The 72,089-nt window shown below is 43.7% G+C and overlaps 1 protein-coding gene across 1 annotated transcript; it reads left to right on the top strand.

The window, feature by feature from the left end:
• Nucleotides 1–12,781: 12,781 nt before the first annotated feature.
• Nucleotides 12,782–26,660, top strand: LOC106586732 (transcription factor Sox-1a). Its single transcript, XM_014174310.2, has 2 exons — nt 12,782–14,064; nt 26,375–26,660. Exons 1-2 carry the CDS (start codon nt 13,228–13,230, stop codon nt 26,432–26,434), a joined length of 897 nt encoding a protein of 298 aa, XP_014029785.1. The 5' UTR covers nt 12,782–13,227; the 3' UTR covers nt 26,435–26,660.
• Nucleotides 26,661–72,089: the final 45,429 nt, after the last annotated feature.

Genomic DNA, 72,089 nt, shown 5'->3' with positions numbered 1-72,089 from the left:
GTTCTCAGTCTGTTCCCAGTCTGTTCTCAGTGTGTTCTCAGTCTGTTCTCAGTGTGTTCCCAGTCTTCTTCTCAGTGTGTTCCCAGTCTGTTCTCAGTGTGTTCTCAGTCTGTTCTCAGTCTATTCTCAGTCTGTTCTCAGTCTGTTCCCAGTCTTCTTCTCAGTGTGTTCCCAGTCTGTTCTCAGTGTGTTCTCAGTCTGTTCTCAGTCTATTCTCAGTCTGTTCTCAGTGTGTTCTCAGTGTGTTCTCAGTGTGTTCTCAGTCTTGTTCTCAGTGTGTTCTCAGTCTGTTCTCAGTCTTGTTCTCAGTGTGTTCTCAGTCGTGTTCCCAGTCTGTTCCCAGTCTGTTCTCAGTCTGTTCTCAGTCTGTTCTCAGTGTGTTCTCAGTGTGTTATCAGTCTGTTCTCAGTGTGTTCTCAGTCTGTTCTCAGTCTGTTCTCAGTCTGTTCTCAGTCTTGTTCTCAGTCTGTTCTCAGTCTTGTTCTCAGTGTGTTCCCAGTCTGTTCTCAGTATGTTCTCAGTCTGTTCTCAGTCTTGTTCCCAGTCTGTTCCCAGTCTGTTCTCAGTGTGTTCTCAGTCTTGTTCCCAGTCTGTTCCCAGTCTGTTCTCAGTGTGTTCTCAGTCTTGTTCTCAGTGTGTTCTCAGTCTTGTTCTCAGTCTGTTCTCAGTCTTGTTCTCAGTCTGTTCTCAGTCTTGTTCCCAGTCTGTTCTCAGTCTTGTTCCCAGTCTGTTCCCAGTCTGTTCTCAGTGTGTTCTCAGTCTTGTTCTCAGTCTTGTTCTCATTCTGTTCTCAGTGTGTTCTCAGTCTGTTCTCAGTCTGTTCTCAGTCTGTTCTCAGTGTGTTCTCAGTCTGTTCTCAGTCTGTTCTCAGTCTGTTCTCAGTCTGTTCCCAGTCTGTTCTCAGTCTTGTTCTCAGCCTGTGGGCATCATGTGTGTAGTGATCCAATATCCATAGCCATGCCATTTAACAGTTATCACTGGCCCATGCTCAGCCTTACTCACCAAGAGCCCAGCGCCGAGCCTTCTTGCTAGCAAAGTCACTGATAAGGTCTTTGAAGTCCAGCTTTCTAGCTAACTGACTTTCAATGGACAACATGGCAAAGCCTGTCCTGGGACATAGTGGACCTCAAATAGTGTTTTAAAATCGGTTTTAGCTTACTGAAAGCTCTCTCGCCACCAGCGACAGTCACAGGCAGTGTGCAAAATATGTCTCCAAAAATGCTTTGTTCCTTGCTAAATTGAGGTGCAACATCCATTTGCGTAGCAATCAGTGTTGCCTCAGATAGGGGAGACTCCCATCCATCACTAAGAGCCTGCATCTCTTCCTTAAAGATTTTTCCTGACTGGAGAATCACATTCCTGTCCTCAATGCATTGCAGTACCTGCAATTATTTCAACTGACATGTCATTCAACACAATGCTGCTGAACCTCCAATACAGAGGCTCTCTGGATGTTTACTTTCAGCCAAAAACAAGAAAAGAAAAAGGAACTGTTTTATTAGTACATTGTAAATAAAATATTATATTAATGATATTAATTAATATTAATTATATTAATGATAGGTTTCCCCCATACGGTGCCCCTGCCTCCATGGGCTCACTCACTCACTCACTCACTCACTCACTCACTCACTCACTCACTCACTCACTCACTCACTCACTCACTCACTCACTCACTCACTCACTCACTCACTCACTCACTCACTCACTCACTGTCTTTCATTATGACAAAATGTTACATCCTGTGCAGACTCACTGTTTTGCTGATTTGGCCACCTTTCCTCCACATAAACCCTCAAGAAAAGTAAAGAAGATAGGAGGATCATACAAGATGTGTGTGGATCATTCGATCACAACTCGTCATAGCCACTGCATGATGATTTAAGATTTAATAGGACAACTCTTACAATGTTGTCTGCTGAGATGGGGGTTGAGTGTCTGCCTGGTGTGTTTTAGGTGTGAGCCCCCCACCCTTGAAGTGCGGGTCTCTAGTAAAGTGTTTTTCTGTGGGGGTTTTCTGTCAGTCAGAGATCAGACCTGGATGAATGGAGCTCCTCTTTTACCTAATTTTCTCTCTCTCCAGTCCTTTAGGCCTGACCCACCCTACTATTTTCTACTCCCTCCTTTTCTCTCCTAACCCTTTTTCTTTCTATCCAATCACCTTTCTTCAGTCCGCTTCTTCACTTCTTCCCTTTTTCTCCCTCTCTCTGTCGTTTTCTCCTGCCATGTGCCTTTTCTACGTCTCTGTTTGTTCTCTCTCTCTGTCGTTTTCTCCTGCCATGTGCCTTTTCTACGTCTCTGTTTGTTCTCTCTCTCTGTCGTTTTCTCCTGCCATGTGCCTTTTCTACGTCTCTGTTTGTTCTCTCTCTCTCTGTCGTTTTCTCCTGCCATGTGCCTTTTCTACGTCTCTGTTTGTTCTCTCTCTCTGTCGTTTTCTCCTGCCATGTGCCTTTTCTACGTCTCTGTTTGTTCTCTCTCTCTGTCGTTTTCTCCTGCCATGTGCCTTTTCTACTTCTCTGTTTGTTCTCTCTCTCTGTCGTTTTCTCCTGCCATGTGCCTTTTCTACGTCTCTGTTTGTTCTCTCTCTCTGTCGTTTTCTCCTGCCATGTGCCTTTTCTACGTCTCTGTTTGTTCTCTCTCTCTGTCGTTTTCTCCTGCCATGTGCCTTTTCTACGTCTCTGTTTGTTCTCTCTCTCTCTGTCGTTTTCTCCTGCCATGTGCCTTTTCTACGTCTCTGTTTGTTCTCTCTCTCTGTCGTTTTCTCCTGCCATGTGCCTTTTCTACGTCTCTGTTTGTTCTCTCTCTCTGTCGTTTTCTCCTGCCATGTGCCTTTTCTACGTCTCTGTTTGTTCTCTCTCTCTGTCGTTTTCTCCTGCCATGTGCCTTTTCTACGTCTCTGTTTGTTCCTCTCTCTCTGTCGTTTTCTCCTGCCATGTGCCTTTTCTACGTCTCTGTTTGTTCTCTCTCTCTGTCGTTTTCTCCTGCCATGTGCCTTTTCTACGTCTCTGTTTGTTCTCTCTCTCTGTCGTTTTCTCCTGCCATGTGCCTTTTCTACGTCTCTGTTTGTTCTCTCTCTCTGTCGTTTTCTCCTGCCATGTGCCTTTTCTACGTCTCTGTTTGTTCTCTCTCTCTCTGTCGTTTTCTCCTGCCATGTGCCTTTTCTACGTCTCTGTTTGTTCTCTCTCTCTGTCGTTTTCTCCTGCCATGTGCCTTTTCTACGTCTCTGTTTGTTCTCTCTCTCTCTGTCGTTTTCTCCTGCCATGTGCCTTTTCTACGTCTCTGTTTGTTCTCTCTCTCTGTCGTTTTCTCCTGCCATGTGCCTTTTCTACGTCTCTGTTTGTTCTCTCTCTCTGTCGTTTTCTCCTGCCATGTGCCTTTTCTACGTCTCTGTTTGTTCTTCTCTCTCTCTGTCGTTTTCTCCTGCCATGTGCCTTTTCTACGTCTCTGTTTGTTCTCTCTCTCTGTCGTTTTCTCCTGCCATGTGCCTTTTCTACGTCTCTGTTTGTTCTCTCTCTCTCTGTCGTTTTCTCCTGCCATGTGCCTTTTCTACGTCTCTGTTTGTTCTCTCTCTCTGTCGTTTTCTCCTGCCATGTGCCTTTTCTACGTCTCTGTTTGTTCTCTCTCTCTGTCGTTTTCTCCTGCCATGTGCCTTTTCTACGTCTCTTGGTCTCTCTCTCTCGTTTTCTCCTGCCATGTGCCTTTTCTACGTCTCTGTTTGTTCTCTCTCTCTGTCGTTTTCTCCTGCCATGTGCCTTTTCTACGTCTCTGTTTGTTCTCTCTCTCTCTGTCGTTTTCTCCTGCCATGTGCCTTTTCTACGTCTCTGTTTTTTTTCTCCTGCCATGTGCCTTTTCTACGTCTCTGTTTGTTCTCTCTCTCTCTGTCGTTTTCTCCTGCCATGTGCCTTTTCTACGTCTCTGTTTGTTCTCTCTCTCTGTCGTTTTCTCCTGCCATGTGCCTTTTCTACGTCTCTGTTTGTTCTCTCTCTCTGTCGTTTTCTCCTGCCATGTGCCTTTTCTACGTCTCTGTTTGTTCTCTCTCTCTCTGTCGTTTTCTCCTGCCATGTGCCTTTTCTACGTCTCTGTTTGTTCTCTCTCTCTGTCGTTTTCTCCTGCCATGTGCCTTTTCTACGTCTCTGTTTGTTCTCTCTCTCTCTGTCGTTTTCTCCTGCCATGTGCCTTTTCTACTTCTCTGTTTGTTCTCTCTCTCTCTGTCGTTTTCTCCTGCCATGTGCCTTTTCTACGTCTCTGTTTGTTCTCTCTCTCTGTCGTTTTCTCCTGCCATGTGCCTTTTCTACGTCTCTGTTTGTTCTCTCTCTCTGTCGTTTTCTCCTGCCATGTGCCTTTTCTACGTCTCTGTTTGTTCTCTCTCTCTGTCGTTTTCTCCTGCCATGTGCCTTTTCTACGTCTCTGTTTGTTCTCTCTCTCTGTCGTTTTCTCCTGCCATGTGCCTTTTCTACGTCTCTGTTTGTTCTCTCTCTCTGTCGTTTTCTCCTGCCATGTGCCTTTTCTACGTCTCTGTTTGTTCTCTCTCTCTGTCGTTTTCTCCTGCCATGTGCCTTTTCTACGTCTCTGTTTGTTCTCTCTCTCTGTCGTTTTCTCCTGCCATGTGCCTTTTCTACGTCTCTGTTTGTTCTCTCTCTCTGTCGTTTTCTCCTGCCATGTGCCTTTTCTACGTCTCTGTTTGTTCTCTCTCTCTGTCGTTTTCTCCTGCCATGTGCCTTTTCTACGTCTCTGTTTGTTCTCTCTCTCTGTCGTTTTCTCCTGCCATGTGCCTTTTCTACGTCTCTGTTTGTTTCTCTCTCTCTGTCGTTTTCTCCTGCCATGTGCCTTTTCTACGTCTCTGTTTGTTCTCTCTCTCTGTCGTTTTCTCCTGCCATGTGCCTTTTCTACGTCTCTGTTTGTTCTCTCTCTCTGTCGTTTTCTCCTGCCATGTGCCTTTTCTACGTCTCTGTTTGTTCTCTCTCTCTGTCGTTTTCTCCTGCCATGTGCCTTTTCTACGTCTCTGTTTGTTCTCTCTCTCTGTCGTTTTCTCCTGCCATGTGCCTTTTCTACTTCTCTGTTTGTTCTCTCTCTCTCACCCCATTCTTCTCTCTGTCTTTGTCTTTGTCTCTTAGACAGACAATCAACAGGTGTGTCCCTCATAAACTCCACACACTGTACAGTAACATCAGAGCATTATACCATGGTACAGCTCCTGTTCAGAACGGACTTTATATCTTACTGTACAATGCCTCTGATCTCCTTTTGCTTTCTTCTGTTGTGTTTATTTTGGTTGTTTCACATGGATAAGCTGTGTTGTGTTGGATATGTGAGTATGTACAGTGCCTTCAGAAACTATTCACACCCCTTGACTTTTTCCACATTTTGTTGTGTTACAGCCTGAATTTCAAATGGATTAAATTGAGATGTTCGTGTCACTGATCTACACACAATACTCCATAATGTCAAAGTAAAAATACATTTTTACTAATTGATAAAAAATGCGTTGACATAATAAGATCCATGGACTCTCTCTGTGTGCAATAATAGTTTTGACATGAATTTTGAATGACGACCTCATCTCTGTAGTCAAGAGGTATGAATGCTTTGTGAAGGCACTGCATGTCATTGTAAATGTGCTCTGGCTGTGAATAAGGGGCTATGCTCTTCTGACCTAGAAGTTCTCTGTGGTTTGAGCTGAATATAGGTGCATGAGGGGAGAATGTTTCAGTCTTCAGCATTGCTGTACTTACTGCTTTCCATGGAAGGACATCAATTCATGGAGTTTGCTAGTAAACACTTCAAAACTTCCCATAGCAATCTGAGCGAAGCGAAGAAGTCCAAGGTGTTCTCTGCTCACACAAACAAAGAGCGACGAAGGACACGCCGCCTCTCAACTGCCTCTGAAAAGGGTTTTGTGCAAAGGATGAGACAGTGGAATGTCTGGAGTATTCAGAATTTTGCAAAGGTGTACAACAGTCCTCCTAGTGCCAACTAACTCCACACCTACTGGCCCTGGTGCACTGAGACCGAGGCCTACATTCAATCCCATCGCCGCCCTTTTTAGCTATGCCTCATTTAAAGGCAAAGTTACCAGCGGGCGCAGAGATCGCATTCAAAGTAAACGCTGCAGATGTCGGCTCGATCGGAAATTACCTTTAAATGTCAATCGAATATAGGCCTTAATGGTGAGGAGCAGGATGAGAGATAAAGAGCATTCAAACTCTAACAGAGACACTAGATCTCACAGAGAAAGAGATATTATGACTTATCTTCATCTCTTGGGTCTTGCATGGGTAAATTAACTAAGCATTTGCACCAGTTGTGAAGTATTTCTTCACAACATTACAGATAATGGAAAACGTTTCCCTGAGATTGAGGTTAAAAATGGATTACTGTTTAATTACAGTTTACTACTATTTATAACTATCTGCAGAGCAACATCGTTACAGTAACTCACTACACAAACCAAATGGTTGACTGTTAATTCCTCATGCCAGGTGTTTGACTAGCTCTACCACTCCACCAGACTGGAGACGGTGGGAGTTGGCTCCATATGAGCTCCATGTGGCCGTCACACAGACAGATTTGCCTTTCAGATTGACCTGTTAAACCAGCCAGGTCACTCAAGATCCACTTTGAAATCTGACGTCCGTCCAGGTGCCCAGGACGTCGGGTGATAGCTTTAAAAAAAATGTCCACTAGAGCCAGCGGTGAGCGCTATTACCATCTCCCGTGTTCAGTCCCCGTGATAGGCACTCGTTTTATCTTGTTTTGTTTTAAACCTATACCAATCTTTAACCATTAACTTAACCATTCAGAAACAATGCCTACACTTAACCAGCTGTGAGGTGTCAGCGACAGCGCAACCCAGGGTGCAACTGCAGCAGGAGGAGCAACCCAGGTTGTCCAAAACACCTTGAAATTTGACATTTGGAGCCCCTTCAAAATTTGACTTTTGGAGTAAACTGGACAGACGTCAGCATCAAATTGGTCAAACTGTGAGATCTTGTTGGTTAAATGGCAGAGCCAGGGCCCACACCTGCTTGCCTGCCTGCCATGAAATGTGTGTGTGTGTGTGTGTGTGTGTGTGTGTGTGTGTGTGTGTGTGTGTGTGTGTGTGTGTGTGTGTGTGTGTGTGTGGTGTGTGTGCACGTGCGTGCACATCAATCTCCATCATGATGCTGAGAGTGTAGCAGCCTGCCTGTCAGACCCATGTGGTGGCAAGCTGTGAAGGTCTGCTAATAGACTTTTACATAATAAACCCTAGAAGTGCCCTCTGCACACCTGATGGGGGAACTTGAATTATTTCATACGATAAAGGGCTAACAAAAGGCTTCTAAATACATGGAAGGTTTTGTAGGAATGCAAAATGAACATTTAAAACATACATTTGTTTGATTTTATCATGGATATTGCTATGCATACAAGCAGAAGGCTGGTAGTAGAATCAGAGTTATATAAGGTTAATCATAGCAGATACTGTAAATACAGTCTCCAACCCTTATTTCAGATAAAATCATTCAAGACAGTACACTTGAATTTAATTAAAAGTATTATAGAGCTTTATGAATATCGTAAGTAAACCAACTCTCCTTCTCCCACTCCTTAGGCCTTTGCTCTGCAACTGATCTCCTCCATTCTCTCTTTTCCCTCTCCTCTCCTCTGCTCTCTCCTCCTCTCTCTCTACCTATCCTCTCATTCAGTGCGTTGGGACCAGTAATGTGAGTCGGCATCCGTGAGGTAAGCCGCAGGCTGGGTGCGGCGAAGTCCCCACCCCCCTCTTCCCTGAATGCGACGCAGCTGCTTTTCAGAACCCAACCGCTTGAGTCCATTCATCCTGAGAGCGAACAAAACAGTGGCTATTTATTAGAATACTTGTTTTGTATTGTTCTGCACCAAACAAAAGAGGCTTCATTATGTAAGAAGCAACCCCCTTTCGCCGAGAGAATCAATAACTTGAAATGGTATTTTAGAGTACATAATAAATGTCATTTCTTCTTGTCTCTCGCCTCAGTGTGTGTTGAGGGGTGGGCACCGGGCACGGATGGCACCGACAGCGGTAGAGTTTAGTGGGGATGGCGGTCTTACAATAAGCTTTAGTGGGTTTAGGACGGCGTTAAGAGGAGGGGGAAGGAATCTTCTCATACTTCACTGGCTACGATATGAGGGACGCTCAGGAAGACTTGCGTCAATTTGCATAACCTCGGCTGTTTTGCACACAAGGAGGTTGGTTAGTCTATCTTTCCCTTGCCGCGTCTTCATTTTCCGGTTGTAGAAATACCTTTTAGATATGTTTTATGTACAACTTAAATATTTTGTGTTTGAAAACTGTTAGTGTGCAACAATATGTTTTATGATGAGTTAAGATAGTTAAATATAATAAATTGCAACTTTGGGTTCGTCAGTCCATGTACTCCGTTGACCCTTAACCCAACGCAGATAAACTATAATAATTTTATTTGTGTATTGTTGAATTGAATTTGAGGCAAATGCGAGTCTCAGTGCTTCGGAGAGGCTTCGGAATCAGAGTGCGTAATGAACACCAGACCCAATAACGCATGCGCTACACGCTCTCGCCTCTTTACAATTACTCCTAGATGGATTTTGCCTATTCTTCATTAGAGATATGTTAATTGAACGTAGAGGGTGGGCAGAAATGTATCAACAGATAAAGCAGCTTTCCGGATCTCTGTCGCTGAAACAGGTGTTTTCACATGATAGCCGGGTCGGTTAATAATAAAAACACAAATAGACTACAGATGACAATGTCATGCCCGATAAACAACCAACTATAACACATTTGCTACAACACCTGGTTGTATACGCGTTATCGGACGCTTCACACTTTAATGTCAGTCCTGTGGAAGTCAAATATAATTAATTATTTTCATTCAACATAAAAATGTATCAAAAAAGCAACGTCTATAAATCGAGTTGGTGTCCAGGCTGGTTCAAAATGCTGTGCAAAATGCTTCCAACCCTTTATCCACACACACAAACACTGTCATATTGTAACCATGCTAAATTCAACCATCTCCCTAGTTGAAGAGTCTTTACGCGCATGACCTGCAGTGCTCCCCGTAACAGGCGCAGAAATGAACGGTGTAATACGTAGCCTGACCTGAAAAGGGATCCTTCCCAATTTTGTTTTGATTGATTGATATCAAATTATAGAAAAGAATTGGGCACCGATAATACACGAACCAAAATAACATCCAATCTATCGGAACGTATGATTACCATTTCCAAACTGCATGCTGTGGATTAAGCACATTTACCCTGTAGAAATCAATATATAAAGTAGTGGCAGAATACCAGCCAAATAACTAGAATAACGCGGAAGGGGATGAAAGTAACCACCTGCTTTGGGGACGGCGGGCAACGTCTCTGTTCTCCTACCTCCTCCGGGCATTAATGTCAAGCACATGATATTGTACGAGTGATGGGTAGACCTAATTTTGCTTAATTTCTTTGGGCAACGGTGGTAGTTTAGTCTTAATTCAATAGCTGATGGCAGCATGGTCCACCAGTACCACTCGTTAATCAGAATACAATTCGAATCAAAGAAAGAAAGAAAATAACGACTATTGTTGTAGGCTGGATGAGGGGGGCTGGATCACCGCTGTGACCCTTGACCCCGCGCGTGCACCTGCAGCGGCGCGTGCGGAGCGTTTCACAAAGAGGTAGGGAGAATTGTAACGCGCGAGGCGAGTGATCGAGAATGACAGAGAAAGTAAATATGACCCAAGAGGGTCGCCGCGTTTCCAAAGGCTAATCCCTCACTGACAATGTTCAACGCCGGTTTCACTTTGCTTTCAGGCTGTTTGAATTGTGTCTGATTTCTATAACAGGCATTTTGAGATGAAGTTAACGAGGATAAAAAAAAAAACATTTAGCCTATCATTGTAATATTGAATACATGTCAGAATAATAGGTAATAATAATTATAATAGCCTACCAATAATAATAATGATAATAATAATACAAATCATTCAGATTGTCATTGCCTTGATGAAATACGTGTTCAGCGCATATGTCATTTCGGTCATTTCTAATTTCTTTCATCTGACCTTTTGGCTAAATGAAATGAATCAGAAAAATAGCCAAAAATAACCTTAAGTATGCCTACATGTTCAAGAAAGATTTACGTCGATGTTCAAATATGCTCTTCAAAAACAGGGGAAGTTTACACACCTTATAGAAGAAGAAGAAAAAGAAAGAAAAAAATATATATATATATACACTCCAGCACATTTTCTCCTGTGGGCTATTTTACTGGATCGCTAAACCAAAGATCAGACAACAGACCATGGTTTATTACAGCAAAACTCTATTTTCATATTATTAGAATATGTTAAATTGAAATAACCATTCAATGTAATTAGCCTATAGGTCTGTGTAATTCAATGGCATGTTAGTGTTATCACAAATTTAAGATTAGGCTATAATGTCCAAAACCTGTCTCTGTGGATTATGTGCTTTCTTATTCATCGAAACTATATCTAGACCTAAATTACTTTACCGGTAATAACAGGCCTATGATAGTGTGTTATTATAGGCTATAATGTATCCCTATTATTATTATGCTTCTTATTTGTTATTATTAGGCTACAATTGTCCTTGTCCGTATTACTATAGTAGTCCTAGTTGTTGTAGCCAGGTAGCAACAGTTGTGAAGTGAAAAGGGAGGCTCATATTTATTTTGATTTGATCTAGGAAGAGTGGTATCAGTGCGCTCTAGGTTGGCGCGCTGTGTCAGTAGCCCATTCTCGGCGTGTCACATCCCCAAAAACATCTCATCTTCGAACGTAAACCATGAGACCTGGGTCGCCAGGTCACCATTGTGAGATTCCTTAACCATATTACGGAACGCAGAGGGATAGATAGGTCTACATCTGAATAATCCCGGTCACGTGTTGGAGGCTATATCAACCTAATTAAAATCAACGAACAATGATTAAATCGTTAGCCTCGCCGCGGGGAATGGGTATGTTGTTTTGCCTTTCAATTAGCCGCTGATTGGGCCTTTCACGGGCGGTCAGCTATGGAATGTGAATTATATGTGCACGGATTGAGCCTTGTTAACTATGTATATATAGGCTTAGTCCTAAAACTATTAACCCAATCGTGTAATTCAAAATACAGCATTGCCATTAGTTTGCGTGGTGTTTACACATCTGTAAATAAAACGAATTATGGTTTAGTTTCTATCACCAAGCCTATAACTGGTCACATAATTATTTACATGTATGTTTACCAAATGTCTTAGGGAAGTCATGGCAACACATCTGTGAACATCACCGCGCACAGCAGGCTCCCATGCTGTTCTCCTTCTACAACCTGCCCCAAGGACTCAATGTTGTGTTGTTGCTTTAGTCTCCTTAACAGCTGATTAGAAATAGTGAAATCTCTTCATGCAGCCCACAACTCCATTGGCTTGTTTATAGAAGTATGACATCTGATGAAGCCATCCTTTAACGCACAGTTAGGTTTGGTTAATGACGCAATACACTGTGTGTGTGTGTGTGTGTGTGTGTGTGTGTGTGTGTTGATGTGTTTGCGCGCGTGCGTGCGTGTGGCCACCTATTTGTCTATTGGCTTTCTAAATATGGCATACATGATGCAGGCTATAGTCACAATTTTACTTAAAATGCATAAAACAAAAGTAGCCTCTGACAATTTTTCTTGCTTTTAAAATGTAGGGGTGGTAGGGGGGTAACCCCCCCATAATACACATAAAGACCACAAGATGTCAGCAAATAATTTTCCCAACATTTTCCCTGGCTGTCACTGTTCTTACTGGGGAAAAATCCTCTGTGTCATCACAACTTCTGGAGATAATCAAATGTTTTGATATTTTGAAAAAGTTCCAATGAAGTTAGATCTCATTTTTAAAAATTAAATATGCAGGTTATAATTTTTTTGTAAAGCAGTAATATGTTGGATGAGTGTGTTTGGGGCCACTCGCCCGCCCGCCCCCATCAAGGGAGTAACTTCCCCCTGGGGGATAGTTACCCCTTCATGGTTATGAATGTGTTTCTACCTGTCATTTAGACAATGACTAGCCTAGTTAATGCTAGTTTATGCTAACTTGCTTGCTAGCAACTTCACTAGCAGTAAATGCTAGCCAGCTAGCTTGTTAGCATAAGCTGCTAGTACTAGCTAGCAACCTTACTACCAGATCGTCTGAGCGACTGATAACTACAGTTAATACAACTTTATAGCCTATTAGCTATTTTACACAGCATTTAATGTGTAAAGAGAGAGCTTTCAATTGGCATCTCTCCCCTGTTATTAAATGTTATATTCCAATGTTATTTAATGTTATTATTTATATTCCATTCAATATTATATTCCAATTAATTTGATATGAATTAGAAAACAACAATTGAAAACCTTTTGCTCCTGAATGAAATTTTAAAGACTGCTGGCATTTAAAATCTTGCATTTTTCAAATAATATTTAGTGCAATTGTATATAATAGATTATATGGAAAAGGAACAACAATGAAAGAACAAATACAATTCATGTGCAGGTGAGTTAAAAAGAGGACTTTACAACAAATCTCCTCATAGTGCGAATATTAATGGTGCTTTACTTATCTCCCTTTATAGTTTCTTCTCCTAAGCATGACCTTTTCCACATACCAATTTTTTTCTTCAAATGTAGCTTTTTTTGTGGAAGAAATTAGGCATTGTTCCTAAGGGGGCTAGTTACCCCCTCTTACCCTATAGGCCTAGACAGTATACTAGCTATGCGGTTGAATAACTTTTAGGCTAGAAGTCTAGTATTGACAATGGAAAACGGACTCAGATTTCATGCCCCCGCAATGTTATCCACCATGTTCCCCCAGTGTGTTCCTCTTTCACCAGACCAGAGTCACCTGACTGAGCGCCATGCAAATCGCTCTGCTTCTAGAACGCCATTGGCCGCTCGTAGCTCATTTAACCGCTGTCAAGACGCATCGTATGGCTGCCGCTTTAACTAACTTCTCAACTCTGACAAGGAAAGTGGCTCAAAGGCGCATTCTGTCAGTGGATGTGAACAAACAACCGGAGAGGAGATAAAGCACACACAGAACATTTCTGAGACTCCCTCTTTCTTGGATTATGAATTAAATTGACATTTCACTCATTTTGAGGTATAGGATTGTTGATCCCTCGTGTGTACCTGCTCTGCCTGACTCGCGCGCTGACTGAACCAGACTTTTTTTCTCTGTTGGTAGAAAGTTTGAAAACAAGGTGAATGTATAGCATGATGATGGAGACGGACCTCCATTCCCCTGGACCCCAAACGAACACAAATTCGGGGCAGACGGGACCGAACAGTGGGTTCAAAGCGAATCAGGACCGGGTGAAGCGTCCGATGAACGCGTTCATGGTGTGGTCCCGTGGGCAGCGGAGAAAGATGGCCCAGGAGAACCCCAAAATGCACAACTCCGAGATCAGCAAGCGGCTGGGCGCGGAGTGGAAGGTGATGACGGAAGCGGAGAAGAGACCCTTCATCGACGAAGCGAAGCGGTTACGAGCCATGCACATGAAGGAGCACCCGGATTACAAGTACAGACCAAGACGGAAGACCAAAACCCTGCTGAAAAAGGACAAATACTCTCTGGCTGGTGGCCTGCTCTCTGGGGCTGGCAGTGGTGGAATGGGTCTGGGTGTCGGGTTGGGTTCATCCGGGGTCGGCCAGAGGTTAGAGAGCCCCGGGTGCCACGGGGGCTCCGCCAGCTCAGGCTACACGCACATGAACGGCTGGGCGAACGGTGCGTACTCGGGGCAAGTGGCTGCAGCCGCTGCGGCCGCGGCGATGATGCAGGAGGCGCAGCTAGTTTACAGCCAGCACCCGGGCAGCGGGCACCACCACCACTCCCACCACCACCACCACCCGCACAACCCCCAGCCCATGCACCGCTACGACATGTCGGCGCTCCAGTACAGCCCCATCTCGAACTCTCAGGGCTACATGAGCGCCTCTCCGTCCGGCTACGGCGGGATCACCTACACGCAGCACCAGAGCTCTGGCGTCTCCTCCTCGGCTGCCATGAGCACGTTAGGGTCGCTGGTGAAGTCAGAGCCGAGCGTAAGCCCTCCCGTTAGCACTCACTCCAGGGGCCCTTGCCCCGGAGACTTGAGAGAGATGATAAGCATGTATTTACCGACCGGAGAGCCCGGGGACCCGTCGGTGCAAAGTAGACTCCACGCATTGCCGCAGCATTACCAGAGTGCGACGGCTGCGGTGAATGGAACGGTTCCGTTAACACATATATAGATTAAGCTATTCATAAGACTATGGAAACTGCAGACAGAATACAAAATAACATAACCAAATATTTACATATTTTTTTTAAATGATCACTGAACTAGGCATATCTGCATTTTGTACCGAATGTTTATGGTGATGTTCTTGTAAATTAAAGGTAAATTAGCCTATCCATTTCGCCTTTTGGAGTATATACAGTCTCTTACGCACAGGATATGAGTTCAAATATTGGTTGTTGTGTTATAATTTTGACCTTTTTATTAAACCCACTTGTGGTTTAGGGCGATGCCAAATGAATTAATAAATTTGGGTAACTATAATCGTATTATTTTGGGTTCACTGTAAGTTATAGAATAATAAGATAACATGGTTTTCATAATCATAAAAAAATGTTTTCAACATTGATATTTTCCCCATTTGATAATTACCCAAGCGTTTGTAAACATCTCCGTTTATGCTATGTCTATTTATGATCATAATGATCTCTTTTTACTGTAATAATTATTGTAAATTACGCATCAGTCTTTTAAAATATTACAATTATTCACTGTATAATTTACAAGGTGCAATTGCGCTGAAATACAATTTAAATAAATTTCACACATATGTTGCTCTGGTTCTACAAAAAAAGTCTTAGCTTGATTATTGTTCACTACAATTTGAGTTGTGTTTAATTTGAAACCCACGAACATGATCAAAAAGTCTGACGCAAAGCTACGGATAGGCTACAGTAAATGTTTTTTTTTTATAAGGAGAAAGTGTCTCTGGCAAACCCGTAACATTAAGCACGTTATTAAAATGCGTATCAACTAATAATATTACCTATGCATATCTGCTTATTTGGCCATTTTATTAAAAGAGGACGGTCCCATGCTACACCCGACCTATTCTCAGGGTTTACATGTATGGGTTTACAATACTTCCTGTAAGGTCACTTGCAAGTTGTTACAATAAAACAGGGTCCACAGATTTCACAGAGAGACACGGTATTCCTATAGTCCTTCGGAATATACATTTAGGATATGTGCGTCTCATATGACATATGTTTTAATATACGGTAATGTGTGTCGGTGTTGTTCTTGATTGTATTCTATTCTTTTGAAGTGGTTGTTTTTGATTATTTTCATGGTATTTAACTCTCATAGTAATTTGAGTGCTGTTAGGCTACATGCAGTATAGTTTATTGTACTTGTATTACTGACAAGACTATTCTGCAGGTATTGGTTAGACAATAGGCTTGTTGTAGTATAAGTTTAATTAATGTATGTTGTTAAAATGTGCAATGTGTTATTCAAATAGCATATTATTATATATTTCTACATGACATAAAATACATTGTTATAGCCAGTAGCCCTGTAAAAACAGTTCATATGTTTGGGCACTTTAGAGGCTTTTTGAAAAACATCTTATTGTCCAGGGTTGAAACAGGCCTATTCATGGACGTAACGCTTTTATTCCAAATAGCGATCACCAAACGCCACTGGTAAATTTAGAAGGAAAAGTATAGTTATTCAGGCTCCCTCAAATACTCTAGACTATTTCATCACCCCCCCCCAAAAAAAATATTTTTTAAACCAAATTAATGTGTAGGATGTTTGGTAGCTTATTTTTTCCAATAAGTTAGCCTAATATGATTTTAATTAATAGTATAATGTCCTAAATTATTGGACTTAACATTAAACCTATCCTCTTGTTGCCACAGTGTGTTGGATTGATTTTAAATTTAATTCTTTACCCTTTTGAACATTCGGAGATGAGTTAGTGTGCATGAGATGTTATATCTCTTTCCTCTGTGGCATGATGAATGGAGACCATAATAGAGATAAGTGAGTGAGAGTTTTCTCTTTTTGTGCTTCACTGAGAATCAGAGCGGATCATCTGCAGACATTACGACACAATCAATCAAATGTATTTATAAATCCCTTTTTAGATCCGCAGATGTCACAAAGTGCTATACAGAAACCCAGCCTAAAACCCCAAACAGCAAGCAATGCAGATGTAGAAGCACGGTGGTTAGGAACAACTCCCTAGAAAGGTAGGAACCTAGGAAGAAACCTAGAGAGGAACCAGGCTCCAAGGGACGGCCAGTCCTCTTCTGACTGTGCTGGGATGGATATTAGAAACTTAGAGAAGAACCAGGCTCTGAAGGGTGGCCAGTCCTCTTCTGGCTGTGCCGGGTGGAGATTAGAAACCTAGAGAGGAACCAGGCTCTGAGGGGTGATCAGTCTTCTTCTGGCTGTGCCGGGTGGAGATTAGAAACCTAGAGAGGAACCAGGCTCTGAGGGGTGGCCAGTCCTCTTCTGGCTGTGCTGGGGGGGGGGCACACATTAGGGGTCACGCTGTTTAATAGTTGTTTCACTTACTTTAAAAATGAGAATAGAATACATGGTGTTTCATACAATCATTAAGATCACTTAAAAACGCATGTTGAAATGACAGTGGATTCCTCTTTGGGAGCAGCTTTATGTGTTCATGATACGTACAGTTGAATTTGGAAGTTTACAAACACTTAGGTTGGAGTCATTAAAACACGTTTTTTTCAACCACTCCACACATTTCTTGCTAACAAACTATAGTTTTGGCAAGTCGGTTAGGACATCTACTTTGTGTATGACACAAGTAATTTTTCCAACAATTGTTTACAGACAGATTATATCACTTATAATTCACTGTATCACAAATCCAGTGGGTCAGAAGTTTACATACACTAAGTTGACTGTGCCTTTAAACAGCTTGGAAAAATCCAGAAAATGATGTCAAGGCTTTAGAAGCTTCTGATAGGCTAACTGACATCATTTGAGTCAATTGGAGGTGTACCTGTGGATGTATTTCAAGGCCTACCTTCAAACTCAATGCCTCTTTGCTTGACATCATGGGAAAATCAAAAGAAATCAGCCAAGACCTCAGAAAAAAACTGTAGACCTCCACAAGTCTGGTTCATCCTTGGGAGCAATTTCCAAATGCCTGAAGGTACCACGTTCATCTGTACAAACAATAGTACGCAAGTATAAACACCATGGGACCACGCAGCCGCCATACCACTCAGGAAGGAGACGCGTTCTGTCTCCTAGAGATGAACGTACTTTGGTGCGAAAAGTGCAAAGCAATCCCAGAACAACAGCAAAGGACCTTGAGAAGATGCTGGAGGAAACAGGTACAAAAGTATCTATATCCACAGTAAAACGAGTCTTACATCGACATAACCTGAAAGGCCGCTCAGCAAGGAAGAAGCCACTGCTCCAAAACCGCCATAAAAAAGCCAGACTACGGTTTGCAAATGCACATGGGGACAAAGATCGTAGTTTTTGGAGAAATGTCCTCTGGTCTGATGAAACAAAAATAGAACTGCTTGGCCATAATGACCATCGTTATGTTTGGAGGAAAAAGGGGGAGGCTTGCAAGCTGAAGAACAGCATCCCAATTGTAAAGCACGGGGGTGGCAGCATCATGTTGTGGGGTGCTTTCCTGCAGGAGGGACTGGTGCACTTCACAAAATAGATGGCATCATGAGGCAGCAAAATTATGTGGATATATTGAAGCAACAGCTCAAGACATCAGTCAGGAAGTTACAGCTTGGTCGCAAATGGGTCTTCCAAATGGACAATGACCCCAAGCATACTTCCAAAGTTGTGGCAAAATGGCTAAAGGCCAACAAAGTCAAGGTATTGGAGTGGCCATCACAAAGCCCTGACCTCAAGCCTATAGAAAATTTGTGGGCAGAACTGAAAAAGCGTGTGCGAGCAAGGAGGCCTACAAACCTGACTCAGTTACACCAGCTCTGTCAGGAGGAATGGATCAAAATTCACCCAACTTATTGTGGGAAGCTTGTGGAAGGCTACCTGAAACGTTTGACCCAAGTTAAACAATTTGAAGGCAATGCTACCAAATACTAATTGAGTGTATGTAAACTTCTGACCCACTGGGAATGTGATGAAAGAAATAAAAGCTGAAACAAATAATTCTCTCTACTATTATTCTGACATTTCACATTCTAAAAATAAAGTGATGATCCTAACTGACCTAAGACAGGGAATTTTTACTAGGATTAAATGTGAGGAATTGTGAAAAACTGAGTTTAAATGTATTTCTTTAAGATGTATGTAAACTTCCCACTTCACCTGTAGATGTTGTTCTTATCTGCTGATCAAATACATCACCTTGCTGACCCTTTCTGTGCCTCAAAGGCTGCGTTTACACAGGCAGCCCAATTCTGATTTTTTTTGACCAATCAGATCAGCTCTGAAAAAGATCTGATGTGAAAAGGTTGGACTTGATTGGTCAAAATAACAATTAGTGGGGGGAAAAAAATATAATAATTGGGCTGTCTGTGTCAATGCACCAAAAAGCCTGGAATAAACATCTCTGGTGCATTGAGACATTTTATGAGTATGATATTTTTTGTTGTGCCTAAATAGGATTGTATAAACAGTCACTGTTAAATCCTGTTTCAGGTTATTGTTGTTTTGGTTGATCAAGATCAGGCCCCAAACAGCATTATAATTGTTATTGTGTCTGTCCCATAGAAGGCTTGCTGAAGGGCCAGTATACACTTAGAAAATAAGGTGCTATCTAGAAACTGAAAGGGTTCTGTTTGCTGTCCCCACAGGAGAACCCTTAGAATAACCTTTTTTGGTTCCACGTAGATCTCTTTTGGTTCCAGGTAGAGCCTTTTTGGGTTCCATGTACAACCCTTTCCACAGATGGTTCTACTTGGGACCCATAAGGGTTCTACCTGGAACCAAAGAGGGTTCTACCTGGAATCAAAAAGGGTTCTACCTGGAGTCAAAAAGGGTTCTACCTGGAGTCAAAAAGGGTTCTACCTGGAACCAAAAAGGGTTCTACCTGGAATCAAAAAGGGTTCTACCTGGAGTCAAAAAGGGTTCTACCTGGAATCAAAAAGGGTTCTACCTGGAATCAAAAAGGGTTCTACCTGGAGTCAAAAAGGGTTCTACCTGGAACCAAAAAGGGTTCTACCTGGAGTCAAAAAGGGTTCTACCTGGAGTCAAAAAGGGTTCTACCTGGAACCAAAAAGGGTTCTACCTGGAGTCAAAAAGGGTTCTACCTGGAACCAAAAAGGGTTCTACCTGGAGTCAAAAAGGGTTCTACCTGGAGTCAAAAAGGGTTCTACCTGGAACCAAAAAGGGTTCTACCTGGAGTCAAAAAGGGTTCTACCTGGAGTCAAAAAGGGTTCTACCTGGAACCAAAAAGGGTTCTACCTGGAGTCAAAAAGGGTTCTACCTGGAGTCAAAAAGGGTTCTACCTGGAACCAAAAAGGGTTCTACCTGGAGTCAAAAAGGGTTCTACCTGGAGTCAAAAAGGGTTCTACCTGGAGTCAAAAGGGTTCTACCTGGAACCAAAAAGGTTTATCCTATGGAGACAGTCAAATAACACTTTTAGGACCTTTTTTCTAAGTGTATAGACATTTTGGGTGGAATTTAGCTTATGGAAACTTAAATATTGAGTGGGTTTCATTGTTTCACAACTTACAGTATGATGTGGACATTCTTTTTAATTTAGCACCAGCTGATGAAAGAAAATGCCCCAATCAGGGATAACAAATGATTTCATCATTTAGAAAACGAGTGATACATCGTATACTGTAGGCCTATGCACATTTATATGCCTATATGCAGGTGTATTGCAGTCATTTACAATTGGTTCATTATGGGTGTAGCTTACTTTAGAGCCTACACCCCAGGAGGCAGGTGGAGGCCAATGAATAAAACAAAAAATGTATTCATTGGCCTGCACCTGTCTCCTGCGGGACATCCTATGCGCTCCTCCGCTGCGCAGGAGGGGAGCTCTGCGTACACCATATATGTTATTTTAAACGCAGAAAAGTACGTTTGGACCCTAACCAGTGTATACTGGCCCTACATTATCACTGTATGGTTAGGGTCCAAACGTACTTTTCTGCGTTTAAAATAACATATATATGGTGTACGCAGAGCTCCCCTCCTGAGCAGCGGAGGAGCGCATAGGATGTCCCGCTTGGTGTCTATTTGTATTTTATCTGCGGATGTAAAGCGACACAGATTAACGCTGAAAACCCAGAGAGGCGGGGCCCGTCACGCCACATCGCCAGGCTAAAAGAGGAGCGTTCTGGTAAATTTAACCTGAATCATTTCCTACTCAACCACAGAGGGGACGTGGGAGGGAGGTGCGGATGGGGAGGTTTTGGAAGGGAATAGGGGAATAGGGAGGGGGGCTGACCAATAAATACTCTTATCTTGTAGTCACCGATATATTCCGCGCTAAGAAGCCATCAGCGCTGGCGCACACTCGGCGCCCGTAAAGCCCCGATCCCGTGCACTCGCTGTCCTAAATGGGGATAATTAGCGTCACTTTATCACGACTCTGCATATTTTCTCCGCTCCCCCATCCCCACCCCCTCCCCCCAAAATCAGCCGAGCTGCCTGCTCTCGGTTCCCGCTCTGTCGCAGAAGATTACGGAGACAGATTGCACAGAACGAATGTGCCGGGTGAGATTAGCGCGGAATAGAGAAAGCAACTGGGAAAGTAACTGGGCCAATGAATTCCTCGCGAGCGCCTTATCGTGCAATTACACGTTGACATGTTTAACAATCTTGCTGCCTCTTAATCCTGCGCTCTTCCAGGAGCGCGGCGTTGCTGCTCTTGCTCACTGCATGGCGCTGCTGGAGCACAGGCCGTAATGCACCGAAACGCATGCTATGGAACAGGCTGTTGACACACACAGAAAGTTTAGATTTTTCATGTTAAAACTTTTACTCTTGTTGTTTCCTGCTATCATGCAATGCTGTTTTTCTCTGCAAAGTCAGAATTGGCTATATTGTAAAAATTCATTAAAACAAAAATGATATTTTTCCTCTTAGTTTAAGGTTAAGGTAGGCATTGTGATTAGCAGTATGGTTAAGGTTATGGTTAAAGTTAGAGTTAAGGTTAGGGTTATGGTTAGGTTTAAAATCTGATTTTATTACTTCGTGGCTGTGCCAGCTACAGTGACCACCACTCTGCAAAGCTGCCTCCAGAACATCACTCTACAGAGCTGCCTCCAGAACATCACTCTACAAAGCTGCCTCCAGAACACCACTCTACAAAGCTGCCTCCAGAACACCACTCTACAGAGCTGCCTCCAGAACATCACTCTACAAAGCTGCCTCCAGAACACCACTCTACAGAGCTGCCTCCAGAACATCACTCTACAAAGCTGCCTCCAGAACATCACTCTACAAAGCTGCCTCCAGAACACCACTCTACAGAGCTGCCTCCAGAACACCACTCTACAGAGCTGCCTCCAGAACACCACTCTACAGAGCTGCCTCCAGAACACCACTCCATAGAACTGCCTCGAGAACACCACTCTACAGAGCTGCCTCCAGAACACCACTCCGTAGAACTGCCTCGAGAACACCACTCTACAGAGCTGCCTCCAGAACACCACTCTACAGAGCTGCCTCCAGAACACCACTCTACAAAGCTGCCTCCAGAACATCACTCCGTAGAACTGCCTCGAGAACACCACTCTACAGAGCTGCCTCGAGAACACCACTCTACAGAGATGCCTCCAGAACATCACTCTACAGAGCTGCCTCCAGAACACCACTCTACAAAGCTGCCTCCTGAACATCACTCTACAAAGCTGCCTCCAGAACACCACTCTACAGAGCTGCCTCCAGAACACCACTCCGTAGAACTGCCTCGAGAACACCACTCTACAGAGCTGCCTCCAGAACACCACTCTACAAACCTGCCTCCAGAACACCACTCTACAAAGCTGCCTCCAGAACACCACTCTACAAACCTGCCTCCAGAACACCACTCTACAGAGCTGCCTCCAGAACATCACTCTACAAAGCTGCCTCCAGAACACCACTCTACAGAGCTGCCTCCAGTTTTTTTCTCACAGCACAGCTCTTTTTAATAGGAGGGGTGATGTTCTGTAGTCTATGCTTCTGAACTCTTTGTCAGAAGAATTTCAATTAGACAGTAACTATAAGCAAGCATGCAGCTAGGGAAATTATTGTCTTGATGATTAAACTTTGCAGTTTAATCATCCACATTTTGAATTCTTCTTTATATTATGGTTTTATTTGAGGAGTTTTAGCCAATGGGGACCCTGTGAAAATGATAATGTAGTGAGTATAAGGCTATATCGTCTACATTTACAAAGCAATCGCCCTAGGCTACACCCCATAATGTAATTGATTCAGGCCTAAACCGGTTTTCACCGTACATCCCGGAGAGTGATGGTGAGAAACATTTTGCCTTGACTGGGTCATTTGTTTAGAGTTCGTTATGGACTCTTTTCCTCTCTCTCTCCTCCTTCACCCCCCACCCCACTCCCCTCCCTTCACTTCCCTCCTCTCCCTCCATCCCTCCTGCCTGGTGGTAGAGGGGCCTGTGTGGGAGTGATTGTGAGCGCCACTGTTGGAATTTGGCAGCGACGGAGGGTTGGAGAGTCGCCCCACGCTGAGCCCCATTCAGCGACCGGCGCACTGTGAGGTTGGGAAGTTTCACTCAGCCGTACAACTCAATGCCCCCACAAAGGCGATTACAAGCCCCAGCGCATTCCTGAAGGGACCCGGCAGCGACGCAGGTGCGAGGGGACCGGGGAACCCGTCAAAAACGGGACAGTGCCGGGACCACACAAAACCTAACGCACCGCGGGAAGCGGGGAATGTGTTTTTTAGAAGGGGTCTGAGTGTAGAAAGAATAGATGACGTTTGAGGAGGACAGAGTTTTGGCGTGTTTTAGAACAGGCCTGTCTCTCTGCACATCAGTGAATGAAAGGAAAATAAATCGTGCAATTTAATGAGAAAAACAAAAATGTCTAAGACATTGCCAAGACAACAGTGCTATGATTGTTGATTTGAAAAGAAAAATAAGGCCTAAGCCGAAATATCTATACTTTCACAAAAAATATTGAAAGAACACATACAAAAACACCTTTGTCCAGGGTTTTGATTTAAAAATGAGAAAAGTACAATACAAAATCTCCTTCAATTCTTCCCCGATTAGTAGCAGAATAACTAGTTAACTTGCATTGCGCCCAAGCCTGTGATTTTGGCCGGGTATAGGTCTCTATCTTGGAGACAGACGGCATATTTGATTAGAGCAGCGCCTAACTATCAATTACCAAGGAGAAACAGAGGATCCCTAAGGAGCGGTAATCAGCACGCCAGCAGCTCGCGGACATCATTTCCCACCACTGCAACGTACAGTAATGGAGGAAGGCTTGGAATCAGCCCAGCGCGGCAAACTAACTGTCACTGTTTGGCGTCCGAATACAACACACAGTATTCCTCTAGTGTGACGCACAACAGCGCAGGACTGTGAATTCAATTGACCAAACGAAACGTACTTTTTGCTTGTTATGAGCACCTCCTTTGTAGCATCTTTGGAAGAGTTACCTTATTATAGGTCTAATGAAAATGAATTTTGTAAAAGTCGGACTCCTCCTCTCTCCGGTACCCTCACCTGAGTGCTGCCCCCTGGGATGAGTGGGTAACAAAAGCGTTCCCCCGCACCGGCAGCGTTGGTCAGTCAAGCAGAGCAGACTATGCTAATTTTACTGACCCAGACAGGCGAAGGGGGCGAACAGAGATTCCGAATGTTCATGATCTCAATGCTATTATAACTGCGATACTCTCAGATCCAAGCCAATGCATGACCAGACCAGTGTAAATCGACAACTTGCAAAACTTTATAAATTGTGTAGACCTAAAGTGTAACCAAGTTCAGAAAGGGAGTTGGGGCGAACTTTGGGACAAGCTGTAATGGGCCTATGTCTATAACTTTAACGTTCTACATGATCAAGATGATCCCATGCCTCTCTTTCTGTCTGCCCCCTGTAGCCTTTGTAAAGCACTGGTGTAGGCCAGAAGATTAGAAACGGAGACCATTATCTGTGCGTGCTTTATACTGTTCTGGCCGGACGGGAGCTATCCAGTGCTGAAATCATGGCGGCTTACATTATGTCATTTCAGCACCTTATTCTCCAGTCATGCGTGGATCGCATGGCTCATTGAAAAATGTATTGTTAGAAACATATATAGGCTATTCGATCAGGCAACCCTGGAGGATTTTTCACAAGTCGAGTGCATGATGACCTATACCAAAGTAGATTGAGTTTAATCATGACAATATGTAAGTTGTGTGATGAATGAGTTTCACATGTTGTATGAAAACCCAATTGGTCACCAAAACGATGGACCTATGGGCCTTCTTCAGACAGTTTATATAGATTTTTGCGAGCCTGTATTTCACCCCTCTCCCGGAGTCAACCAGACAACCACACCTGTATGTTTCCTCCAATGGTTGCTCGCTGTTTTGTGTGTTGGGGCAAACTTATACCGCGGATTGCGTCGGAGCCGCTTCAGTTCAGAGCTATCATCTACGAGCTGCCAATAAAGGGAGAGAGAAGAGAACGAAAATACTTGATGTTTATGGATCGCTCATTGTTATCGTGGGGGTCTTTGAGTCGGTTTATTTGTTGTTGTGAGGACTGGCTCATTGTAAACAGACAGCGAGGTTTGGGGGGGCATTGCTAGGAGGGCTGGTGCAGACATGGGAGCGCTCACAGCTCCCTTTCGCTCTGACGGTCGATGGCAGCAGGTGCTCATGCCCGGAGGCGCACGAAAAGGGAGGGATAGGGAGCAGCGCGTTATTACTTAAAGATCACATAGCCACATCTGCAAGGTCTTTCTTCCTTGCTTCCTTTACTTTCTTTCTCTCTCTCTCTCCCTCCCCCTCTCCCTCTCTCTTTCTCTCTCTCTCTCTCTCTCTCTCTCTCTCTGTATCTCTCTCTTTCGTTCTTTCTCTCCTCACAGAGAGAGAGAGAGAGAGAATATAATGTGTGTGAGAGAAAGAGAGAGAGAGAGGGGGAGGGAGAAAGAGAGAGAAAGAGAGAGATGTAAAGATCATCAGATTGTGTAGAGGTTTTTCTTTAATTCATCTGTATCTCTATGAATGCTTCTGTAGGCCAATAAGGTCAGAAATGAGTGATGTCACCATGACCTCTGTAATAATCCGTCAGTGGATTAGGAACAAAGTGATAATGGTTTAAAACGAAAGTATTTCATGGGTCAGAGTGTTTTGTGTCCATGTGTTCTCCATTCACATCAACACCAGTGGCGAGAGAGATGGCTGCTGTATGAAGCACAGTGCTTTCTGCTGCCACGATACAGTAGCTAATCCTTTTAGTGCACTGCTGCTGGAAAATCTTTGGGCCTGTAATCACACACACACACACACACACACACACACACACACACACACACACACACACACACACACACACACACACACACACACACACACACACACACACACACACACACACACACACACACACACACACACACACACACACACACACTGCTGTAAAGGATGTCTGAGTGGCAGGTGATTGGTGTGGAAAGGGGAGGTTAATGAGTGGTGATAAGAAAAAGTGGTTTCCTGATGTTGCAGCCCTGCACATTGCTGATAGCTGTCTGACTCCCTGACCTCTGACCTTTGTCAGGTCTAGTGATCAACATTTGGATGGGGTCAGATTCTAACCTGTGAGGGATGTGTAGTTCACACCAACCCCTCAGTAGACGGGGTATAAGTAGCCTTTAATAATTATGATAACTCTACTCCATTACACTGTTGTCAGCTATCAGACAGTTTAGCAGGGCTAGGTGAAATGGGATTCTATTTATTCATTTCTAAGTGTGCTGATAACCTTACGGGTGTTATGGAAATTCACCTTTGGCCCACATTTGCATCATGGGTGTCAGTGGTGTGTGTGTGTATGTGTGTGTGTGTGTGTGTGTGTGTGTGTGTGTGTGTGTGTGTGTGTGTGTGTGTGTGTGTGTGTGTGTGTGTGTGTGTGTGTGTGTGTGTGTGTGTGTGTGTGTGTGTGTGTGTGTGTGTGTGTGTGTGTATTTTGTTGTTTTAAGCATGGGAGGTACAATTACTGTACATGAGTAGTAAATAATGACTCTACCTGGTCAGTTATTGGACCTGTCTGTTATGTCACACAGCCTGCCACTCTGTGTGTACACAAGAGACTGGGAGAGATACATACTGTTGTACTGGCTGGACTGACTGACTGCTGACCTTTAGATGTCTGTCTCACTAATCCCCCCACCCTCTCTCTCTCCAGGGTGTCCAGTATGAGGACTGTCATGAGGGACTGTCCATGGATCACCATGGAAACCTGTGATTGACAGAGAGGCACTAGCCCCGTCTGGCTGGCTGGCAGGCCGTCATTACGATGAGCAGGAGGAGATTTGCTATACGGCGACAGGACCGTACGAAAAATGTCAACGATCGCAAGAGCCCCAGACTTCCTCCCACCCCCCAAGTACCTCAGCTAATGTTACCTAATGTTATCTAATGTTATCTAATGTTATCTAATGTTACCTAATGTTATCTAATGTTACCTAATGTTACCTAATGTTATCTAATGTTATCTAATGTTACCTAATGTTATCTAATGTTACCTAATGTTATCTAATGTTACCTAATGTTATCTAATGTTATCTAATGTTACCTAATGTTACCTAATGTTACCTAATGTTACCTAATGTTTTCTAATGTTATCTAATGTTATCTAATGTTACCTAATGTTATCTAATGTTACCTAATGTTACCTAATGTTATCTAATGTTAGCTAATGTTATCTAATGTTACCTAATGTTACCTAATGTTACCTAATGTTACCTAATGTTATCTAATGTTACCTAATGTTATCTAATGTTACCTAATGTTACCTAATGTTATCTAATGTTACCTAATGTTATCTAATGTTACCTAATATTAACTAATGTTACCTAATGTTACCTAATGTTACCTAATGTTATCTAATGTTATCTAATGTTACCTAATGTTACCTAATGTTATCTAATGTTACCTAATGTTATCTAATGTTACCTAATGTTATCTAATGTTACCTAATGTTACCTAATGTTATCTAATGTTACCTAATGTTACCTAATGTTACCTAATGTTACCTAATGTTATCTAATGTTATCTAATGTTATCTAATGTTATCTAATGTTACCTAATGTTACCTAATGTTATCTAATGTTACCTAATGTTATCTAATGTTACCTAATGTTACCTAATGTTACCTAATGTTACCTAATGTTATCTAATGTTACCTAATGTTACCTAATGTTATCTAATGTTACCTAATGTTATCTAATGTTACCTAATGTTACCTAATGTTATCTAATGTTATCTAATGTTACCTAATGTTATCTAATGTTACCTAATGTTACCTCATGTTACCTAATGTTATCTAATGTTACCTAATGTTATCTAATGTTATCTAATGTTACTTAATGTTACCTAATGTTACCTAATGTTACCTAATGTTATCTAATGCCCATATTTATCATTCAAATCATCAAGACTGCAGTTAGCTGCAACACACACTGCACTGACTCCCCCTATGTACGAACACCTCAACACACCTCACTCAAACCCCCTTACACTTTCCCCATGTACCTCATCCCAACCACTTTGGAACATACCCATCCTGCACCTGTCTGTCACTAATCACTCCCTACACTCCTCACCCCACCCACCCCCTCCTTACCCCCACACACCTTAGCCTGCCTCTTATGTAAATACCCTGTCTCCCTCGATTGGCCTATGTCCCAGCAGCGCTCTGCATGTTAACATTTCTAAACCCCCTCAAATTGTGACTAATAAACATTTTCTAGCCTTCAGTCTATTTGAACAGTCAGCCAGCCCTGCATGCCAAACAGCTAGCTAGAACAGACTGAGACAGACTGGAAGACTGGCACCCTGACCAGAGAGAAGTGCTGTGTTTATCCTCTCATACATACACAACCAGCTTACTCCGGTTTGGCAGGACAGTGACAAAGGACCAGCCAATGCCTGGCAAACTGACAGGCATCCGGGCTAGTTAGCACCTAGGAAGAGGTTCTATAAAGATAAAGGAGAAAAGACAAGCAATGTGTACTCATCCTTCTCCTCTCCAGTGAAGTCTTACCACTCATCCTTCTCCTCTCCAGTGAAGTCTTACCACTCATCCTTCTCCTCTCCAGTGAAGTCTTACCACTCATCCTTCTCCTCTCCAGTGAAGTCTTACCACTCATCCTTCTCCTCTCCAGTGAAGTCTTACCACTCATCCTTCTCCTCTCCAGTGAAGTCTTACAACTCATCCTTCTCCTCTCCAGTGAAGTCTTACCACTCATCCTTCTCCTCTCCAGTGAAGTCTTACCACTCATCCTTCTCCTCTCCAGTGAAGTTTTACCACTCATCCTTCTCCTCTCCAGTGAAGTCTTACCACTCATCCTTCTCCTCTCCAGTGAAGTCTTACCACTCATCCTTCTCCTCTCCAGTGAAGTCTTACCACTCATCCTTCTCCTCTCCAGCTCATGGCCAAGAGACAGTGTACATTTTGATGTCATAAAACTCTTCTACCTTGAGTGATACCACAAAAGAAACAATACATTTTTAATATACACTTTAAAATTGCTTTCTGTCACCTCCTCTTGAAGCCAGAGGAGAAAATCTCAGTTTCGTTAGTGAGGGAATTAAAATTGAGGATCATTGTAGAGTACAAGGAGGAAAGGTGAGGTAAACTGTTATGTGAGGCCTCAAACAAACTATAATATGTAACTCACTCATTTCAATAGTTTTTCATTCATTTGAATTCTGTTCCTTAAGCTTGTGTTATTTAATTAATGTCATTTATCTGGGAGATGCTTGATGCAGTGGTTAGATCTGTGGTAGGGAAAGACTATGCAGATTTAAGCATTTCATCGAGATTTTGATTGCATCAAAAATGACTTAATCAAACAATCATCTTAATGGATTTGTATTAAAGATTTAATATCAACGTATTAAGTTGAAATCAAAATAATTTTTGCTGATGAAGTCTTGCCTCTGTCCATTTTGAGGATTAACTGTAAATCTTTCCCTTGAAATATAAATAAAATGCAAAATAAAGTGAAGTCATCCAAGTTGATTGTGTTCCGTCACCCTATTGTTAACATGCATGCATTCACAGGTGCACAAACACACACACACACACACACACACACACACACACACACACACACACACACACACACACACACACACACACACACACACACACACACACACACACACACACACACACACACACACACACACACACACACCAGCAAAAAAACTAAAAAAACACACGCACACTCACACACAGAGAAATACACATATTATGTCTGTCTAGCTGCTACCAACCTGGGAGTTGAAATGACTGGAAACCAATCCAGGATTTGATGGCTATTAGAAGCGGTGCTATAGTGTAATGTTGTAGTTAGTTGTATGGTGTGTTACTCTGTGGGATGTCTCTATTCAGGTGTCGTTTCACCCAGACAGACTGTGTACAGGAACATGGTGTGTTACTCTGTGGGATGTCTCTATACAGGTGTCGTTTCACCCAGACAGACTGTGTACAGGAACATGGTGTGTTACTCTGTGGGATGTCTCTATTCAGGTGTCGTTTCACCCAGACAGACTGTGTACAGGAACATGGTGTGTTACTCTGTGGGATGTCTCTATTCAGGTGTCGTTTCACCCAGACAGACTGTGTACAGGAACATGGTGTGTTACTCTGTGGGATGTCTCTATTCAGGTGTCGTTTCACCCAGACAGACTGTGTACAGGAACATGGTGTGTTACTCTGTGGGATGTCTCTATACAGGTGTCGTTTCACCCAGACAGACTGTGTACAGGAACATGGTGTGTTACTCTGTGGGATGTCTCTATTCAGGTGTCGTTTCACCCAGACAGACTGTGTACAGGAACATGGTGTGTTACTCTGTGGGATGTCTCTATACAGGTGTCGTTTCACCCAGACAGACTGTGTACAGGAACATGGTGTGTTACTCTGTGGGATGTCTCTATACAGGTGTCGTTTCACCCAGACAGACTGTGTACAGGAACATGGTGTGTTACTCTGTGGGATGTCTCTATACAGGTGTCGTTTCACCCAGACAGACTGTGTACAGGAACATGGTGTGTTACTCTGTGGGATGTCTCTATTCAGGTGTCGTTTCACCCAGACAGACTGTGTACAGGAACATGGTGTGTTACTCTGTGGGATGTCTCTATTCAGGTGTCGTTTCACCCAGACAGACTGTGTACAGGAACATGGTGTGTTACTCTGTGGGATGTCTCTATACAGGTGTCGTTTCACCCAGACAGACTGTGTACAGGAACATGGTGTGTTACTCTGTGGGATGTCTCTATTCAGGTGTCGTTTCACCCAGACAGACTGTGTACAGGAACATGGTGTGTTACTCTGTGGGATGTCTCTATTCAGGTGTCGTTTCACCCAGACAGACTGTGTACAGGAACATGGTGTGTTACTCTGTGGGATGTCTCTATTCAGGTGTCGTTTCACCCAGACAGACTGTGTACAGGAACATGGTGTGTTACTCTGTGGGATGTCTCTATACAGGTGTCGTTTCACCCAGACAGACTGTGTACAGGAACATGGTGTGTTACTCTGTGGGATGTCTCTATTCAGGTGTCGTTTCACCCAGACAGACTGTGTACAGGAACATGGTGTGTTACTCTGTGGGATGTCTCTATTCAGGTGTCGTTTCACCCAGACAGACTGTGTACAGGAACATGGTGTGTTACTCTGTGGGATGTCTCTATTCAGGTGTCGTTTCACCCAGACAGACTGTGTACAGGAACATGGTGTGTTACTCTGTGGGATGTCTCTATACAGGTGTCGTTTCACCCAGACAGACTGTGTACAGGAACATGGTGTGTTACTCTGTGGGATGTTTCTATACAGGTGTCGTTTCACCCAGACAGACTGTGTACAGGAACATGGTGTGTTACTCTGTGGGATGTCTCTATTCAGGTGTCGTTTCACCCAGACAGACTGTGTACAGGAACATGGTGTGTTACTCTGTGGGATGTCTCTATACAGGTGTCGTTTCACCCAGACAGACTGTGTACAGGAACATGGTGTGTTACTCTGTGGGATGTCTCTATACAGGTGTCGTTTCACCCAGACAGACTGTGTACAGGAACATGGTGTGTTACTCTGTGGGATGTCTCTATACAGGTGTCGTTTCACCCAGACAGACTGTGTACAGGAACATGATAATAGGCATCTCATGTGACTACACAAAGTCATTACTAGCATGTTGCTCTGATAGGCACAGTACCTCTCCCTGTCCACCCACACACACACACACACACACACACACACACACACACACACACACACACACACACACACACACACACACACACACACACACACACACACACACACACACACACACACACACACACACACACACACACACACACACACACACAGAGAGAGACACAGCCACACAAAACACTCCGGAGAGATCTCTGGTTATCACACCCCTGCAGATTGTTCTGTACTACTTATGGAAACACACACATCTCAAGATGTGGCCACTCTTGCCAACAGTGAGCCCAGTGTTAAGAACAGTTGTTGTCCTTGTTGTCGTCTGTGTGTGTTTTTTTAGCATCTCTAAATTCCCAGGCAGCGTTGCTAAGGTGCTTTGGGAGAGGATTAACCAACTTTGGCTGGCGTCAACGAGCAAGCCTTGCAGATTTCCTACCAGCAAGAAAAAGACAAAGAAAGAAGGGAAGAAAGAGGAGAAGGAGGAAGTAAAGGAGGGAAAGGACAACAGGGAAACGAGTATAACAGTTTGTGTTAACATGATGACTTGAGAGAGGTAAAGAGGTAGAGGAGAGGAAAGGAAAGGGGGAGAAAGGACAGAGGGAAGGAAAGAGGGATAGGAATGTTTGTCAGGTGTAGGGTCTCTCTTTTTCTCTCCCTTTGTCTGTACACATCCCCCTCTCTCTCTCTCTCTCTCTCTCTCTATCTCCCTCTCTCTCTCTCTCTCTCTCTCTCTCTCTCTCTCTCTCTCTCTCTCTATCTCCCTCTCTCTCTCTATCTCCCTCTCTCTCTCTCTCTCTCTCTCTCTCTCTCTCTCCCCCTCTCTCTCTCTCTCTCTCTCTCTCCCTCTCCCTCTCTCCCCTCTCTCTCTCTCCTCTCTCTCTCTCTCTCTCTCTCTCTCTCCCTCTCCCTCTCTCCCCCTCTCTCTCTCTCTCTATCTCCCTCTCTATCTCCCTCTCTCTCCCTCTCCCTCTCCCTCTCTCTCTCTCTCTCTCTCTCTCTCTCTCTCTCTCTCTCTCTCTCTCTCTCTCTCTCTCTCTCTCCCTCTCCCTCTCCCTCTCTCTCTCTCTCTCTCTCTCTCTCTCTCTCTCTCTCTCTCTCTCTCTCTCTATCTCCCTCCCTCTCCCTCTCCCTCTCTCTCTCTCTCTCTCTCTCTCTCCCTCTCTCTCTCTCCCTCTCCCTCTCCCTCTCCCTCTCTCTCTCTCTCTCTCTCTCTCTCTCTCTCTCTCTCTCTCTCTCTCTCTCTCTCTCTCTCTCTCCCTCTCTCTCTCCCCCTCTCTCTCTCTCTCTCTCTCTCTCTCTCGCTCTCTCTCTCTCTCTCCATTCCCAGAAGGTGACAGTTCAGTTCCAGACTCTTTTGTCTCTCCTCTGTCACGACTTCAAACAGCAGTGCTGCTCTGGTCATACTGTTGACGCCTGGAGAAGAGTGGTGCTCTGGTCATACTGTTGACGCCTGGAGAAGAGTGGTGCTCTGGTCATACTGTTGACGCCTGGAGAAGAGTGGTGCTCTGGTCATACTGTTGACGCCTGGAGAAGAGTGGTGCTCTGGTCATACTGTTGACGCCTGGATAAGAGTGGTGCTCTGGTCATACTGTTGACGCCTGGAGAAGAGTGGTGCTCTGGTCATACTGTTGACGCCTGGAGAAGAGTGGTGCTCTGGTCATACTGTTGACGCCTGGAGAAGAGTGGTGCTCTGGTCATACTGTTGACGCCTGGAGAAGAGTGGTGCTCTGGTCATACTGTTGACGCCTGGAGAAGAGTGGTGCTCTGGTCATACTGTTGACGCCTGGAGAAGAGTGGTGCTCTGGTCATACTGTTGACGCCTGGATAAGAGTGGTGCTCTGGTCATACTGTTGACGCCTGGAGAAGAGTGGTGCTCTGGTCATACTGTTGACGCCTGGAGAAGAGTGGTGCTCTGCGTCTCGGGTTTACTTGTCCTTGGAGACATTCTTCCCCTCTCTCTCTCTCTGTCTCTCTCTCTCTCTCTCACTCTTATTTTCTTCTCTCTCTTACTTATTCATCCCCCACTCTCTCTCTCTCTCTCTCTCTCTCTCTCTACCTCTCTCTTTCTCTCTCTCTCTCTTATTTTCTTCTCTCTCTTACTTCTTCACCCCCTCTCCCTCTCTCTCTCTCTCTCTCTCTCTACCTCTCTTTCTCTCTCTACGTCCTTCTCCCTATTTTTAATTGGAGTGTAGACTAGTATAGGCGGAGAGGAGTGGTGAGGAGCTCTAAACCACCTTAACCAATTACCAAGCTGTTCAGCTGCATCTCAGGGACCCACTCTGATACTGTCAATCCATATGGAGTTTTATGTGAATAAAAAACAATTACACTTTAAGTGACTCATAAGAATCCAGAATATATTTGATTTTGATAACTTATTAGCGTGGGCAGGAACTAAGATGGTTCTTAATAACTTTATGTCCTTTTTCTATATTTTATGCTCAACACTCCATGGAGGATAAATGTTTTTTTCTGTGTATCTTGAAGCGCTGTATATTTCCAGGACCCTTTGATCACGTGACTGTAGTATACTATTTCAATAACAACTTTATTATCCCCAAAGGGCAGTTCGTAAGACAAAGCACAAAAGCATGGCCTACTTCTAAAATGCCCCATTTTCATGCAGGGGCTGACATGGCTTGACCATGGTGCCTGCAAATCATAGTGTGTTCCATTCGTACAAAACAAACCATAACTCGCTTTGGAGGAATCATAAATGATCATATTATTTTATTCTGTTATTAAATATTCATCAGATATTAGTTGTTGATGATCTTGCTGTTTACAGAGGTTGTTGTCATGGTTGTTCTTGTAGCTGTATTTGTTGTTGCTGTTCTCAGAACCTGGCTGTGATCAGCCCAGGCAAGACGTCCAGAGAGGGAGAGAGGCTCACATGCGTCTGAATCCCCTTCTCGGGCATCTCATTTCAGGACCAGCGTAACCAGATGCCTCCTGGTCGTGGAACACAAAGCACTTGACAGAGGGCCATAGCCACCTCTCCTCTCCTCCCCACATCCACTCCTCCCTCCATCCCTCCATCCCCAAACCTGACTGTTTCAGGTTACATCTCGCACTCTCCTTCACTGTTCCCCCTGAGAAGTGGCAGGCCGGTAAGGGACTCTCAGGTGTGTGTGTGTGTGTCTGTGTGTTTGCATGTACCTGTGCGTGCGCATGTGTGTGCGTGCGTACTCAGTGTGAGTATGTGTATATGTATGTGTGGGTGTGTGTGGGCTGGACTGGCTGTGTTCTCTGATTGGGTGAGCTGAGGTGTGGCAGCGGCTGCCTTTCAACCACTGATCCCCTCAGAAGTACTCATCTGATCAGACCCTGTCCTGGCTGTCTGCCTACTGGGCTGACTGTCTGTCTACTGGGCTGGCTGGCTGTCTGCCTACTGGGCTGGCTGTCTGCCTACTGGGCTGGCTGTCTGCCTACTGGGCTGGCTGTCTGCCTACTGGGCTGACTGTCTGTCTACTGGGCTGGCTGTCTGCCTACTGGGCTGACTGTCTGTCTACTGGGCTGACTGTCTGTCTACTGGGCTGGCTGTCTGCCTACTGGGCTGGCTGTCTGTCTACTGGGCTGTCTGTCTGTCTACTGGGCTGACTGTCTGTCTACTGGGCTGGCTGTCTGCCTACTGGGCTGGCTGTCTGTCTACTGGGCTGTCTGTCTGTCTACTGGACTGACTGTCTGTCTACTGGGCTGGCTGTCTGCCTACTGGGCTGGCTGTCTGCCTCCCGCTCCACGGCTGCTAGGGTTGCTTACTCCACCCCACCCTGGGGGTCAAGCGGTTCATTACAGACCCCCCCCCATACACAATGCTGTGGGCAGGATGAGGATGAGAGGGAGACACTGTGGGTTCTGTGGGGTGGTGCTGGCATCTCTGGTGTCCACTCACTCACTCACTCACTCACTCACTCACTCACTCACTCACTCACTCACTCACTCACTCACTCACTCACTCACTCACTCACTCACTCACTCACTCACTCACTCACTCACTCACACCAGTAAGTCAGTCCCACTAACTATAGCCCCTAGGCTGATCCAAGCTGTACAGTGAGGGAAAAAAGTATTTGATCCCCTGCTGATTTTGTACGTTTGCCCACTGACAAAGAAATGATCAGTCTATCATTTTAATGGTAGGTTTATTTGAACATTGAGAGACAGAATAAGAACAAAAAAATCCAGAAAAAAACACATGATTTGATTTGATTTGACAACTGGGTGAAAGTGTTGTGGTCAGATGAGACCAAAATGGAGCTCTTTGGCATCAACTCAACTCGCCGTGTTTGGAGGAGGAGGAATGCTGCCTATGACCCCAAGAACACCATCCCCACCGTCAAACATGGAGGTGGATTTTTTTGTTGTTATTCTGTCTCTCACTGTTCAAATAAACCTACCATTACAATTATAGACTGATCATTTCTTTGTCAGTGGGCAAACGTACAAAATCAGCAGGGGATCAAATACTTTTTTCCGTCACTGTATCTGCCTCCCTGTCCTTCTTTCTCTGTTCTCTCTCTGTCTCTCTCTCTGTTCTCTCTCTGTCTCTCTCTGTCTCTCTCTCTCTCTCTCTGTCTCTGTCTTTCTCTCGCTGTCTCTCTCTCTCTGTCTCTCTCTCTGTCTCTGTCTTTCTCTCGCTGTCTCTCTCTCTCTCTTGTTTATCTCCACCTAGATTGTGTCACCTTGCACCATTCAGAGAGAGGTGGGGAGGGGCGGAGCACCAGCATTTCTACACATTATTCTGTCTCCCTAGAATCCTTGGCCAGGCCAATCCCCGATGTCCCCCAGGGTGTGCTGTGGACCCATTGACATTTCCACTGAGCTGACCTTTGCTGCGGCCACTGACTGAAGACTGACACGTTTGAAGAAAGTGCTGCTCACTGTGCCACACACTTAAATAGAAGAGCAAGCACACTGAAGCACACATTGAAGGAACAGACTCCCTCAAACACACACACACACAAAAACACACACAAACACACACACACAATCAGAGAGAGAAGAGGCCATAAAAATCAGAGAGAGGCCATAAAACAACTACAAACTACATTGCAGGAAGCACCCATGGCAAGGACTGTTCAATGTTGGTCTGATCAATCGGAATCTATGCTTCAAGATTGTTTTGATCACACGGACTAGTAAAGGTTCCGGGTCACCTCTGAGAATAGTATCGACATATACACTGACTCGGTGACGGGGTTCAAACTGGAAGGGACAGGGACAAAGTGGAATCACAATTCAACGGGTCAGACACGAGACCTCCCTGGCAGAGACTCCAGACATTATAAAGGGAAAGGCAGCCACATTGAGGAAACCAACACCTCCCAGACAAGCTAAACACCTTCTTCACGCACTTATAGGAAAAAAAACATTGAGCAGCCAACACAGGCTCAATAGGACTGTGTGCTCTCGTTCTCCGTGGCCGACGTGAGTAAGTCATTTACAAGTGTTAACCCTCCCAAGGATGCCAGCCCAGACGGCATCCACAGCCGTGTCCTCAGAGCATGTGTAGACCAGCTGGATGGAGTTTTTACGGACATACTCAATCTCTTCACATTCAATCTCTCCATGTTATCCCCACTTGCTTAAAGATGTCCACCATTGTTCCTGTACCCAAGATAGTGCAGGCTATCGCCCCGTAGCACTCACATCTGTCATCATGAAGTGCTTTGAGAGGGTAATGAAGGATCATATCACCTCAACCTTATCCGACACCCTAAACCCACTGCAATTCACATACCCGCCCCAACAGATCCACAGACGACCCCAGGTGGTGAAGGTAGGCAACAACACCTCCGCCACTCTGATCCTCAATAAGGGGGCCCCACAGGGGTGCGTGTTCTGCCCCCTCCTGCACTCCCTGTTCACACATGACTGTGAGGCCATGCACATCTCCAACTCATTTATCAAGTTTTCTGACAACACAACAGTGGTAGGACTGATTACTAGCAATGAAGGAGGTGTGAGCCCTGGCGGAGTGGAGCCAGGAAACTAACCTCTCCAGCAAAGTCAACAAAATGAAGAAGCTGATCATGGACTACAGGAGAGAGAGCATGCCCCCATCCACATCGACTGGGCTGCAATGGAGAGGGTCAAAAGTTTAAAGTCATCACCCCACCGACAGCTTGGTGAAGAAGACGCAACGCCTGTTCAACCTCAGGAGGCTGAAAAAATTTGGCTTGGCCCCTAAGACCCTAAAAAATGATACGGGCTGTGTCACCACCTGTTACGGCAACTGTACCATTCGCAAACACAGGGCTCTCCACCGGCAGCACACTACCTGCCCTCCAGAACATCTACAGCACCTGGTGTCACAGGAAGGCCAAGAAGATCATCATAGACCTCAGTACCGAGCCAAGGTCTGTTCATCTCGCTACCATCTAGAAGGCGGAGACAGCACAGGTGTATCAAATCTGGGACCGAGACACTGATAAACAGCTTCTATCTCCAGACCATCAGACTGTTAAACAGCTTCTATCTCCAGACCATCCGACTGTTGAACAGCTTCTATCTCCAGACCATCCAACTGTTGAACAGCTTCTATCTCCAGACCATCAGACTGTTAAACAGCTTCTATCTCCAGACCATCCGACTGTTAAACAGCTTCTATTACCAGACCATCAGACTGTTGAACAGCTTCTATCTCCAGACCATCAGACTGTTGAACAGCTTCTATCTCCAGACCACCAGACCGTTAAACAGCTTCTATCTCCAGACCATCCGACTGTTAAACAGCTTCTATCTCCAGACCATCAGACTGTTGAACAGCTTCTATCTCCAGACCATCAGACTGTTAAACAGCTTCTATCTCCAGACCATCAGACTGTTGAACAGCTTCTATTACCATCAGACTGTTGAACAGCTTCTATCTCCAGACCATCAGACTGTTAAACAGCTTCTATCTCCAGACCATCCAACTGTTGAACAGCTTCTATTTCCAGACCATCCAACTGTTGAACAGCTTCTATCTCCAGACCATCAGACTGTTAAACAGCTTCTATCTCCAGACCATCCGACTGTTGAACAGCTTCTATCTCCAGACCATCCAACTGTTGAACAGCTTCTATCTCCAGACCATCAGACTGTTAAACAGCTTCTATCTCCAGACCATCCGACTGTTAAACAGCTTCTATTACCAGACCATCAGACTGTTGAACAGCTTCTATCTCCAGACCATCAGACTGTTGAACAGCTTCTATCTCCAGACCATCAGACCGTTAAACAGCTTCTATCTCCAGACCATCAGACTGTTGAACAGCTTCTATTACCATCAGACTGTTGAACAGCTTCTATTACCATCAGACTGTTGAACAGCTTCTATCTCCAGACCATCAGACTGTTAAACAGCTTCTATCTCCAGACCATCAGACTGTTAAACAGCTTCTATCTCCAGACCATCCGACTGTTGAACAGCTTCTATCTCCAGACCATCAGACTGTTGAACAGCTTCTATCTCCAGACCATCAGACTGTTAAACAGCTTCTATCTCCAGACCATCAGACTGTTGAACAGCTTCTATTACCATCAGACTGTTGAACAGCTTCTATTACCATCAGACTGTTGAACAGCTTCTATCTCCAGACCATCAGACTGTTAAACAGCTTCTATCTCCAGACCATCAGACTGTTAAACAGCTTCTATCTCCAGACCATCCGACTGTTGAACAGCTTCTATCTCCAGACCATCCAACTGTTGAACAGCTTCTATCTCCAGACCATCAGACTGTTAAACAGCTTCTATCTCCAGACCATCCGACTGTTGAACAGCTTCTATTACCATCAGACTGTTGAACAGCTTCTATCTCCAGACCATCAGACTGTTAAACAGCTTCTATCTCCAGACCATCCGACTGTTGAACAGCTTCTATCTCCAGACCATCCGACTGTTGAACAGCTTCTATCTCCAGACCATCAGACTGTTAAACAGCTTCTATCTCCAGACCATCCGACTGTTGAACAGCTTCTATCTCCAGACCATCAGACTGTTGAACAGCTTCTATCTCCAGACCATCAGACTGTTAAACAGCTTCTATCTCCAGACCATCCGACTGTTAAACAGCTTCTATCTCCAGACCATCAGACTGTTGAACAGCTTCTATCTCCAGACCATCAGACTGTTAAACAGTCACCACCAGCAGGCCTCCACCCGGTACTCTACCCTGCACCTTAGAGACTGCTGCCCTATGTACATAGTCATTGAACACTGGTCACTTTAATAATGTTTACATACTGTTTTACCCACTTCATATGTATATACTATATTCCAGTCATGGCTGATCCTATATATTATACTAATAAAAAACATAAACGCAACATGTATAGTGTTGAACCATGTTTCATGAGCTGAAATAAAAGATCCCACAAATTTTCCATACTCACAAAAAGCTTATTTGTCTCAAATTTTGTGCGCAAATTTGTTACATCCCTGTTAGCAAGCATTTCTCCTTTGCCAAGATAATCCATCCACCTGACAGGTGTGGCATATCAAGAAGCTGATTAAACAACATGATCATTACACAGGTCACCTTGTGCTGGGGACAACAAAGGCCACTCTAAAATGTGCAGTTTTGTCACACAACACAATGCCACAGAAGTCTCAAGTTTTGAGGGAGTGTGTAATTGGCATGCTGACTGCAGGAATGTCCACCAGAGCTGGTATCAGACTTTAATGACATTCAGAGACTTGTCCCGAAGTCACTCCTGTGTTGTATTGGCTATGTGCTTAGGGTCATTGTCCTGTTGGAAGGTGAACCTTCGCCCCAGTCTGTGGTCCTGAGCACCCTGGAACAGGTTTTCATTAAGAATCTCTCTGTTTCTTTGGTCCGTTCCCTCGATCCTAACTAGTCTCCCAGTCCCTGATGCTGAAAAACATCCCCACAGCATGACGCTGCCACCATGCTTCACCGTAGGGATGGTGCCAGGTCTCCTCCAGACGTGACGCTTGGCTTTCAGGCCAAAGCATTCAATCTTGGTTTCATCAGACCAGGGAATCTTGTTTCTCATGGTCTGGAGGTCCTTCAGATGCCTTTTGGCAAACTCCAAGCAGGCAGTTAGTTATATGTCTTTTACTGAGGAGTGGCTTCCATCTTGATCACTCTACCATAAGGGCCTGATTGGTGGAGTGCTCCAGAAACGATTGTCCTTCTGGAAAGTTCTCCCATCTCCACAGAGGAACTCTGGAGCTCTTTCAGAGTGACCATCGGGTTCTTGGTCACCTCTCTGACCAAGGTCCTTCTCTCTCAATTGCTCAGTTTGTCCAGGCGGCCAGCTCTAGGATGAGTCTTGGTGGTTCCAAACTTCTTCCATTTAAGAATGATGGAGGTCACTTTGTTCTTGGGGACCTTCAATGCTGCAGAAATGTTTTGCTACCCTTCCCCAGATCTGTGCCTCAACACAATCCTGTCTCGGCGCTTGATGGACAATTCCTTCGACCTCATGGCTTGGTTTTTGCTCTGACATGCACTGTCAACTGTGGGACCTTATATAGACAGGTGTGTGTCTTTCCAAATCATGTCCAATCAATTGAATTTACCACAGGTGGACTACAATCAAGTTGTAGAAACAACTGAAGCATGATCAATGGAAACAGGATGAAAATATAAAAATACATTTGCAAAAATGTCTAAAAACCTGTTTTTGCTTTGTCATTATGGGCTATTGTGTGTAGATTGATGAGGGGGGAAAACGATGTAATCCATTTTAGAATAAGGCTGTAACATAACAAAATGTGGAAAAAGAAAAGGGGTCTGAATACTTTCCGAATGCACTGTATATACAGTACCAGTCAAAAGTTTAGACACACCTACTACAATATTTTCTATATTGTGAAGACATCAAAACTATGAAATAACACATATGGAATCATGTAGTAACCAAAAAGGTGTTACAAAAATCAAAATATATTTTATATTTTACATTCTTCAAAGTAGCCACCCTTTGCCTTGATGACAGCTTTGCACACTCTTGACATTCTCTCAACCAGCTTCACCTGGAATATTTTCCAACAGTCTTGAAGAAGTTCCCACATATGCTGAGCACTTGTTGGCTGCTTTTCCTTCACTCTGCGATCCAACTCATCCCAAACCATCTTCAATTAGGTTGAGGTCATCTGATGCAGCATTCCATCACTCTCCTTCTTGGTCAAATAGCCCTTACACAGCCTGGAGGTGTGTTGGGTCATTGTCCTGTTTAAAAACAAATGATAGTCCCACTAAGCGCAAACCAGATGGGCTGGCATTTCACTGCAGAATGCTGTGGTAGCCATGCTGGTTAAGTGTGCCTTTAATTCTGATTAAATTACCGACAGTTTCACCAGCAAAGCACCCCCAGACCATCACACCTCCTCCTCAATGCTTCACGGTGGGAACCACACATGCGGAGGTCATCCGTTCACCTACTCTGAGTCTCACAAAGATACATTGGTAGGAACCAAAAATCTCAAATTTGGACTCATCAGACCAAAGGACAGATTTACACCGGTCTAACGTCCATTGCTCGTGTTTCTTGGACCAAGCAAGTCTCTTCTTATTGGTGTCCTTTAGTAGTGGTTTCTTTGCAGCAATTCGACCATGAAGGCCTGATTCATGCAGTCTCCTGCGTTGAGATGTTTCTGTTACTTGAACTCTGTGAAGCATTTACTGGGGCTGTAATTTCTGACTGGTAACTCTAACATCTGCAGCAGAGGCAACAATTTTATATATATATTTTTTATTTAACCTTTATTTAACTAGGCAAACCAGTTAAGAACAAATTATTATCTACATTGACTGTCTATCTTGGCCAAACCCTAACCCGGACGACGCTGGGCCGCCCAATTGTGCGCCGCCCTATAGGACATCCGATCACGGCCGGATGTGAAACAGCCCAAGATCGAACCAGGGTCTGTAGTGACACCTCTAGCACTGAGATGCAGTGCATTAGACCGCTGCGCCACTCGGGAGCCCAAACTCTGGGTCTTCCTGTAGCGGTCCTCATGAGAGCCAGTTTGATCATAGAGCTTGATGGTTTTTGCGATTGCACTTAAAGAAACTTCCAAAGTTCTTGACATTTTCTGGATTGAAGTAATGATGGACTGTCATTTCTCTTTGCTTATTTGAGCTGTTCTTGCCATAATGCGGACTTGGTCTTTTACCAAATAGGGCTATCTTCTGTATACCACCCTTACCTTGTCACAACACAACTGATTGGCTCAAACGTAACCTGTTAGGGATGGGGGCAGTATTTTCCCGTTCAGATGAAAAGCGTGCCCAGAGTAAACTGCCTGCTACTCGGGCCCAGAGTCAAATATTTGCATTTTATTAGTAGATTTGGATAGAAAACACTCTGAAGTTTCTAAAACTGTTTGAATGATGTCTGTGAGAATAACAGAACTCATATGGTAGGCAAAAACCTGAGAAAAATCCAACCACGAAGTGGGAAATCTGAGGTTGGAGTTTTTCTTTCTAATCCCTATCGAAACTACAGGGTCTGTGGGGTCACATTGCACTTCCTAAGGCTTCCATTGGCTATCAACAGCCTTCAGAAACTTGTTTCATGCTTCTACTGTTACTGGGCAGAGAATAGGAGCTCAGTCAATTAGTGGACTGCCTGGGACCAGTGAGTTGTTTACTGCGCGAGCACACTTGTGCGCCGCTCCTTCTTTTTCTTCTGTAATGAATACGCTATTGTCCAGTTGGAATATTATCGAAGTTTTATGTTCAAAAGACCCTAAGGATTGATTGTAAACATCGTTTGACATGTTTCTAAGAACGGTAATGGAACATTTTGACCTTTTGTCTCTGGTTTTACACTCGCGCATTTTGCCTTTGGATAGTGATCTAAATGCGCAAACAAAGGGAGGTATTTGGACATAAATATGAAGTATTTCGAACAAAAATAACATTTCTTGTGGAAGTGGGAGTCCTGGGAGTGCATTCCGACGAAGATCAGCAAAGGTAAGGGAAGATTTATAACACTAATTCTGATTTTAGTTGACTCCAGAACTTGGCGGGTAACTGTATAGCTTGCTTTGATGGCTGAGCTCTGTACTCAGAATATTGAAAAATGTGCTTTCGCCGTAAAGCTATTTTGAAATCTGACACAGCGGTTGCATTAAGGAGAAGTGTATCTATAATTCTTTCAATAACTGTTTTAAAGTTTATCAACGTTTATGATGAGTATTTTTGTAAATTGATGTGCTCATTCACCAGAAGTTTTGGGTGGCAATACATTTTCTGAACATCACGCGCCAATGTAAAATGGTGTTTTTGGATATAAATATGAACTTTGTCGAACAAAACATTCATGTATTGTCTAACATTGAGTCCTGGGAGTGTCATCTGATGAAGATCGTCAAAGGTTAGTGATTAATTTTAGCTGTATTTCTGTTTTTTGTGATGACTCTCCTTGCTTAGAAAATGACTTTGTGGTTTTTCTTGTGAAGTTGATGTCCTAACATAATCTAATGTTTTGCTTTCGCCGTAAAGCCTTTTTGAAATCGGACACTGTGGTTGGATTAAGGAAAATCTTATCTTTAAAATGGTGTATAATAGTTGTATGTTTGAGAAAATGGAATTATGAGATTTTTGCTGTTTTGTATTTCGCGCCCTGCTGTTTCGCTAGCGGAACTCCTGTCCATAACATGTTTGAAGAAGGAAAGAAATTCCACATATTAACTTTTAACAAGGCACACCTGTTAATTGAAATGCATTCCAGATGATCACCTCATGAAGCTGGTTGAGAAAATGCTAAGATTGTGCAAAGCTATCATCAAGGCAAAGTGTGGCTACTTTGAAGAATCTTAAATATAAAATATATTTTGATTTGTTTAACACTTTTTTGGTTACTACATGATTCCATATGTGTTATTTCATAGTTTTGATGTCTTCACTATTATTCTACAATGTAGAAAATAGTAAAAATAAAGAAAAAGCCTGGAATGAGTAGGTGTGTCTAAACTTTTGACAGGTACTGTATATACTATTACTTTTGGATTATGTGTGTATTGTTTTGTACTGCTTGCTATTATTGCAATATTGGAGCTATAAACACAAGCATTTAGCTGCATCTGCAATAATTTCTGCAAATCTGGGTATGCAACCAATAAATGTTTTTTATTTAAAACATTTTTTATAGGTAAGCATTGCCCAGGTACAGTCCACTGTGATAATAAAATGGGAACAGCCCACCCAAGGCCAGGTACAGATGTAGGATTAATTTGACCTATGTTGTCAGAGAAAAATAATCCTGCAGCAATATGATTTTAGAATTTGGTCCATAATGCTGCTTGATTGGTGGTTAGGCTATTAGCTGGCCAAAAGTAAGCTACATGAAAAGTGCAATACTATTGTTAGTGTGGGTTTACAGTGAATTAATGTTTTCTCAGCAACAAAAGACTGATCAAATTAAGATCCTACATCTGAAAATCAACTTCTCTAGCTTTTCTCTGTGTGACACCTGTTCCAAACCCAGCTAAGTGGTCAGTTTAGTTGAATTGAGTATGTTTTCTGTGTTCTGCAACACTGTGAAATCAAGACATTGTGGTTGGCCCTTAGGTGTAATTTTGTTGATCGGCTATTATGTTTCGCTCCAACGGGACCACATATTTTCTCTATAATCTGACCCCAGGTCATTTCATTTAGCAGCATGTTGAACTCCTATTGAACTCACGTTGGTTTGTAACATGGTGAAATGTACTTGTTCCCCCCTGCTTAGTTTTCTTCTCTATTCAGTTAGTTTGCTACTGACTTGCATTATGCTTGTTATTTTCTGTTGGCAGGCTGTTTGTTTGGCTCCCAGACAAAAGAGCGTGACTTATTCTGAGCACAGAGCAACTGGCTTTCAGAGCCAACTCTCAGTCGTCAGATAGACTCACAATACTCATATAGAAAAACACACACCCTACTTCCTGAGGCTTATTTATAGAAATACGGACTCAGCTCTGATAACTCCTAAATCCTGGTGTGTGTGGGAGTGTGCGACAGAGAGAGAGAGAGAGACAGAGGGAGGGAGGGAGGAAGGGTGGAAGTGGGAGAGGGAAAGGGAAGGAGACGGAATGGGGGCAAGTGTGGTAACACTGCCCTCTTTTGAATCTACTTGACCGCATCTCCAACAAACTGTAGAAACAGAAATAAAGCAATGAACTCTTTTGAGAGAGACAGAGGGAAAAGTAGCACAGTCATATGTTGACAGTGTATAATGTAAACAAACACATGTACAGGACAGTAAGGAGGCAGTAGTAATAGAGGCTTGTTGTGAAAGAGGACCTCTGTGGTTTTACCACCAGCTCTTATCACATTCTCACTGTCTGTCTGCTGTCCCTCCGACCATGTCACGACGTCACATGTCACGCCAGTGTTCCAAAAGGGGCGTGACCTCGTTGTTCATTGCCGATGAGGTGACTGCTGCTGAGAGTGGATGGAGGACGGGCAGCACTGAAATAACCACCAACCCTGCTCTCCTTATCCCTCCACCCTCTTCTCCTCCTCCACCACCCTCCTTCTCTTCTCTCTAAGCAGGAAGCCCAACCGCCCAACCAGATCTCATGGTTTTACCAATTTTACTTCACATTCCGATGTTTATCCAAATTTCTCCAAACGTCAAATTTCGAAGTTAAAGATTAAGGTTTGCGATGGGGTTATAACAAAAAACAAAAAATGACTATCTACCACTGGGATTGAACATGAGACTTTCGGATCCGGAGTCATGGGATTGAACATGAGACTTTCGGATCTGGAGTCATGGGATTGAACATGAGACTTTCGGATCTGGAGTCATGGGATTGAACATGAGACTTTCGGATCTGGAGTCATGGGATTGAACACGAGACCGTCGGATCTGTAGTCATGGGATTGAACAAGCGACCTTCGGATCTGTAGTCATGGGATTGAATACGCGAACTTCAGATCCGGTGTCATGGGATTGAACACGAGACCGTCGGATCCGGAGCCTTGGGATTGAACACGAGACCTTCAGATCCGGAGCCATGGGATTGAACAAGCGACCTTCAGATCCGTAGTCATGGGATTGAACAAGCGACCTTCAGATCCGTAGTCATGGGATTGAACAAGCGACCTTCAGATCCGTAGTCATGGGATTGAACAAGCGACCTTCAGATCCGTAGTCATGGGATTGAACACGAGACCTTCAGATCCGGTGTCATGGGATTGAACACGAGACCGTCGGATCCGGAGCCATGTGATTGAACACGAGACCGTCGGATCCGGAGCCATGGGATTGAACACGAGACCGTCGGATCCGGAGCCATGGGATTGAACACGAGACCGTCGGATCCGGAGCCATGGGATTGAACAAGCGACCTTCGGATCTGTAGTCATGGGATTGAATACGCAACCTTTGGATCCATAGTCATGGGATTGAATACGTGACCTTCGGATCTGGTGTCATGGGATAACACCCATTCACCACCCCTGTCCACAACGCCATATCAAAACCCAAGGCTACTTGCAATCACTGTTGCCCCTAGTGGCCGGTTATGAAGGCATTTCACGATGTCCTCAGGACTGTCCAATTTTGAAGTCAATTTTGAACTGCAAGCTGCTCAGGTGTTACCGGTTTGGGTTACGATCCGTTACCCTGGTCACCTGTTACCCCCCTCTGGTTCCGCTCTGATTCTTCTTCTCTCTGACTGCGCACACACACACACACACACACACACACACACACACACACACACACACACACACACAAACACATACACATACACAGTCTTGTACAACTAACCTTATGGGAACACAAAATTCAGTCTCATTCAAAATCCTATTTTCCCTAACCCTAAACCTAACCCTAACTGTTACCCTAACTCTAACCTTAACCTAACCTTAATACAAAAACCTAACCTTATCCCTAATTCTAACCTTAACCCTAAATCCACTAAAAATAGCATCTGACCTTATGGGGACTAACAAAATGTCCCCAGTTGGTCAAATGTTTGTTTGTTTACTATTCTTGTGGGGACTTCTGGTCCCCGCAAGTATAGTTAAACAGATCCACATGCACGCACAGCCACACAAACACACTGCTCTGTTCCCCGACCCTTGCAGTCTGATGGACAGGTCTGATAAAGTCATATCACTCATGATGAGGAGAAAGAGAAGGGTGCTGAAACTGTAGACCTTGCTAATTAGCTGACTGGATGGAGGGAGAGATAGAGGGAGAAAGAGATGAGGGATGGAAGATGGCAAATCAAAAGGAGGGAGGCTTTATTGACTGTGTTGGTTATTTATTTCTAGGAAGGCTGAGGGGAAGTTTCAGAATAACACTGGGATATTCTGGGATTGAACACATCACCCTCGGAAGCGGAGCTTATGCCCGTCCTTATGCCCGTCCTTATGCCCGTCTGTCTTCCCCGTCCACAGCGCACTAGCAAAATCCAAGCACTTGATGGTAACAGGGCTCACTGTTGCCCCTAGTGGCCGGTTTTCAGGTCATCTCCTGAAGTCTTGCTTACCTGGAAGGACGTCTAATTTCGCAGTGGATCTTGAGAGACCTGGCTGAGGGGAGGGAGGAGACAGCAGGAGAGGGTGGGGATACGGGGTGGGGTGCAGTAAGTCTAGCCGGTTATGGAACGAAGGAGAGCCGGGGCTAAAGAGGGGGATCGTTTTCAGTCTCCTGGGGACGTCAGGATTGGCGTGGCACCATACCGCCCACCCGACTTAAAGAGTCTCAGGTAACAACACTCTCATGGGCTACATAATCACCCTGCTGTCTCTCTGTCTGTCTGTCTCCACAGGGACCATCTGGGGGAGAGAGATAGAGAGGGAGAGAGAGAGGGAGAGGGAGAGGGAGAGAGAGAGACGGAGAGAGAGAGGGAGAGGGAGAGAGAGAGAGAGAGAGAGAGAGAGAGAGAGGGAGTGAGAGAGGGAATGAGAGAACAAACACAGGCAGACACATATCCTATCCTGAATATAACACTGAGATACACACACACACACACACACACACACACACACACACACACACACACACACACACACACACACACACACACACACACACACACACACACATACATACACACATACACATATCTCTGAGGATGCCCTCTCTTTGTTGCCGTAGTAACAGCGCGATTGACACTCCTATCCCCGTGGAGATCAGAGGATGGACACCGTGATTATCAGCTCACCGTGGTAACCGAGACACCTCTAATCCCATAATAATCCTTCAGTCAACACAGGAGTATTCTGACCCCCTCTCTCTCACACATGCACACACACACAAGCAAACATGTGTGCACACACTCAGGCACACACACACACACCTCCCTAAACATGACACAAGCAGCAGAATAACTATACGTGTGTAGATCAAAATTGCTTCTTGAGTAATAATAAAATATCAGTGTAACAATTTTAATATAAAGGGTTGAATTGAGAATTTAGAGATGAAGGATCCCTATTTGGGAGGTTTAGGATTAGCATTGAGCCATGCTCACTGTCATCTGCCAAGTCTCTCCACACTTTCCTATGGTCCCATGTCCCATGTCCAAGCTGATTGCGGCTCTATCCTTGCTTTAGGTATAACCCTAACTCTAGCTATAACTCTAATCCTAACCCTAACCCTAACTCTAGCTATAACCCTAACTCTAGCTATAACCCTAACCCTAACTCTAGCTATAACCCTAACCCTAATTCTAGCTATAACCCTAATCCTAACCCTAACCCTAACTCTAGCTATAACCCTAACCCTAACTCTAGCTATAACCCTAACCCTAACTCTAGCTATAACCCTAATCCTAACCCTAAACCTAACTCTAGCTATAACCCTAACCCTAACTCTAGCTATAACCCTAACCCTAACCCTAACCCTAACCCTAATCCTAACCCTAACCCTAACTCTAGCTATAACCCTAACCCTAACTCTAGCTATAACCCTAATCCTAACCCTAACCCTAGCTATAACCCTAACTCTAGCTATAACCCTAATCCTAACCCTAACCCTAACCCCTAACTCTAGCTATAACCCTAACCCTAACTCTAGCTATAACCCTAATCCTAACCCTAACCCCTAACTCTAGCTATAACCCTAACCCTAACTCTAGCTATAACCCTAACCCTAACTCTAGCTATAACCCTAATCCTAACCCTAACCCCTAACTCTAGCTATAACCCTAATCCTAACTCTAGCTATAACCCTAACCCTAACTCTAGCTATAACCCTAATCCTAACCCTAACCCTAACCCCTAACTCTAGCTATAACCCTAACCCTAACTCTAGCTATAACCCTAATCCTAACCCTAACCCCTAACTCTAGCTATAACCCTAACCCTAACTCTAGCTATAACCCTAATCCTAACCCTAACCCCTAACTCTATTTCAAATTTTAAAACTTAATACTTTGGCTCCACTGGGCATGAACATTAAGGAATAATAGAAAACACTAATGGTGGGAGGGGGTGGGGACCTAATTAAGAGGGCTGGAGGGGCCACTGGAACGAGGAGGAGGTTAAAATAATAAAAAAGAAGCATTTGATTGCTGAACCTGGTGGTGTCATTTTTTGTATTTGGTGCTGAATTGTATTATATTATACATTTTAACATGACATGTGATTCCTTCATCTTATTTACCTGATTATTTATTCAACTTTTAAAAGAAATTTAATTTTTCTCTTTTAGTTATCTAATTGATCTTGTATGCATGTTTTAATGTGATTTTATATGAAATTTGGTTTAAGGTTAAACCTTTTACTCCCAGGTTGTTTTTGGATGATTGTCCTCCTCCTACTTTTGAATTGTTGTGGATGGCCCCTCGGAGCTCTCAGTCTCCCATGTCCTCCCACTTTCTCCGGACCGGTAAGGGGTGCAATAGGCCCGTGCAACCCAAGGTTTGACACCAACACAAACATAAACCTTCTTAAACCTAACCCCTAACTCTAGCTATAACCCTAACCCTAACTCTAGCTATAACCCTAACCCTAACCCCTAACTCTAGCTATAACCCTAACCCTAACTCTAGCTATAACCCTAACCCTAACTCTAGCTATAACCCTAACCCTAACTCTAGCTGCATCAACTTGAAAGGAGACTTGTTTTTAGACATGACAGGTGTGGGTAGGCCTACACATACACCCTGTTTTGAATGGCAGGTGAAAGAGGCCTTATACTCATCCTTCACTGTTAAACATCCTTCACTGTCTGACCCCTGACCCTTAACCTTTGACTCACTCTGAAAAATCTCAAATGACATACACTCTTTGGGGCCATTGAATACAATCCAGAATTGTGATAATCAGCATGATCTTATCATAATTACCAATGACACTTATGAAGTGTCCATGTATTTTCAGTTGGAGGTTCGAAGTGTAATAAGGGCTTCATTATTGGGTACTCAGAAGAAGCCTTGGTCAACAGCCTCCCCCATTGATTATGATCATTATCAGTCTGAAGAGTCATTCCTCTCCACTGTAATATGCTAATTGCTAAATTGATTGGTTGATTAATTGGATCGGCATGGGAGTGATGCTCCTGTCTTGTTCTCACTCTTGTCCAGTTGTTGTCATCCCGGACGAAACTAGAGTGGTTGTAGTGTTGTGTACTCATCCATTCATCTCTCAGTCTGTTTATCTGTCCAGCCATCCGTCCGTCCATTCATCTGTCCGTCCGTCGGTTCATCCAATCATCCATCACCTGTCATCTCATCTCAACCAGGGTAACTCCACACTTAGGTTTCCAGTTACAGTTTTTTACAATAACTTTGGCACTAATTTCAGAACCATGTGGTCATTTTTCAAAACTCTAGACACAAAACTCAAAGCGGTCATCACTTGTAACACAGGCTGTCCAATGTTCAAAACGTTGCATTGTGCATTCATATCTTTAAAGAAACCTTGCATTTGCAGAATCATTGGTTCAAATAACTCATTTATCATGAAATACCATAGGAACATTCATTTAGATCACCCACACACAAGATACCGATAGTTTCACTGTGTAGTTGCTCGTACAATCATTAAATAAGTACAAAACACTACAGACACAGTGGAATCATTGAACAAAATCTGAAATTCATTGATGAAATACAATAACATCACAACATAGGTTTCTTTGAATAAAGGAAAAATAATTAGCTACAAAATAGAAAAAACTACAGTAAAACGTCAACTGCAGTGTTCCTCACCTGGCTTACTGTAAAAAGCAAAACAAAGGATTGATTACTGTACTTCTATATTTCCATCAACCCTGTCTTGTGGATTAGCCAAACATCTTGGGAAGAATCTTCAGGCATGGTGAATCCAGGCCTGACACTGGTCTGCCGTGATGTCATTGCATGTGTCATCCATGGCCTGGAGAAGGGTGGCTTGTTCGTGAGGGCGCCTATCATATACCTTCCACCTCCATGTGGAGAAACATTCCTCAATCGGGTTTTAGGAAAGGAGAGTATGGGGGTAAGTACAGGGTGGTAAATTGTGGATGGGCCTGAAACAATGCTTGCACCATTTGAGCATGGTGGAACCTGACATTATCACACACAATGACATATGTCACGCCATCAGCTCTACAGACCAGATTTAGCCCATCAAGGAAGGTTACAAGGAGAGCTGCATTATATGATCCAATACGAGGTCTGTGTCCCACCACACCATCAGCTCTACAGACCTGATTTAGCTCATCAAGGAAGGTTACAAGGAGAGCTGCATTATATGATCCAATACGAGGTCTGTGTCCCACCACACCATCAGCTCTACAGACCTGATTTAGCTCATCAAGGAAGGTTACAAGGAGAGCTGCATTATATGATCCAATACGAGGTCTGTGTCCCACCACACCATCAGCTCTACAGACCTGATTTAGCCCATCAAGGAAGGTTACAAGGAGAGCTGCATTATATGATCCAATACGAGGTCTGTGTCCCACCACACCATCAGCTCTACAGACCTGATTTAGCTCATCAAGGAAGGTTACAAGGAGAGCTGCATTATATGATCCAATACGAGGTCTGTGTCCCACCACACCATCAGCTCTACAGACCTGATTTAGCTCATCAAGGAAGGTTACAAGGAGAGCTGCATTATATGATCCAATACGAGGTCTGTGTCCCACCACAACATCAGCTCTACAGACCTGATTTAGCTCATCAAGGAAGGTTACAAGGAGAGCTGCATTATATGATCCAATACGAGGTCTGTGTCCCACCACACCATCTTCCGATATAGCCACACACATGGTGATGTTGGCCCCACGTTGTCCAGGTACTTGGATGGTTGCCCGCTGGCCAATGAAATTCTGACCTCTCCTCCTTGTCTTGGCCAGGTTGAAGCCTGCCTCATCCAAAAAGAGGAATTTGTGATGGTTTTCGTCAGCATCCAGCTCCATCACCCTCTAAAAATACATTTTGAAAAGAGAATTACTGATTACAATGATGTAGAATTTTGGGGGAATTTTTCACAACAGGTATCTTGAAACTGAACATACCTGAACATACTCAGTCCTCAGTTGCTTCATTCTGTCTGCATTTCTTTCTAAAGGCACACGGTATAGCTGTTTTAGAGACACCTGGTGCCTTTTCAGCATGCATGCAATAGTCGGCAAACTTATGGCTTCCACATTGTTGAACATGTGGTCATTGTCCAAGATGTGCTGCCAAATTTCTGTAAGGCGAATATCATTTCTGGCCCGAACCAAATTGACCACAGCCCGTTCTTGTTGGTCAGTCAGAATTTTGTCTCTGCCTCCCCTATTTGGCTTAGTCTCAATTCTGCAGGTAAAATGACAGTAAGAACACATTTAGTCACATCACCTACTCTGTGGTACACATTGGCATGCAGTACACAGTCATTTGACAATTGAGAGTAGCCTAATGTTTAGTGCATGCTGAAGACTTACCGGTTCTCATTGAGGAAAGTTCTGATGATTGAGGCCATGGTTGACCTTCTGAGGTTTGTTTGAATCATTGTAGCTGCCTCAGTCATTGTCATGCCATGATTTACGACATGGTCTACAACTATTGCTCTGATTTCATTGGACACTCTTTGCTGTTGCTGCCTCTGTCTTGGTCCGTGGCCTTGTCCTCTACCACGTTCCCCCACACCTCTCAAACGAGGCCCATGGCCACCTCTCAGAAGGGGCGCTTGTCCCCTGCCATTCCTTTGTCTTCCTCGTCTTCCTCCTCCCACTGCTTGACCTCTATTGTGACCTGGATCACCTGCCGGCTCCATGTTATCGCTGTGTTGTTGTAGGTGGATACCACTCATTTCACTATATACTCGTACCACAATATGAAATCAATCATCAGTAACGAGTTGGCAGTATTGGAAAAGCAATTACGTGGGCCTGCATACATACACTCACAGGACACTTTATTAGGTACACCTGCGTGTTTAATGCAAATAGCCTGTGGCTGCCTGCAACTCAATATATAGATTATATAGAGTAGAGAGCTTTAGTTGTTGTTCGACCAAACATTAGAACGGGCAAGATGCGTAATTTAAGCAACTTTGACCGTGGTATGATTGTTGGTGCCACACATGGTGGTTCCAGCATCTCAGAAATAGCTGCCCTCCTGGGATTTTTACGGACTACAGTCTCTAGAGTTTACAGAGAATGGTGCGATAAACAAAACACATTCAGTGAGCGGCAGTTCTGTGGGCTAAAACACCTTGTTAATGAGAGAGGTCAGAGGACAATGTCCAGACTCATTCAAGCTAACAGAAAGGCCACAAATTCTCAAATAGACATTTAAAACTGTGGTGTGCAGAAGGGCATCTCTTAACGTACAACACCATGAATAATTCAGGCTGTTGTGGAGGCAAAAGGGGCTCCTACCCAGCACTAGATAGGTGTACCTAATAAAGTGTACAGTAATGCAAAATGTGAAAACATGGTCTGGAAAAGTGGTACATGGGAAACATGGGAAACAGTATCTGATTAAGACTGATGATGAAGTATTACATCCATAGATAATGTAGTTCAATTGGTTCATGTTCCACGGTAATTGGTGTCAATGGATCTCGTTATCCTGAAACTTTAATGATCTAAACATGGAATATTGTTTGTCAGTTTCCATAAAACTATGCATTAAGAGTAATGCAACAGTTACTTTGAGCAGTTGTATCAGTTGATAGTTAGATCATTGTAATGAAATGAATAGACAGTCATCTCAGATGTAATGTGTGAACTGCATTTTGAAATGGTAATACTTTGATGTTAAGTTGTGTCATTTTGAACAGGTGATTTTAGTTCAATGAACAAATGATTGGATTGTGTGCTACGGGTGGGTGCTGCTATGGTGACTAGTGAGCTGAGATAATTCGGGACTTTACCTAGCAAAGACTTATAGATGACCTGAAGACAGTGGGTTTGGCGACGAATATGAAGCGAGCCAGCCAACGAGAGCATACAGGTCGCAGTGGTGGGTAGTATATGGGGCTTTGGTGACAAAACGGATGGCACTGTGATAGACTGCATCCAATTTTCTGAGTAGAGTGTTGCAGGATATTTTGTAAATGACATCGCTGAAGTCAAGGATTGGTAGGATATTCAGTTTTACGAGGGTATGTTTGACAGCATGAGTGAAGAATGATTTGTTGCGAAATAGGAAGCCGATTCTAGATTTAATTTTGGATTGGAGATGCTTAATGTGAGTCTGGAAGGAGAGTTTACAGTCTAACCAGACACCTAGATATTTGTAGTTGTCCACATATTCTAAGTCAGAACCGTCCAGAGTAGTGATGCTGGACGGGTGGGCAGGTGCGGGCAGTGATCGGTTGAAGAGCATGCATTTAGTTTTACTTGCATTTAAGAGCAGTTGGAGGCCACGGAAGGAGAGTTGTATGGCATTGAAGCTCATCTGGGGGTTAGTTAACACAGTGTCCAAAGAAGGGCCAGAAGTATACAGAATGGTGTCGTCTGCATAGAGATGGATCAGAGAATCACCAGCAGAAAAAGCGACATCATTGATGTATACAGAGAAGAAAGTCGGGCCGAGAATTGAACCCTGTGGCACCCCCATAGAGACTGCCTGAGGTCTGGACAACAGGCCCTCCGATTTGACACACTGAACTCTATCTGAGAAGTAGTTGGTGAACCAGGCAAGGCAGTCATTTGAGAAGCCAAGGCTGTTGAGTCTGCCAATAAGAATGCGGTGATTGACAGAGTCGAAAGCCTTGGCCAGGTCAATGAATACAGCTCCACAGTATTGTCTTTTATCGATGGCGGTTATGATATCTTTTAGGACCTTGAGCGTGGCTGAGGTGCACCCATGACAATCTTGCATAGCGGAGAAGGTACGGTGGGATTCGAAACGGTCGATGATCTGTTTGTTAATAACTTGGCTTTCGAAGACCTTAGAAAGGCAGTGTAGGATAGATATAGGTCTGTAACAGTTTGTGTCTAGAGTGTCTCCCCCTTTGAAGAGGAGGATGACCGCTGCAGCTTTTCAATCTTTGGGGATCTCAGACGAAACGAAAGAGAGGTTCAACAGGCTAGTAATAAGGCAGGTTGCAACAATTGCGGTGGATAATTTCAGAAAGAGAGGGTCCAGATTGTGTAGCCCGGCTGATTTGAAGGGGTCCAGATTTTGCAGCTCTTTCAGAACATCAGCTATCTGGATTTGGGTGAAGGAGAAATGGGGGAGGCTTGGGCAAGTTGTTGTGGGGGATGCTGAGCTGTTGACCGGGGTAGGGGTAGCCAAGTGGAAAGCATGGCCAGCCGTAAAAAAAAGCTTTTTGAAATTCTCAATTATCGTGGATTTATCGGTGGTGACAGTGTTTCCTAGCCTCAGTGCAGTGGGCAGCTGGGAGGAGGTACTCTTATTCTCCATGGACTTTACAGTGTCCCAGAACTTTTTGGAGTTTGTGCCATAGGATGCAAATTTCTGTCTGAAAAAGCCTTTGCTTTCCTAACTGCCTGTTATATTGGTTCCTAACTTCCCTGAAAGGTTGCATATCACGGGGACTATTCGATGCTAATGCAGTACGCAACAGGAGGGTTTTGTGCTGGTCCAGGGCAGTCAGGTCTGTAGTGAACCAAGGGCTATATCTGTTCCTGGTTCTACATTTTTTGAATGGGGCATGCTTATTTAAGGTGGTGAGGAAAGCACTTCTAAAGAATAACCAGGCATCCTCTACTGACGGAATGAGGACAATATCCTTCCAGGATACCCGAGCCAGGTCGATTAGAAAGGCCTGCTTGCTGAAGAGTTTTAGGGAGCATTTGACAGTGATGAGGGGTGGTCGTTTGACCGCGGACCCATTACGGACGCAGGCAATGAGGCAGTGATCGCTGAGATCCTGGTTGAAGACAGCAGACGTGTATTGAGAGGGAAGGTTGGTCAGGATGATATCTACATTTTACATTTACATTTTAGTCATTTAGCAGACACTCTTATCCAGAGCGACTTACAGTAGTAAATGCATACATTTCAAACATTTCATACATTTTTTTTTCTCCTCCCTCTATGAGAGTGCCTGTGTTTACGAATTTGGGGTTGTACCTGGTATGTTCCTTGATAATTTGTGTGAGATTGAAGGCATCTTGCTTAGATTGTTGGACGTGTTAAGGGTGTTAAGGGTGTTAAGCATATCCCAGTTCAGGTCACCTAACAGTACAAACTCTGAAGATAAATGGGAGGCACTTAATTAACCTCTCTCGGGTATGTGGGACCCTATTCAACAGCCAGTGAGAAATCAGAGCGCCAAATTAAAAACCACAAAATGTCATAATTCAAAGTTCTCAAACATAGGACTATTTTACTCCATTTTATAGATACACTTCTGAATCGAACCACGTTGTCCGATCTCCAAAAGGCTTTACAGTGAAAGCAAAACATTAGATTATGTTAGGAGAGTACATCGACACAATAACCACACAGCCATTTTCTAAGCAACTAGCATGCATCACAAATACCCAAAACACAGCTAAATGAAGCACTGACCTTTGACGATCTTCATCAGATGACACTCCTAGGACATTATGTTATACAATACATGCATTTTTGTTCGATAAAGTTCATATTTATATCTAAAAACAGCATTTTACATCGGAGCGTGACGTTCAGAAAATATTTTCCCTCAAATACTGCCGGTGAATCAGCGCCACAATTTACAAAAATACTTGTCATAAACGTTGATACAAAATTAAACTGGCATTCAAAGAATTATAGATGAACATCTCCTTTATGCAAACGCTATGAAAGATTTCAAAAAAGCTTCACGAGGAAAGCACTCTTTGCAATAATCTGAGTACTGAGCTCAGAAAAATACACTAGGCTATACAGATAGCCGCCATCTTGGAGCCATCTAAAATCATAATTTGCATTAGAAATATTCCCTTACCTTTGATGATCTTCATCAGAAGGCACTTCCAGGAATCCCAGGTCCACAACAAATGTTGTTTTGTTCGATAAAGTCCATAATGTATGTCCAAATAACTCCTTGTTGTTCTCACGTTCAGTAAGCTACTTCAAATGTAGAAAGCGCGCGGACGAAGTCGCGACGAAAAGTAAAAAAAAGTTGTATTTACGTTCGTTCAAACATGTCAAACGTTGTAAAACATAAATCTTTAGGGCCTTCAGAACGTGAAGATTCAGTAATATTTCAACCGGACGGTTCCTGTGTCTTGAAAAAGTTTTTGGAACGGAGGATCCATCCTCATGAACGCGCGCCAAGAAGTGATGTCATTCTCTGGGTGATAAACTTCCCAGGCTTCTTATTCGGTCTCTGTTCATCGTAGACGCTTCAAACAACTTTCTAAAGACTGTTGACATCTAGTGGAAGCCTTAGGAAGTGCAAAATGAACCCTAACTCACCGTATGTTCGATTGGCAATGACTTGAAAGGACTACAAGCACCAGAATTCTCAATTCCTGCTTAGATTTTTCTCAGGATTTTGCCTGCCATATGAGTTCTGTTATACTCACAGACATCATTCAAACAGTTTTAGAAACTTCAGAGTGTTTTCTATACAAATCTACTAATAATATGGGCCCGAGTAGTAGGCCGTTTAATTTGGGTACGTTTTTCATCCGGCCGTGAAAATACTGCCCCCTACCCTAGTGAAGTTAATTCACATATGATGTCCAGGGCACAGCTGGGGGCTGAGGGGGGTCTGTAACAAGCGTCAACAGCAAGAGACATATTTCTGGAAAGGTAGATTTTTAAAAGTAGAAGCTCAAACTGTTTGGGCACAGACCTGGATAGCATGACTGAACTCTGCAGGCTGTCTCTTCAGTAGATTGCAACTCCACCCCCTTTGGCAGTTCTATCTCGGCGGAAAATGTTGTCGTTGGGGATGGAAATTTCAGAATTGTTTGTGGCCTTCCTAAGACAGGATTCAGACATGGCTAGGACATCAGGGTTTGTGGAGTGTGCTAAACCAGTGAATAAAACAAACTTAGGGAGGCGGCTTCTGATGTTAACATGCATGAAACCAAGGCTTTTACGGTTACAGAAGTCAACAAATGATAGCGCCTGGGGAATAGGAGTGGTACTGGGGGCTCCAGGGCCTGGGTTAACCTCTCACATCTAGACGTTCCGCTAGCGGAACACCGCTCCAATATCCAATGATAGGGCGTGGCGCGAAATACAAACTCCTCGAATATCCGAAAACTTCCATTTTTCAAACATATGACTATTTTACACCATTTTAAAGACAATACTCTCCTTTATCCAACCACACTGTCCAATTTCAAAAAGGCTTTACAACGAAAGCAAAACATTAGATTATGTCAGGAGAGTACCCAGCCAGAAATAATCACACACCCATTTTTCAAGCTAGCATATGTCACAAAAACCAAAACCACAGCTAAATGCAGCACTAACCTTTGATGATCTTCATCAGATGACACTCCTAGGACATTATGTTATACAATACATGCATGTTTTGTTCAATCAAGTTCATATTTATATCAAAAACCAGCTTTTTACATTAGCATGTGACGTTCAGAACTAGCATTCCCACCGAACACTTCCGGTGAATTTACTAAATTACTCACGATAAACGTTCACAAAAAACATAACAATTATTTAAAGAATTATAGATACAGAACTCCTTTATGCAATCGCCGATTTTAAAATAGCTTTTCGGTGAAAGCACATTTTGCAATATTCTGAGTAGATAGCCCGGCCATCACAGGCTAGCTATTTTGACACCCACCAAGTTTGGTACTCACCAAACTCAGATTTACTATAAGAAAAATTGGATTACCTTTGCTGTTCTTTGTCAGAATGCACTCCCAGGACTTCTACTTCAACAACAAATGTTGGTTTGGTTCCAAATAATCCATAGTTATATCCAAATAGCGGTGTTTTGTTCGTGCGTTCAAGACACTATCCGAAGGGTGACGAAGGGTGACGCGCCGGCGCATTTCGTGACAAAAAATTTCAAAATATTCCATTACTGTACTTCGAAGCATGTCAAACGCTGTTTAAAATCAATTTTTATGAAATAGCGATAATATTCCGACCGGGAGTCGTTGTTTTCGTTCAAAGACTGAAAATGTAAAATGGCCTCTTCACGTGCACGCGCACACCCGTCTCATTGTTCTCAGATCGACCACTATCCAAATGCGCTACTGTTTTTCAGCCAGAGACTGCAGAGTCATCATTCAACGTTCTTGCGCCTTCTGAGAGCCTATGGGAGCCTTAGAAAGTGTCACGTAACAGCAGAGATCCTCTGTTTTGGATAGAGATGACAAAGAAGGCCAAGAAATGGTCAGACAGGGTACTTCCTGTACAGAATCTTCTCAGGGTTTGGCCTGCCATTTGAGTTCTGTTATACTCACAGACACCATTCAAACAGTTTTAGAAACTTTGGAGTGTTTTCTATCCAAAGCTACTAATTATATGCATATTCTAGTTTCTGGGCAGGTGTAATAACCAGATTAAATTGGGTAAATTTTTTATCCGGCCGTGAAAATACTGCCCCCTATCCATAACAAGTTAACCTCTACATCAACAGAGGAACAGAGGAGGAGTAGGATAAGGGAACAACTAAAGGCTATAAGAACTGGTTGTCTAGTGCGTTGGGGACAGAGAATAAAAGGAGCAGATTTCTGGGCGTAGTAGAATAGATTCAAGGCATAATGTACAGACAAGCGTATGGTAGGATGTGAGTACAGTGGAGGTAAACCTAGGCGTTGCGTGATGATGAGAGAGGTTTCGTCTGTGGAGGCATCAATTAACGTAGGTGAGGTCTCCGCATGTGTGTGGGGTGGGACGAAAGAGCTATCTAAGGTATTTTGAGCGGGACTGAGGGCTCTACAGTGAAATAAAACAATAGACACTAGCCAAGACAGCAGTAGACAAGGCATATTGACATTAGAGAGAGGCATAAAGCAATCACAGGTGTTGATCAGGAGAGCTAAGACAACAACGGGTAAATGGCGATGAATGGGCAGAGCGGGTCAGTTAGATACATACAGGACCTGAGTTCGAGGCTGGGGCCAACAGGTAAACAAAATGAGGTACCATGTTATTGAAACAGTCCAGTAGGCATCAGCTGTGTAATCGAGTGATCATAGGGTCAAAAGAGTAGCAATAGGTGAGTCAGGGTGCTGTTCGGTTATCACTATTACGCTGGGCAAGCAGGGGACACAGCGTTCAGAAAAAGCTAGCGGACCAGGGGCTAGTAGATCGTTCTGTAGCGATATCGTAACAGAATAGCCTGTTGAGACCACATCGGGTAATCACGTTGGCAGTCCAGTCGTGATGGATCGGCAGGGCTCCGTGGACCCTCCAATAAAGGGTCCAGGCCAATTGGCAAAGGAGGTATTGTAGCCCTAGAATTAGCTGGTGTAACCAATGTGAAATGGCTAGCTAGTTAGCGGTGGTGCGCGCTAATAGCGTTTCAATCGGTGACGTCACTCGCTCTGCGACCTTAAGTAGTTGTTCCCCTTGCACTGCAAGGGCCGCGGCTTTTGTGGCGCAATGGGTAACGATGCTTCGTGGGGTGTCAGTTGTTGATGTGCGCAGAGGGTCACTGGTTCAAGCCCAGGTTGGGGCGAGGAGAGGGACGGAAGCTATACTGTTACACTGGTATATGGGCCTAGCTCGAGTCTAGCTCAAGGCTAGCTGGTGCTTGCTTCAGGACAGAGGCGTTAGCTAACAGTAGCCACTTGTTTGCAGCTAGCTAGCTGCGATGATCCGGAGTAATGATTCGGTGTAATGATCCAGAGCGGCAGGAATCCGGTGATATGGTAGAGAGAAGCAGTCCGATATGCCCTGAGTTGATATCGCGCTGTGCAGACTGGCAGGTGTTGTCTGAGCTTAGGCAGATCCGTACCACAATGGGTGAGGCGGGTTGTAGGAAAGTATATTTGGTTCGTAGATAGAAAGTGAGATTAAGATATAAAAAGACTGGCTATTTACAAGGGACAAGACACGGGATAAGACAAAGACAGATATACATGTCCTACTGCGCTGCCATCTTGGATTCCAGGTGAATATGGTAATGATGCAGGCAGGGGTTAGAGAGTTTGGGGGGTACTCCTGTCACCCCACATGGGGTCTAAAGAGGGTGGTCCCGTCCCGTTACCAGAGCAAGAAATTAGTTCCTGTACTCTGTTTCACCCATTTTTGAGCGGCACAATTTGCCCTGGTAAAGTGGAAAAGGTGATTTTTATGTTAGAGTGAGACCTTGGTCGAGTTGAAGGTTTGTGAAACCTTGCCCCGCTTTACTTCCATGAGATTTATCATCCAATGAAAATAATGACAATGTGGTCAGCGTTGGGTGGAATGTACTGTAAAGGTTAGTGCTTGTTTTGAAACACTTTGCTCTCCGTTCTATTATAACTATTGTTTTCACATTTTACAGAACTCAGTGATCTATATTGTATAACATGTAGGACATATAAAAGCAAGAGCTACATGCAGTAGAGATACATCTGTCAGAGACAGTGTCACTGCATCATTTACCCGACAGCACAATCATGTTTTCACCGCACACATACAGCAAATACACAGCTCCAGTCTCCACAGCTCCAGCATGAGGAGAAATCATAAAAAACACAACCAACCTGTCAACATGTCTCTCAGGAAAATAGAGCAGCTTTGTGTGTGTGTGTGTGTGTGTGTGTGTGTGTGTGTGTGTGTGTGTGTGTGTGTGTGTGTGTGTGTGTGTGTGTGTGTGTGTGTGTGTGTGTGTGTGTGTGTTTGTGTGTGAGAGTGTGCACCTTTCAGACATCTCGGTATCTTTCTTTCTGGTAGAGGATGGCAAGCCATCTTAATAAGGTTCCTGTGCAGCCTTGGGCAGACAGAAAGGCCTGTCTCTCTTTTGTTTTCAGCGGGAAATAATCGAGTTTCAAGCTTTGCCTTTGTGTAGAAATCATGTCTTCTTTATATCCACCTGAACAAAAACTGTCCACCTTTAGTATCTGCTCATGATATTGCTGTCTGGCTGTCTATTCATTTGATCAATCATATATTCAACAAGAAGAGGGAGTATAACACCCTTTCCTCTCACTGGTTGTGCCCACTCTGTTTTAGGATGGTGGAGACAGAACAATTAAAACCTCCTAAGACTTGAGACAATGGCAGGAGTGTATAGGATTATAATTATTTTTCCTTCGGGCCTCCTGAGTGGCGCAGAGGTCTAAGGCACTGCATTGCAGTACTTGAGGGGTCACTACAGACCTGGGTTCGATCCCAGGCTGTGTCACAACCAGCTGTGATTGGGAGTCCCATAGCGCACCGCACAATTGGCCCAGTGTTGTCCGGGTTAGAGGACTATTGTCCGGGTTAGAGGAGTATTGTCCAGGTTAGAGGAGTATTGTCCAGGTTAGAGGAGTGTTGTCCGGGTTAGAGGAGTGTTGTCCGGGTTAGAGGAGTGTTGTCCAGGTTAGAGGTGTGTTGTCCAGGTTAGAGGTGTGTTGTCCGGGTTAGAGGAGTGTTGTCCGGGTTAGGGGAGTGTTGTCCGGGTAAGGGGAGTGTTGTCCGGTTTAGAGGAGTGTTGTCCGGTTTAGAGGAGTGTTGTCCGGGTTAGAGGAGTGTTGTCCGGGTAAGTGGAGGGTTTGGCCGGGTTAGTGGAGGGTTTGGCTGGGGGGGCATTACTTGGTTTGCTGCGCTCTAGTGACTCCTTGTGACGCACTGGGCGCCTGCAGGCTGATTTCGTTTGTCAGTTGAACGGTGTTTCCACTGACACATTGGTGCTTCTGGGTTAAGTGGGTGTTAAGAAGCACGGTTTGGTGGGTCATGTTTTGGAGGACGCATGACTCCCGAGACCAGGCAGAACTTCAAGCTTTTCAAGTGCTCAGAACAAGTTTCTTGTAAGAAAGTTCAGGACAGAAATAGTCAACAAAGTTGAACAGAAGTGTGGTGAAAGGAGGGTTAGAGTAGGACAAGAAGAAAGACCCCTCAGAGGATTGAGACACACCTCCTGTTTTCATGCCTGTCGGTGTGTGTGTGCATGCGATCACATAATTACCTGTGATTGATGGGGTTGAATATGAAACCATGCCTTGAGCCATTCTCTGGGCAACGTATTGTAAGTGGAGATGTCTGGAACCTGAGACAGGTATTAGCATCACACCATCTCAATTAAACAGGCCTTAGAACAGACATATACTGTACACACACTTCAAACCAGAAACAAAGCACGCTATATTTATGTATTTGACCCATATCTGACGGACATAAAGAGAGATGTTGTACATTTTTAAGTGATCCATTCTCTCGGGTTCAGAACTCAATGTGGATCCTTTCCTTTCCTTAAACAGTAACTTCCTTCCCTTAACCAGTTGAGGATAGGGGGCAGTATTTGCACGGCCGGATAAAAAACGTACCCGATTTAATCTGGTTACTACTCCTGCCCAGTAACTAGAATATGCATATAATTGTTTGATTTGGATAGAAAATACCCTAAAGTTTCTAAAACTGTTTGAATGGTGTCTGTGAGTATAACAGAACTCATTTGGCAGGCCAAAACCTGAGAAGATTCCAAACAGGAAGCGCTCTCTCTGACTTTTTCTTGGCCTTCTTGAACATCTCTAACCAAAACAGGGGATCTCTGGCATAACGTGACATTTTCTAACGCTCCCATAGGCTCTCAGAAGGCGCCAGAACGATGAATGGTGGCTTTGCAGGCCATGGCTGAAAAACATTAGCGCATTTAGTAAGTGGTCGATCTGAGGACAATGAGACTGGAGGCGCGTGCACGAGACGACACCATGTTTACTTTCTCTCTCTTTGAACGAAAACAACGACTCCCGGTCGGAATATTATCGCTTTTTTACGAGAAAAATAGCATAAAAATTTATTTTAAACAGCTTTTGACATGCTTCGAAGTACGGTAATGGAATATTTTGAATTTTTTTGTCACGAAACGCATCGGGTGCGTCACCCTTCTTTACCCTTCGGATAGTGTCTTGAACGCACGAACAAAACGCCGCTATTTGGATATAACTATGGATTATTTTGAACCAAACCAACATTTGTTATTGAAGTAGAAGTCCTGGGAGTGCATTCTGACGAATGCATAAAGGAGTTCTGTATCTATAATTCTTAAAATAATTGTTATGTTTTTTGTGAACGTTTATCGTGAGTAATTTAGTAAATTCACCGGAAGTGTTCGGTGGGAATGCAAGTCACATGCTAGTCACATGCTAATGTAAAAAGCTGGTTTTTGATATAAATATGAACTTGATTGAACAAAACATGCATGTATTGGATAACATAATGTCCTAGGATTGTCATCTGATGAAGATCATCAAAGGTTAGTGCTGCATTTAGCTGTGGTTTGGGTTTATGTGACATTATATGCTAGCTTGAAAAATGGGTGTCTGATTATTTCTGGCTTGGTACTCTGCTGACATAATCTAATGTTTTGCTTTCGTTGTAAAGCCTTTTTGAAATCGGACAGTGTGGTTAGATTAACGAGAGTCTTGTCTTTAATATGGTGTAAAATAGTCATATGTTTGAGAAATTGAAGTAATAGCATTTCTAAGGTATTTGAATATCGTGCCACGGGATTACACTGGCTGTTGAGTAGGTGGGACGCAAGCGTCCCACTGGCCCAGAGAGGTTAAACAGTCATTTCCTTTCCCTTAACAGTTATTTCCTTTCCTTAATAAACAGTTGTTTCCTTTCCTTAAACAACGTACAGTATCACTCACTCATGTTCATACTCTCTGCTTCTTTCCTAGGTTGATCTGTACACTGCTTTGTTCCTCTGAGGAAGATGAATAGCTGCTTTCAGATCAGCACTCTGTACACTCAGATTGAGACAGATGTGAGAAGAAACAGAAATGCTTCAAAGCCAAACATCTGCTGAGGGAAAGAGAGCCCTCACTTGTTATAAGACACCCATCTCCACATCTCACCCCCCCCGTCTCATTTATCCCCTCCATTTCCAAGACAGATTTATTCACCCCTTCCCCTGTGTGTGTGTGTGTGTGTGTGTGTGTGTGTGTGTGTGTGTGTGTGTGTGTGTGTGTGTGTGTGTGTGTGTGTGTGTGTGTGTGTGTGTGTGTGTGTGTGTGTGTGTGTGTGTGTGTGTTTGTGTGTGTGTGTGTGAGTAGTGGCTGTTACCTTTGATAAAAGGAGGCGGAAAATCAATCACCTCAATTGACAACCATGTGAGTAACACTAGAGGACAGTCATTTGCAATCTCTCTCTCTTTCTCTCTCTCTCATTTTCCCTCTCTCTCTCTCTCTCTCTCTCATTCTCTCTATTTCTCTCTCGTTTTCTCTATTTCGCTCTCTTTCTGTCTCTCTCTTTCTTTCATTCTCTCTTTCTCTCTCTATCTCTCTTGCTCTCATTTTCTCTCTCTTTCTCTCTCTGTATTTTGTCCTGTAGTTCATTCAATGTAATGGGAGAATCCAGTGGGTTCTGGTAGTCTTTAATAGGTTATTCTAAAATTGGTATTTGATCATGCATGTGTTTTTGTTGTTTGTTCTCTGTTATAGAGCCAAAAAGATTGGAGAAGTGGTTTCATACTGTTTTGGATAGATAACTCTTCGTGTGGTTGTTTGTTTAGTGTGTTTTCCCAGAAGTGTTTAGATTCTATGGATTCTTCATTTACATTGAGCTGATTTCTGACGTGCTGTTTCTTCTTTTTCCATAGTGTATTTCTGTATTGTTTTAGTGATTCACCATAGTGAAGGCGTAGACTCAGGTTTTGTTGGATAGGTTTCTCAATTTCTTTGTTTGGTTTTTGCATTCTTCAACAAACCGTTTGTCATTGTTTCTTAGGTTGTCTGCTTGACATTTTTCGATTTGATTGGGAAGCTGAAAGGTCAAATAGGCTTTCTACTGCCAAGTTTACACCTTCACCATTACAGTGAAATGTTTTGTCCAGGATGTTGTCTAAAACGTATTGAATTTGTTGTTGCCTAATTGTTTTTTGGTAGGTTTACACGCTGCTTTCCTTCCATCTATAGCATTTCTTAACCTGTTGGGGCTAGGGGGCAGTATTTTCACGGCCGGATAAAAAACGTACCCGATTTAAACTGGTTACTACTCTTGCCCAGAAACGAGAACATGCATATAATTAGTAGATTTGGATAGAAAACACTCTAAAGTTTCTAAAACTGTTTGAATGGTGTCTGTGAGTATAACAGCACTCATATGGCAGGCCAAAACCTGAGACGATTCCATGCAGGAAGTGCCCTCTCTGACAATTTGTTGTCCTTCTGTTGCATCTCTATCGAAAATACAGCATCTGTGCTGTTACGTGACACTTTCTAAGGCTTCCATGGGCTCTCTAAAGCGTTCAGAAAGCAGAATGACGTGTCTCCTGTCTCTGGGCAAAGTACAGCAGCAGAGTTTGTGAGTGGCCTGCCTGGGGACAGTGAGACTGAGATGCGTGATCACGAGACTTCATTTTTTTCTTTCAGTCTTTGAATGAATACAACGTTGTCCGGTTGGAATATTATCGCTATTCAACGAGAAAAATAGCATAAAAATTGATTTTAAACAGCGTTTGACATGCTTCTAAGTACGGTAATGGAATATTTTGAAATTTTTGGTCACGAAATGCGCTCGCGCGTTACCCTTTGGATAGTGACCTGAACGCACAAACAAAAATGAGGTATTTGGATATAACTATGGATTATTTGGAACCAAAACAACATTTGTTGTTGAAGCAGAAGTCCTGGGAGTGCATTCTGACGAAGAATAGCAAAGGTAATCCAATTTTTCTAATAGTAATTCTGAGTTTAGTGAGCCCCAAATTTGGTGGGTGTCAAAATAGCTAGCTGTGATGGCCGAGCTATATACTCAGAATATTGCAAAATGTGCTTTCGCTGAAAGTAGGCTGGCGACGAATACCGCCGAGCGCCGCCCGAACAGGGAGAGGAGTTACCTTCGGTGGAAGTCGTGACAATAGGACTCGTTTTACTGTAGATATAGATACTTTTGCACCTGTTTCCTACAGCATCTTCACAAGGTCCTTTGCTGTTGTTCTGGGATTGATTTGCACTTTTCGCACCAAAGTACGTTCATCTCTAGGAGACAGAAATCGTCTCCTTCCTGAGCGGTATGACGGCTGCGTGGTGTTTATACTTGCGTACTATTGTTTGTACAGATGAATGTGGTGCCATCAGGCGTTTGGAAATTGCTCCCAAGGATGAACCAGACTTCTGGAGGTCTACAATTTTTTTCTGAGGTCTTGGCTGATTTCTTTTGATTTTCCCATGATGTCAAGCAGAGGCACTGAGTTTGAAGGTAGGCCTTGAAATACATCCACCGGTACAATTCCAATTGACTCAAATGATGCCAATTAGCCTATCAGAAGTTTCTAAAGCCATGATATCATTTTCTGGAATTTTCCAAGCTGTTTAAAGGCACAGTCAACTTAGTGAATGTAAACTTCTGACCCACTGGAATTGTAATACAGTGAATTTTAATTGAAATAATCTGTCTGTAAACAATTGTTGGAAAAGTGACTTGTGTCATGCACGAAGTAGATGTCGTAACTGACTTGTCAAAACTATAGTTTGTTAACCAGAAATTTGTGGAGTGGTTGAATAACAAGTTGTAATGACTTCAACCTAAGTGTATGTAAACTTCTGACTTCAACTGTAGGTAGCACACAGGAGGACACTTTTCTCTGTTTAAATAATTTCCTTATTAATTTCTAGCCCAGATGTAAAATGTTCCTGTTTTGACAAATTTCATGGAGTGGGTTAGGTCTGCTCTACAATAAAGTAGCATACCCCCTAAGTCTCTTCCATGTTTCACACCTGGTCGTTTGCTGGATGGGACTGCCAACTCTCTGTAACTTAGATATCAGTGGGTCCGTCTCCTCTATACCATGTTTCTTGTAGGATGACAATGTATTTATTTCCAATTTCTTTGGTGTAGTCTGGGTTCCTGCTCTTTAGACCAAAGGCAGATGACCTCAGACCTTGTATATCCCAGGATGAGATAGTAAAAGCTTTGTGTTCCATAGTGTCTAGTGTTGTTTTTGTGTGGTTTAGGGCCAGACCATTACAGTAAGTGTGAGCAGAGCATGTTGAACATCTGATACATACCTCTTAGGTTGCAGGATGGGGCTTGGGTGGGTGTATTAGTGGGGGTTGGGCCTGTTGCTCTGCTTATGGCCTTGGCATATGTGCGGCTCTCATGTTGAGGTCTTTGCAGCGGGGCGGGGGGCATGGGGGGCAGAAGGGGCATGGGTCTGATCTGGGGGGCCTATATAGGGTGTGGCCAGGGTTTGTTTGGGGTGGTCTCAGCTGATTGGGGTGTGGCTGATGAAGCTGTGGTCTGGGTGTAGGTCCTCCTGGCGTGGGTTCTCTTGATGCAGGTCCTTCGGGAGGGTGTCTCGCTGGTCTGGGAGGGGTGTTCGTTGCTCGGTTGCTCCTGTGTGAGGTGCTTGGGCCCTCTCTCTATCTCTTTCTTTATCTCTTTCTCTTTCAATTCAATTCAATTTGCCTTCTTGGCATGACACTGTAACAATGTACATATTGCCAAAGTTTACTTTTGAGATTTACAATATTAACATGATTCAAATAATAATAATCCATATTGTCAAAGGGACAACAGTAACAACAAAAAATAACCATACATTGAACAATAACAATAAGCATAGACGGCATGTGCAGGTTTGTTGGTCTGTCAGACACTGTCCCTCATCTTATGTCAGGCAGCAATGTAGTGCGCTGCCAACCCGCAGCTCTCTGCGTCCTCCCCCAACCTTGATCAAGGGTTTCAAATTTGGGGAAATGACACTGTCATGACTTTCCCTGCTGGGTGAGGATCAAAGAGAGCCACCCCCACCCCTCCACCAGAGAGGAAGGGGGGGAAGTGGGGCCGGTTCTAGGACTTTAACGACCAGTCGTAAACTTTCTCTCTCATGCACATCAGTACGGAGAAGTCAAAAAACCTTTGTGTGTAGAGAAAGAATCTGCCGCCAAAACTCCAACTTCCAAAAGTGGATAATTAAACAATTTTTCTTCATAAAGAATGTGGGAACTGGTTGGTGGGGCTCCAAACAATAATCATCTCAAATCAGTGTTGTTTTGTGATATCATTAAGGATGGTATAACTAAATAACTGTATCTCTGAAAGTGTACGCAGGTTTACATCTAAATGTTGTAAAACTTATATGATTAAATATGAAACTATTTGTGAGAAGATGAGATGTGGTTTTAGCCTTCTAAATGAGATAATTGTTTTTATATAAACTTTTGCCAAGGCAGTAACCACACCCACGTGAGCACAGACATTGTGGCAACATGATGGAACCACTCTCCAAAGCGAGGGCATTAAAGGACTCCTAACGAAACGTACATTAGACCAGAAAACGTGGAGCGGTGGCTACTCGTTGAAATGGTTGCAATTTAAATACAGACCAGTACATTGCAGGGTTGCTACTGGCGTGTAAAATGGTTTAAAACTACTAGACCACTATACGTGCAGCGCAAGCTGAATACGTGACAAATGGTTCTAAACCTACAAGACCCTCTGAAACTCGACGAGTGAAGAAGACTAAGACATGCACCGCCTGCAGCTCTGTATGTAAAGTAGTCTAGAACTTTGGCCAAAGACACAGGGAAGATCTTATCAAACGGCCATTGGAATGTCTGGAGTATCCAGTCTAACGAACACTTCCAGAACAAAGAAAGCTACTACTACTACTAACTACTAAGGACATGGTGAACTCTGGTGGACAACCAGAGACTTACACAGAGACTTTCTGTCAAACTATTCATCACAGACAAATCAGGCGATTTCAACAGAGAGAGACGACAAAGACATACAAGCGTAAATATGTACATTGCATTTCTAAATCCGAATGAGCGGTTGTTAGGGTGATAAATATCCATATTTACGAAGAGCGTATTATTCAACTGTATGTATGATAGTTGAATTCCTTTGTCTCTCCTCCTCCCTCTCTTTCTTTCCCCACCCCTTTCACTGTGCAACCAGCCGTTATATCGGGTTAGTCCACTAGGGACTTTCATTGCATTATGTTAGTAATCATTGTATAATCTATCCTGTGTGTTTGTTTATGTAATTCTGTGTGGTTGTCTAGTTAGTAAATAAATAATTAAGCCAATTTGTGTATCGCTGAATCATCCTTTAGACTAGGTTTCGTGCAGATTTGAAGTCAACAACATTCAGAATGAAACTGATATGAGGTAATAATATTTTATGGATGACTAATATGATAACGATATATTCTGATATTCTTGAGGTAATTCAGGAAATGGTAACTCATTAAACAAACTTTTTCTGTGGTGCCCCATGATTGCTAATGAGTTAATTGTAACATGATTAATTTAATAACATAATAATTAAACATAGTTCATTGATTTGATAAAATAGCATCTCATCACATTAATGATAGTCACGTCATGACAACACTCTCTGATTGTTTTATATATTTATTTATTATCTCCAGGAAATGCAGTTCTGTCTCGGATTCTGCTGTGGTGCAGTGGTTGCACAGCCTTTCCTCTAGAGGGAGGGAACCAGGTTTTCCTGTGTCTACCCTTCTTAATGGCAAGGCTGTGCTCACTGAGCCTGTACTTTGTCAAGGTTTTTCGAGGGTTTTGATCAGTAACCCTGATCAAATACTTTGCCACGGTGTACTGTCGATTTAGGGCCAGATAGCACTGCATTGTGCTTTGTTATTGTGCTTGTGTTTCCCAATAAGCAATGTAGTTTTGTTTTGACTGTGTTGTAATCTGGTTTATTCTGATTGATTGGATGTTCTGGTCCTGAGGCTTCAGTGTCTTAGTAAAACAAGTTTGTGAACTCAGCCCCAGGACCAGCTGGATGAGGGGACTGTTTTCTTTGCTCAGCTCTTGGCATTGCAGGGCTTGGTAATGACATGAGAGGGGGTCACTGTATTTTAGATGTTTCCAAAACGTAATTACTCTTTTTTGAGTTTTTATTATTAGAGGATATTGTCCTAATTCTTTCTGCATGCATTGTTTGTAGTTTTCCTCTGGACATGTAGAAGAATCTTACAGAACTTTACATGCAGGGTTTCTCTCTCAGTTCATTCACTGCCTCATTAAGGTGTCCGGTTGAGCTTATTTTTAAACCTAAGTAATTGTAGTGCGTGCAGTACTCTATATATGTTGAACCAACTGAGAACTTTGTTCTAATTCCCTGAGATCTGGATCTTCTCTGGAAATTCATTATTTCTGTCTTTTGGGGGTTTACTGCCAGGGCCCAGGTCTGGCAGTACTGCTCAAGTAGGTCCAGGCTCTGCTGTAGGCAATGTACTGTGGGTGACAGCAGGCACAGGTCATCTGCAAAGAGCAGCCATTTAACCTCTGAATTGTGGAGACTAACA

Source organism: Salmo salar, chromosome ssa25 (assembly GCF_905237065.1).
Source record: "Salmo salar chromosome ssa25, Ssal_v3.1, whole genome shotgun sequence".
NCBI lineage: Eukaryota > Metazoa > Chordata > Actinopteri > Salmoniformes > Salmonidae > Salmo > Salmo salar.
This window is presented reverse-complemented; position numbering and strand designations above follow the sequence as displayed.

What these genes read in the sequence shown, in the direction of transcription:
- LOC106586732 (XM_014174310.2), top strand. Translation starts at nt 13,228, where the DNA reads ATGTATAGCATGATGATGGAGACGGACCTCCATTCCCCTGGACCCCAA. An exon ending in TGGTGAAGTCAGAGCCGAGC is followed by an intron (nt 14,065 to 26,374) that starts GTAAGCCCTCCC and finishes CTCTCTCTCCAG; the next exon opens with GGTGTCCAGTATGAGGACTG.